The 72,089-nt window shown below is 36.2% G+C and overlaps 4 protein-coding genes, 1 long non-coding RNA gene and 1 pseudogene across 11 annotated transcripts; 2 read left to right on the top strand and 4 right to left on the bottom strand.

The window, feature by feature from the left end:
* Nucleotides 1-12,757: 12,757 nt before the first annotated feature.
* Nucleotides 12,758-13,434, bottom strand: LOC121780583. Its single transcript, XR_006046053.1, has 2 exons — nt 13,372-13,434; nt 12,758-13,221 (listed from the first exon to the last, which is right to left on the bottom strand). It is a non-coding gene; the product is annotated as an uncharacterized LOC121780583 (long non-coding RNA).
* A 3,145-nt stretch (nt 13,435-16,579) lies between these two features.
* LOC121792179 (1,4-alpha-glucan-branching enzyme 2-2, chloroplastic/amyloplastic-like) lies at nt 16,580-29,905 on the bottom strand. The gene is made up of 22 exons (XM_042190029.1): nt 29,583-29,905; nt 28,808-28,962; nt 28,180-28,475; nt 27,822-27,920; nt 26,985-27,027; nt 26,354-26,413; nt 25,964-26,044; nt 25,673-25,789; nt 25,119-25,202; nt 24,285-24,406; nt 24,040-24,159; nt 23,281-23,410; nt 23,091-23,201; nt 21,398-21,526; nt 20,772-20,875; nt 20,240-20,384; nt 19,595-19,742; nt 19,419-19,519; nt 18,863-18,940; nt 17,469-17,624; nt 17,274-17,348; nt 16,580-17,151 (listed from the first exon to the last, which is right to left on the bottom strand). Exons 1-22 carry the CDS (start codon nt 29,716-29,718, stop codon nt 16,993-16,995), a joined length of 2,649 nt encoding a protein of 882 aa, XP_042045963.1. The 5' UTR covers nt 29,719-29,905; the 3' UTR covers nt 16,580-16,992.
* Nucleotides 29,906-32,182: 2,277 nt separating this feature from the next.
* On the top strand, nt 32,183-35,055 carry LOC121778241 (annotated as a pseudogene).
* Nucleotides 35,056-35,287: 232 nt separating this feature from the next.
* LOC121764462 (tyrosine-protein phosphatase RLPH2-like) lies at nt 35,288-37,488 on the bottom strand. Its single transcript, XM_042160479.1, has 4 exons — nt 36,913-37,488; nt 36,030-36,097; nt 35,754-35,933; nt 35,288-35,665 (listed from the first exon to the last, which is right to left on the bottom strand). The coding sequence occupies exons 1-4, from the start codon at nt 37,415-37,417 to the stop codon at nt 35,495-35,497; spliced, it is 924 nt and encodes a 307-aa protein (XP_042016413.1). The 5' UTR covers nt 37,418-37,488; the 3' UTR covers nt 35,288-35,494.
* A 1,406-nt stretch (nt 37,489-38,894) lies between these two features.
* On the bottom strand, nt 38,895-46,641 carry LOC121792178 (double-strand break repair protein MRE11-like). 5 transcript variants are annotated; one of them, XM_042190025.1, is made up of 23 exons: nt 46,429-46,641; nt 46,268-46,313; nt 45,972-46,107; nt 45,310-45,467; nt 44,991-45,081; nt 44,515-44,634; nt 44,348-44,416; nt 44,182-44,261; nt 43,929-44,031; nt 43,751-43,858; nt 43,559-43,621; nt 43,416-43,487; nt 43,200-43,277; nt 43,021-43,083; nt 42,875-42,935; nt 42,377-42,459; nt 41,613-41,726; nt 41,419-41,496; nt 40,930-40,998; nt 40,575-40,837; nt 39,789-39,909; nt 39,499-39,711; nt 38,895-39,223 (listed from the first exon to the last, which is right to left on the bottom strand). In XM_042190025.1, exons 2-23 carry the CDS (start codon nt 46,282-46,284, stop codon nt 39,191-39,193), a joined length of 2,193 nt encoding a protein of 730 aa, XP_042045959.1. In that variant the 5' UTR covers nt 46,285-46,313; nt 46,429-46,641; the 3' UTR covers nt 38,895-39,190. The 5 variants fall into 5 exon arrangements, with proteins under 5 accessions (XP_042045959.1, XP_042045961.1, XP_042045960.1 ...); XM_042190027.1 differs by having other exon boundaries at nt 46,444-46,641; XM_042190026.1 differs by having other exon boundaries at nt 46,486-46,641.
* A 2,907-nt stretch (nt 46,642-49,548) lies between these two features.
* On the top strand, nt 49,549-52,864 carry LOC121764441. Of its 3 annotated transcripts, XM_042160471.1 has the most exons (7): nt 49,586-49,714; nt 50,681-50,751; nt 50,815-50,940; nt 51,008-51,085; nt 51,808-51,873; nt 51,963-52,028; nt 52,098-52,864. In XM_042160471.1, exons 3-7 carry the CDS (start codon nt 50,899-50,901, stop codon nt 52,734-52,736), a joined length of 891 nt encoding a protein of 296 aa, XP_042016405.1. In that variant the 5' UTR covers nt 49,586-49,714; nt 50,681-50,751; nt 50,815-50,898; the 3' UTR covers nt 52,737-52,864. The 3 variants fall into 3 exon arrangements, with proteins under 3 accessions (XP_042016393.1, XP_042016405.1, XP_042016399.1); XM_042160459.1 differs by lacking the exon at nt 50,681-50,751 and having other exon boundaries at nt 49,549-49,714; XM_042160465.1 differs by having other exon boundaries at nt 50,681-50,940.
* Nucleotides 52,865-72,089: the final 19,225 nt, after the last annotated feature.

Raw genomic sequence — 72,089 nt, 5'->3', positions numbered from 1 at the left:
GATTGAGTCCAATATAGATATTCCTCACGGAAAGGAATTATTTTAATCCGCGTAATAAATTATTTCACAATTTCTAGTCCAGCGACAAAATCCACTCAACAATTAATTCACGGACCCTCGCAATAAACGCAAGTACTTTAGGGTTCAAAACTTAGGTTTAGAAAAACGGGGCGTTACAAATGGCGGACGTCCCCGGCGCCCTTCTCCACGTCCGACCGGACGTCCTACCGGAAGGGCACCACTGGAGATGCTCTTAGTTGTGCAGCAGATCAGTTCTCTTTATTGATGAGTTCAAACTCCTATATATAAATAGCTTGTTTAAAGTTCAAATTTCATTATTGATTCTTATTCCCTCAAATCCTCAATAAAGGAAAATTACTAAAATGTTACTCCATAATCTTTCAAGTTAACCCTGACCCGTCAAAATCTTTTGAAACTCAATCTTGAATAACATAACTTACTACCCCATTTACTTTCATCAATATAATTGGTTTACTTATGTAGTTAATTGAAGATATGTTCTGCTCACATCAGCCAAGTTCTACACTTTGCCAAAATTGTGAAGGAAAGATTTAAAAGTCTATTTTAAATCTTGGCTGTTGGATTTGGTAGTTAGGAGTTTGAATTGTGACTGTTAGATCAACTTAGTTAGTTGATTGTTTTCTTCCTTCCTTTTAGCCGAGAAATATTAGGCCTCATGTAATTGTAGATTCAATTTTCAATTCAAGCTCAGCTCAATAAAATTCTCTCTCAAAATCTAAACACTCTTCTTGCAATTATTGATTCCAAATTGTTTACAAAATGGCGCCGTCTGTGGGAAGCGTGTAATCAGTGAAGATTGTGGTTTGTTCGTTGGAATCGGATTCGCGGAGAAGGAGATGGCTTCGAGACTGGAAGAGGAGAACTTCACCGGGAAAAATGACTTCGGTCTATGGCGGATGAAGATGCGCGCGATGCTCATTCAACAAGAACTGTCGGCGGCGCTTGATGGAGAGAAGGAGACGGCTGAGGCGAAACTTGATGAAAAGGCTGCTGCGAAACGAGCTGAAATCAGCGTGGTGGTTCTATGTCTGAGTGATAAAGTACTTAGGGAGGTCGCAAAAGAAACGACGGCGGCCGAAATTCTCAAGAAACTCGAGAATTTGTATCTCACAAAATCTCTCCCCAATCGACTTTGTATGAAACATAGGCTCTATTCATACAAATTCTTGGAGGAAAAATGTGTAATTTAGCAGCTGGAAGATTTCAATAAACCGGTCGATGATCTTGAGAACATCGACATGACGATTGACGACAAAGATAAAGCAATTCTCCTCCTCAACGCCTTGCCTAAATCCTATGATCATCTGCGTGATGCGATCATGTACGGGAGAGAAGGCACTATCACATTCTTGGAGGTACAATCTGCCTTAAGGGCAAAAGAGCTACAAGCGGCTGGAGCCAAATCAGCAGACTCTGCCTCCGAGAGCCTCAATATCAAAGGCTTTAAGGTAAAGAAACCGTCCAAGAAGAAGAATGAGGGGGCTAAGCAATCGTGGAATGATCAGAAGGAGAGTAGAGTATGCTTCTGGTGTTAAAAACCAAGGCGTTTCAAGAAAGATTGCTACGGGTGGAAGAAGAAGCAAGCCACATCTAGAAATCAAGGTACTAATACCTCTGACTGTATTGAATCAAGTAGTGCAGCTGAGGTGTTGAATGTGAGGGAAACTATTGATGGAGCATCATGGATTATTGACTCGTCTTATTTTAACACAAGAAAATCTCGCAAGTGTACGGGGCTAGTGTAGCACAAAGCAAGCAAGAGTATCGTATCCCACAGAGACAAAATGTATAAACTCAAGTACCACGGACCGATTTTAACTACTATCTAGATGATTCAAAGGTTTGGTTTGATTCTTGGAAAAACAATTAAACATAAACAAGTTAAAAGCACGCGACAAAGGATAGGTTTCAAATAAGAGAAAGAAGTAGAGCTTTAGATCCAACTACAACGAACACAAAGTGAACAATTCAACAACTTCGATTACCCAATTGAAGTCTCTAGGATTACTAGGAAAGCCGCTAGTCTAGGCTAAGCCCTCTCTCGAGTGCACCCAACCCGTTGATTAACCATTAATATTGAAGTCTCCTTCTAATACTTCACAATTAACTCCTTAAAACAAAAGGCTCAAGCCCTCACTCTAGAATCCCTTCTCTCGAATGCAAATTATCTAGGTGTTGTTCATTCTTTTATCAATCCTAATTAGGTATCTCTCGATTACTCAAAACTAGGTTAACAAACTCAATTGGTAGCTAAGCAATTGAATTGAAAGAGCACAAGAATGAAACAAAGAAATCACAAGAGCATAGGTAATCAAAAGTCATTAAATTAATCAAAAGCGTTCATTGTAGTCTTCACCAAAACTCTACAAGGGATTTAGCTACTCATATTCAATGCAAATTCACAAGATAAATCCATGGAAAGTGAACTAAACATAAGAAAACTAATAAAGATACTTCCAAAGGTGGATTGAGTGGGCAAATCGTCTTCGTCTTCAACCTTCTTGATGAATCGGACTCTTTGTCGCTTTAATCTGCTCTCCAATGTGAAAACTGCTCCTGGGGGCGTGTCTATTCTGCCTGGTGTTGAAACCTAGGTCTCCTTTTATACCCGGGGGGAAATAATAGCAATTAAGTCTCGCCTATAAAATCGCCCGGCCGGGCGATTTTAAGTCTTCAAAACGCCCGGTCGGGCGAACAGTATAGAATTACACTTCCTTCACATCGCCCGATCGGGTGATTCTTCCGAGGGATAATGCCCGGTCGGGCGAATTCTCTGGATTCGGTCTTTCCTTTGCACAAACGCCCGGTCGGGCGTTTCTCTTAAACAAGAACACCCGGTCGGGTGTTTCTTCTGTAATCTTCCTTCAAGCTCGTTTTCAAGTCATTTTCACCTGTTTTAGCTCCAAACACTCGACAAACTCATCAAAGTACTAAAGTAGTGGATAATGGATGCAAACTCAAGTAATATGCTACAAAACACTGAAATATTCACGTTAAACACCCAAAATACTTGCTAAACCACGAGTTTATCAACTCCCCCAAACTTCTCACATCATCTTCGGTCTCGGATCTCCAAATCAAACTCCTGAAGGAGCAAGATCCACCTAATTAGCCTTGGCTTTACGTCTTGCTTCGCAAAGAGGTGCCGGATTGCGGCGTGATTTGTGAAAACAATGGTCTTGGCCCCTATGAGATACGGTCGGAACATGTCAAAGGAGTAGACCACTGCCAACATTTCCTTCTCAGTAGTGGTGTAGGTAGCTTGAGCAGGGTCCAACGTCCGACTCGCATAATAAATCACCCGGAATAGCTTATCTCTCTTCTGTCCCAAGGCCGAGCCGACCGCCACGTCACTCGCATCACACATTATCTCAAAAGGTTGAGACCAATCCGGCGAGATGAGAATGGGGGCGCTCACCAATGCCTCCTTCAGCTTCTCAAAAGCCTGCAAACAATCAGGGGAGAAATTAAATTTCACATCTTTAACCAAAAGATTACAAAGAGGTTTAGCAATTTTCGAGAAGTCCCTGATAAATCTTCTGTAGAACCCGGCATGCCCCAAGAAGCTCCTTATTCCCTTCTCATTTGTTGGTGGAGGCAGTTGCTCAATAGCAATGATCTTTGCCCTATCGACCTCCAAACCACCTGCAGAAATTTTATGCCCAAGTACAATTCCATCTCTAACCATAAAATGACATTTTTCCCAATTGAGCACAAGGTTAGTCTCCTCACACCGCTGCAACACTTGAGATAGATTGTCAAGACAGTTATCAAAAGAATCGCCAAATACAGAAAAGTCATCCATAAACACTTCCATAATATTCTCAATCAAGTTATGGAATATGGACATCATACATCTTTGGAAGGTAGCGGGGGCATTACACAGACCGAAGGACATTCTCCTATAGGCAAAGACACCATAGGGGCATACAAAGGCAGACTTGTGTTGGTCCTCGGGAGCTATAAGGATTTGATTGTACCCCGAATACCCATCTAGGAAGCAGTAATACTCATGCCCAGCTAACCTATCCAACATTTGGTCAATACAGGGAAGTGGGAAATGGTCTTTCCTAGTAGAAGCATTTAGAGCACGATAGTCGATACGCACTCTCCACCCGGTGACCGTCCTAGTGGCTATCATCTCATCATTCTCTCCCTTCACTACAGTCGTACCCCCCTTTTTGGCTACCACTTGAGTGGGGCTAACCCACTCACTATCAGAAATGGCATATATAATACCGGCATCTAACCACTTTATCACCTCCTTCCTCACCACATTCTGCATAATAGGGTTAAGTCTCCTTTGGTTTTGGACCTTAGGCTTATAACCCTCCTCAAGATGGATCCTATGCATACAAACTGTTGGACTTATTCCCTTCAAGTCCGATATTGACCACCCAATTGCCCCTTTGTATTTCCTAAGAACCCTCAATACTTTATCCAATTCAGAATTTGAGAGGGATGATGATACAATTACCGGAAGGGTGTCATTTTCTCCCAAAAATGCATACTGCAAATGTGGAGGTAGTGGTTTCAAATCCTCTTTCATGTCTCTCTCTTCCTTCTTGCCATCTTCTTCTTCATCCCTAAGAGGTAGGAACTGTTGACGGCGTGATCTGGGGATCTCCTTGCCTGAATCTAACGCACCTACAAACTCAATTAATTCAAGGTTAGTATTCAACAACTCAGGAAGATGGGAAGAATAAATTGAATTAAAAATACTCTCTTCTAGTTGATCTTGAGAAGAGTTGATGTAGGCCATCCTCCTAACACACTCATCCACCACGGTCACTACATTGCAATGCTGCAAGCTTCCCCCTGTGTCTGTATCATGCCTCTTCAAGGCCTCATAGATAGAAAAGGTCACACTTTCACAATTGAAACGAAATGTGAGCTCTCCATTATCAACATCGATCAAGGCCTTCCCCGTGGCTAGGAAAGGTCTTCCTAAAATGAGAGGTACAGCTCTATCCTCCTCCATGTCCAATATCACAAAATCAGCTGGGAGAACAAACTCATTCACCTTCACCAATATATCATCCGCAATGCCCATTGGATAGGACACAGATCTATCAGCCATCTGCAGCGTGATAGTGGTGGGTTTCAAAGGACCAATCTTCATCTTGTTATATAAGGACAATGGCATGAGGTTGATGCTTGCTCCAAGGTCACATAGGGCATTCCCCACAAAGCAGTCTCCAATCGTGCAGTCAATAGTAAAACTCCCTGGATCCTTCATCTTGGCCGGAAGCTTCCTTTGCAAAATTGCACTACAATTTTCCGTCAAATTGACGGTCTCATGTTGTCCCCATTTCTTCTTCTTGGAGACCGCATCCTTGAGAAATTTAACATACCCAGGCATTTGCTGAAGTGCCTCAATAAGTGGGATGTTAATCTGTACTTTCTTGAAGATGTCCCAGAATCTGGAGAACTATTCATCGTTCTTCTTCTTTTGCAACACTTGGGAAAATGGTACTCTAACCTCTGATGGCTTGACTGGTGTGCCCACCTCGAGTTGAACTGCGGGCGGTGATGTTTTAGGTTCCTCCACTTCTACTTCTTCCAATAGTACACTCTCGGGCTCAACTGTAGGCTTTGGTGGGATTTCTGGCATAGAAGGACCCTCATAACTCTTCCCGCTCCTCAAATGAATTGACTTGCAATCTTTGGGGTTTACTTTTGGTTGTCCTGGGAACTGCCCTGGCTTATGCTGACTGCTCACAGCTTGAGCAATCTGACTCATTTGCGTCTCTAGGCTCTTCATATGCACTGCCATGTTGTGCATATCATTCTCAACCTTCTCTAGCCTTTGATTGGAATGCTCCATGTTCTTGTGTGACTGTGTCATGAATGCATTCAATATGTCCTCTGAACTTTTCTTCTGCGGCTCAGTGATCATTCCTTGAGACACGGTGAACCCCGATGGTGGCTGCAGGGCATTGTTGGGGTTCCCATACGATAGGTTAGGATGCGCCTTGTTCCCAAAATGGTTGTAACCTCCACCCCCTTGATTGGGGCGGGAGTTGTTATAGTATCTATTTCCCCCTTGGTGTATGTAGTTAACATCCTCTACACCCTCTTGCTGCTCCTGCACAGCCGGTCTCATCCCCATGAGATCTATCTTCTTGTGGAGGAGTTCCATCTGTTTAAACATGTTGTCCATATGGCTGCTCTCTGCGGCGGAGGCTACCCTGTGTACTCTGCTCCTCTCGTTGTTCCAGCCTTCATCATTAGATGTCACTCTCTCAATCACTTCCATGGCCTCTGCTTCTCCTTTCTTCAGCAATGATCCTCCTGCGCTCAGGTTCAGTTCACGCTTTGCTTCAGGCAGACACCCCCTATAGAATGCTAGGACTTGATGCGTCGGATTCAGCCCATGATTGGGGCACCTCTTCATCAGCCCCTTGAATCTTTCCCAAGCTCCTCGGATACTCTCTTGGGGAGTCATCTCAAACGAAATAATCTCAGACTGCCTCTATAACGCCTCACTCGGTAGGTAGTATTTTTCTAAAAACTTCTCAACCATGGCATCCCACGTGCGAATGGAGTTAGGCTCCATACTGTCCAGCCAATCCTTGGCATCATCCTCCAGAGAAAAAGGGAACACCCTTAATCTGATCTGCTCATCTATGACTCCATTTATTTTCGTCGTGTTGCAGATCTGGATGAATTTAGTGAGGTGCTTGTTAGGATCCTCTGTGGGTCGGCCTCTAAAAGCATTGTTTTCCGCCATCTGAAGTAGTCCTCTCCTGAGTTCAAACGTGTTGGCATTAACATTGTTGCCAACGGGTGGGTTTGCCACCCCATGATAGGCATACATGTTCTGGACAGGTACCACGTTTTGCCTTTGATTTAACTGCCTTTGCAGGTCTTCGAGTTGTTGTTGAAGCTGAGCATTCGTTGGAGGAGGTGGTGGAACATCATTCCCCTCTACGTTCACCATCAGAATAGGAGAATGTGGCTCAAACTGAATAGGGGAGTGAACTGGTGACGGAGTAGGTGACGGTGATTCTTGAACTGGTGAAGGTGATCGTCTTTGGACCGGAGAAGAGACTCGGATCCTTTGATTTAGCCTTCTCAAAGCGTTTCTCCTTCTGTTGGATGCTTCGATCTCAAGATCGATAGGCTCTAAAGGTAAACCCCTAGAGCGTGTGTGCATACAACCTGAAACAAGAAAACTCAGTGTGAGAGCGCAAAAATAAAATAAAAATTAAAGCAATAAAGTCTAAACTAGTAATCTCTATCTTCACCACGATATTGAGCTAAATTAACACAAATTGTCCCCGGCAACGGCGCCAAAAACTTGACTCGTCTTATTTTAACACAAGAAAATCCCGCAAGTGTACGGGGCTAGTGCAGCACAAAGCAAGCAAGAGTATCGTATCCCACAGAGATAAAATGTATAAACTCAAGTACCACGGACCGATTTTAACTACTATCTAGATGATTCAAAGGTTTGGTTTGATTCTTGGAAAAACAATTAAACATAAACAAGTTAAAAGCACGCGGCAAAGGATAGGTTTCAAATAAGAGAAAGAAGTAGAGCTTTAGATCCAACTACAACGAACACAAAGTGAACAATTCAATAACTTCGATTACCCAATTGAAGTCTCTAGGATTACTAGGAAAGCCGCTAGTCTAGGCTAAGCCCTCTCTCGAGTGCACCCAACCCGTTGATTAACCAATAATATTGAAGTCTCCTTCTAATACTTCACAATTAACTCCTTAAAACAAAAGGCTCAAGCCCTCACTCTAGAATCCTTTCTCTCGAATGCAAATTATCTAGGTGTTGTTCATTCTTTTATCAATCCTAATTAGGTGTCTCTCGATTACTCAAAACTAGGTTAACAAACTCAATTGGTAGCTAAGCAATTGAATTGAAAGAGCACAAGAATGAAACAAAGAAATCACAAGAGCATAGGTAATCAAAAGTCCTTAAATTAATCAAAAGCGTTCATTGTAGTCTTCACCAAAACTCTACAAGGGATTTAGCTACTCATATTCAATGCAAATTCACAAGATAAAATCCATGGAAAGTGAACTAAACATAAGAAAACTAATAAAGATACTCCCAAAGGTGGATTGACTGGGAAAATCGTCTTCGTCTTCTACCTTCTTGATGAATCGGACTCTTTGTCGCTTTAATCTGCTCTCCAATGTGAAAACTGCTCCTGGGGGCGTGTCTATTCTGCCTGGTGTTGAAACCTAGGTCTCATTTTATACCCGGGGCGAAAATAATAGCAATTAAGTCTCGCCGATAAAATCGCCCGGCCGGGCGATTTTAAGTCTTCAAAACGCCCGGTCGGGCGAACAGTCGAGAATTACACTTCCTTCACATCGCCCGGTCGGGCGATTCTTCCGAGGGATAATGCCCGGTCGGGCGAATTCTCTGGATTCGGTCTTTCCTTTGCACAAACGCCCGGTTGGGCGTTTCTCTTAAACAAGAACGCCCGGTCGGGCGTTTCTTCTGTAATCTTCCTTCAAGCTCGTTTTCAAGTCATTTTCACCTGTTTTAGCTCCAAACACTCGACAAACTCATCAAAGTACTAAAGTAGTGGATAATGGATGCAAACTCAAGTAATATGCTACAAAACACTGAAATATTCGCGTTAAACACCCAGAATACTTGCTAAACCACGAGTTTATCAATTATGGATAGTGGTTGTAGCTTTCATATCTATCCCAATAAAGAATGGTTTGAGAATCTGACTGATGAAGATGGTACTGTTACTCTTGGCAACAATCAAGTGTGTAGTATGAGGGGAATTGGGTCTATTAGGCTCAAGATGCAGAATCAGTGTGCTAAAATACTTAGTGATGTCAGGTACATACCTGAAGTGAAAAGAAACCTAATATCATTGGGTTCATTAGAGCACAAGGGGTGTTCTTTCTTTTCATCTGGGGGAAAGATGTTAATAAAGAAGGGTGAAGATGTGGTTATGATAGCTGAGAGGAGAGGCATCATGTACTATCTATATGCTTCTGTCATCAAGATGCAGAAAGATGAATAGCTGAATATGGTGAAATCTTCAAGTCTGAAAGTTTGGCATGAAAGATTGGGTCATCCAGCTCTTGGAAGTGTTAGGGAGTTGGTGAAGAAACAAATTATCTCAGCTGATGAATCACAAGATGTGCAGCCTTGCCAGGACTGCATCAAAGGGAAAGCAACAAAATTACCATACCCTGCTGATAAGGATACCTCTTCTTCTCCACTTGATTATGTGCATAGTGACTTATGGGGTCCAGCATCAGTGAATACTATAGGAGGAGGTAGATATTACATGGCATTCATTGATGATTATTCAAGGAAAACTTGGATATACATTTTGAAGGAGAAATCTGAGGCGTTTACTAAGTTTAAAGAATGGTGCACTATGGTTGAGCTAGAAAAAGGCTGCAAAGTGAAATGTCTCAGAACAGATAATGGATTTGAGTATTTGTCCAAAAGCTTTGATGATTTCTGTAAGCAAAGGGGCATCAAAAGGCATAGGACAGTCCCTTTGAATCCCCAACGGAATAGGGTAGCTGAAAGAGCAAATATAACCATTGTTGAGAGGGTAAGATGTATGTTGTTTTCTTCTGGGCTGGGAAAGAGGTTCTGGGGAGAAGCAGCTTCCACTGATGTTTATCTGATGAATAAGTGTCCCTCAAGCAGCATAAATGGTGATACCCCAGATTATAGATTATAGGTGATTTGGCAGACATGCAAGTTATAGCAATCTTAAGATTTTTGGATGTAAAGTTTTTGTTCATGTGAAGCAAGGTAAATTGGATCCCAAGGCATTGATGTGTGTGATATTGGGATACCAAAAGGGGGTCAAGGGGTATAAATTGTGGTGCATAGAGCCTGGGAATCACAAAATAATGATCAGCAGAGATGTCATATTTCTGGAAAATGATATGCCATTTCTGAATAAAGGGGGTTCTTCTGATGGAGTTAGGATTGTAGCAGATGATGGGACTGATTTTGAGGTAGAGCCTGCAGAAAGGCAATCTATAGTCTAGGATCAAGGAGAGGAGGATTCTGATACGGATACTGATCAAAGAGCCTCTGATGCAGCTGGAAGTTCTGCTGGTAACTCTGGTGCTTCAGAAAATGACCAAGAGGATTTAAGCAATTACCAGCTGGGAAGGGATAGAGCCAGAAGAGTTGGGAAGCCACCAAGTAGATTCTCTGATTCTGAAATAGTGTTCTATGCACTAGTTGCTGTAGAAGAGATTGAGCTTAAGGAGCCTCTCACATACAAAGAAGCCATGAGAAGCAAAGATAAAGACAAGTGGATGCAAGCAATGAGAGAGGAAATGGACTCTCTGATCAGAAATAAAACTTGGGTTCTTGTGGAAAAAGTGGATGGCAGAAAGCTAATTATTTGTAAATGGATCTTTAAAAAGAAGATAGAAGCAGATGGCTCTATAAGGTTTAAAGTCAGGCTAGTAGCTAGAGGTTTTACTCAGGAATATGGGATTGATTATAATGAGGTGTTTTCACCTGTTGTGAAACATAGTTCCCATCAGGATGTTGATATCAGGTGTAGCAAAGAACAATTGGGAACTTGAACAGATGGATGTGAAGACAGCTTTTCTTAATGGTGAGCTGGAAGAGACTATTTACATGGTCCAGCCTGAGGGCTTTGCTGTACCTGGGGAAGAAGTGAAAGTCTGTAAATTGAGTAAAAGTCTCTATGGTCTCAAGCAAGCAAGCAGACAGTGGCACAAGAAGAAGTTCAATTCTTACATGCTAGCTTGTGGTTTCACAAGATCAAAGTATGATTCCTGTGTGTATTTCAAGAAAAGAGGTGGAGTACCAGTGGCTTGAAAATCTAAATTGTTTACAAGTTAATTATTTCTTCTCTAAAAATCCTAATTCTCTCTGTCACCATAGCTAGCTTTCTCAAACCCCTAGCTCATTCTCCTCCACGCCTTTCCTCGCGTTCCGTCTCCTCTTGTGTGTCGTCGCGCCTTTCTGTAAGGGAACACAAATTTATTTTTTTTAACAAGAATTGAAGTTACAGTTGCTTGTTTCTCTAATTAAGTACTTCTAATCTTATGTCAAACATAAGCAGATTCTTATATCAATACCTCTAAGTAGACTACAAAATTGGCATAATCATTTTGTCTCAAAAGAATATCAGACCAATTTATTCGATAATACTATATCAGTTTGCGTGAATAATTTGTAAAAAGAATAAATTAAATACTAAGAGCATCTCCAATGGCGGCGGCGTCACCGGCACGCCGATTTTTCGTGGACGCCGGTGCTGACGCCGAACCATTGCGAGCGGCGTCGGCGAAATCGGCGTCAAAGTCGGCGTGCCCACGCCGATTCTTGGGCTAACGCCGATTCTCACGCCTATCCTCACGCCGATCCTCACGGCGTCATTGTAGGCCCCGGATCGGCGTCAGTTTTTTAATTTTTTTTTTAATTTTTCGAAACACTATATATACGCGCTTTGTACATCATTTTCATTCACACCACTTGTTTTAACGAGTACTCTCTCTATCTTAATTTCTGTACAAGATCAACAACGAGAAATGGAGAACAACTACAAAGGTACTCCAGTGACGACCGGGTCAACTTGTGGGCCAAGATAGCCGCAGCCTACAGGGCATTTTGCCCTGAAGGGAGACCGCGCACCGGGGAGGAGTGCCGGAAGTGCTGGGACCGAATCAGGTCTACCGTCTCTCGATTTTCGGGTTTGTACGCCAACGCCCTCCGCATGCGGACCAGTGGCCAAACAGATGAAGACTGCAGGAGGATTGCGGAGAGAGCCTACCCGGATCCCGGGAAGTACTATGAGTTCACCTACTGGAACTGCTACCCTGTGCTCAACGAGTCGGAGAAATTCTGGGCAGGTGTCGACGCTGGCTGGCTGAAGAAGCAGAAACTGAACTATACCGGTGATTATAGCGGCAGCAGCGGTGGTTCCCACGACCTCCCCGAGACGGCCCAGAAGGTCCCGACCCCTCGTTCGTTCGGTCGCCGACCTCGCCCGGTTGGCCAAAGGCGAGCGCAACAGGATGCGAGGTCCAGTTGGCATCCCCCCTCGGCAGGTCCACCGAGGAGCTCAAATTCTTCGTGCGTCAACAAACGCGCGCTCAAATGGTGAAGACGTTAGCCGACTTCCGGACGGCGGTGGACCCCGAGGAGAAGGCTTATCTCCGCGTATTGCTCCGAAGCATGAGTGAAGAATTGGAGGGGTTGCAGAGGGATACCGGCGGGAGTAGCAGTGGCGTTGGTGGCGACGAAGGCGGCGGCGGCGACGACGAAGGGCTGGACGACGACGGAGGTGAGGAGTGATTTTTTATGTAATTTTTTTATTGCACTTTTTAATTTTTGTACTTTTTTTAAAAAATTAATGTACTTTTTAAAAAATTAATGTACTTTTTTTAAAATTATTGTACTTTTTAAAATTTTAATAGTATTATTCAATTTTCCTGTATTTGTCTCGTAAATTAAATTCTGTATGTTGCTACGATTGTAAATTAAATTATATAATTGTTATTAGTGATGTGGATAGGTTATGGGAGGGCTATTGCATGTCCAGTTGCATGTCCAGATGATGTGGCAGGAGGATTTTAGTGCTGATGATGTGGCAGTGGCAAGGCTATGGAGGGCTATTGCATGTCCAGAACTACTGGAGATGCTCTGGGATTTTTTAAAAGCAATTGGCAGCTTCAATAGGAAAGATCAAATCCATTTGAGAGACAATAATAATTTACTCAATATTCATTACCAAATTATAATCCGAGTGATAAACAGCAGCAACAACAACAACAAAAGAGAAAAGACTGATAAACAACAATAATAACAACAACGAACTTAGAATTGAGACCCTTACATCTACTTTCAACAGAAACCTAATTGAGACAAACGAAAACTAAATGTTGATGATGAGCAAAACATATAGCATGGTGTGGCCTTCTTAATTCTCACTTGTTGGATTTCTTGTTGGTCTTTGAGGAGCTAGTGGTGGCGGCGGCAGAGGAGGAGGTGGACCTATTGAGATCATGAGGGATGGGGATTCCAGCTGCAGCAGCAGCGGCGAGCTTGTAGTTGAGCTCATTGAGAAGAGCCTGATTCTCTTGGCTGAAAAACTCAGCCAGCATCTTCAACTTCTCATTTTCTTGCATGATTAGGAAGTTCTCCATCTCCAATTTCGAGTTTAAGTCTTTCATTTTCTGTTCAAAGTCAGTGCACAAGTAATGTTAATAAAGAAAGAGAGAAACAATCTTGAAACGTTTGATAAGAATGAAAAAAAAGGCAAGTAATGCTAATTAAAGATAGAAATGGCCTAAACCCTCTTGTTATAGCTATTCTAAAAAGATCACCTTTTGGAATTAAGGAGGGGAAGAAGTGTCCTTTTTTCTATTGTAAGGAAGTTTTGTGTAAGTGTGTGAGAAATGAGTCACATCGGCTCCATATATATAGTGTGAAAAAGTTGGAAGAAAGAGAAATTCTTCCCTTCTCACGTAGAAAGAGAGGGAGAGACAGAAAGGATACACCTATAGAAAGAGGGTGTGCCACGATAATAATACATGGATTGCAAGTGAGTATTTGCGTGGGTTTCTTGCCATTTTTTCTGTTATTATGATGATTACCCTAAGAGTTGGAAATTAGGTGAAGGTGTTATACTATACTAATATATCATAAACTTATATATGAACAAAGATTTTTCATTCAAATTAGAAAACACATAATAAATAATCGAATATTAGTAGTATTTAGTGATGCAAGGTGGCAATACTTACCCAAAATTTAATGACGGTTTGGTATAGCAAGTATTAGCTGATAATACAGAGTCTTTTGAATTACATTTTTTTCACTATCAGCTATAGCTGGCTGTTTCCAAATTTGAAATTCTAGCGTCTAGCTTTATTTAGAAATAACAATGATTAATGATTGTTTCGCAATTATTTTTGTAGTTGTGTAATTGTGGTGACTTAAAAGTCCCCGTGATTATTTTAAAGGGAAGTTAATTTGTTTAGTACTAATTGAATTGTGTTTTGTGGCTGTGCTTATTCTTAACTGAAAGGGAAATGTGTTAGTGTTACTAATTAAATTGTGTTTTGTCGCCGTACCTACTCTTAATAAAAAGGGAAGTGTGTTACTAATTAAGTTGTATTTTGTCGTCGTGTCTATTCTTAGTTGAAAGGGGAGTGTGTTACTAATTAAATTATGTTTTGTCGCCGTGCCTACTCTTAATAGAAAGGAAAGTGTGTTGCTAATTAAGTTGTGTTTTGTCGTCTTGCCTACTCTTAATTCAAAGGAAAATGTGTTACTAATAAAGTTGTGTTTGTCGTCGTGCCTACTCTTATATAATATGGATTTTCATTAGAGATTTTTGTGAATTTATAATATAATCTTGTGTTGTATTATGATATTTCCATTATGAATGTATATTTTTCATTTATCTGTTTAAAATGTATATTTCCTAGTGAAAGAAGTAAATTAAGAGTATCTCCAACTATTTATACTAAATTCAAATTTATCAGTATAAATATTAAATCAAATAGTGATTTTACTTCCATTATTTATACTAAACTCAAATTTAACTATTTGTACTCACAAAATTTGAAAAAAAAAAATTGTGGTTTGTTTAGTGTAAATCCCAAAATAAGTATATACACCATTTGTCCACAAAAAATAGTCTAATTTGGTCATTTTGGGATGTCCAAAAAAATAGTCTCATTTCTTAAAATTGAAAGTTTTTCTCTCATACTTTACCTACTTTTTCTCATCTCTCCTATATTTTACCTATTTTTTCTTCATATCTCTCTTACTTTACCTATTTTTTCTTCTTCTCTCTTACTTTACCAATTTCTCATTAAAACATGTGTCATCCACAAATGAAACTAGTATATTTTTCAGGATGGAGGGAGTACTATATTTTACTACTACTCAAAAGCTAAAAATGAAATTGATTTTGAAGTATCACCGGATCTAATTGCTTACTCCATTTTGGATTTTAGTATATCATTAGAGATGGTCTAAATATACCTTCTTAATAAATAGTGAATTTCAAAAATAGAAGGTAACTGAAAAAGAAAAAAAAACTCATTCTTCAATAGAAAAGTTATTTGAGAAGATATTATAGTTCTTTTTTTTAATTTTGAAGATATATATTTATCTTTCTTCACTCAAAAGTTAAATGTGATAGTTCTTTTTTTTCAATTTATCTTCTTTTTTTAAATTTACTACTCCCTCCGTCTCATAGTAGATGCCACACTTTCCTTTTTAGTTTATCTCACAAAAGATGTCACATTTCCTCTTTTGGAAAACGTTTCCTCTCACATCAATTATAAAATTATATTTTCGCTCACCACTTAACACACAAAACATCTCATAAAATCTGGTGTCATCTCCCATGTGTGCCATCTTCTTTGGGACGGAGGGAGTACTTTTTAAGAAGGTATATTTATCTTTTTTTTTAAATGAAAAATATACTTTCCTAAATATTCGAATTACAAGTCTACTCTTACAAATTGGAGAAACATCCCAACTAAGGGCATACGAAATTACTATGAGTAGATGCCCTACGAAATTACTACATATACTATATCTCCAGTTATGAATATAACAATAGAAACGTAGTATAAAAATTTAGGCAAATTTTTTATTATTTTCAAATAATACGGGAGTATAACAATTTAGGCCAACTAAGACAAGCAACCACCTTTCCATAATTGAGACCAAGTGGCTGAATATTATGATGAGGAGTCCAGTGATTCAAATTTTCTGTTTCAAATAGTACTATTATTTATCTTCTCTTTTTATATTGACTGTTTGATTCAGAATTTGTCCACAAATAGTGTACTGTATGTTATAGTAAAGATTTATAGGAGCCATCAGAATGTTGGCTGTAGATTTCTAATTCAGAAAAATGGTCCTGATCAATTAAGAGATTTATACAATACATGGTATGTATAGCGCATGCATGGTTAATGACGATGAAGCGCTACACATTTGATAGGATACTGCCCCTCTAACCAAATAAGTTAAGTGTTCGAGTCATTACTGGAGTAGACGAAGAACGAACGTCGATCCTCTTTTTTAAAAAATAATAATAATGTATGTATCGTTAATATATTCCTGTCCAATGACATGTTTTTAAACTGCTAAAAGTATTAAATTAGATAAACTTTTAGACAACAAAGTTTGGGTGAAAAATATGGGAAATAGGACTATCAAATTATGCATCTGAATTTCTATTTAATTTTGAAGAAAAGTGACTCCCTGACCAGAAAATATATAATGTACTAATAACAAAAAAAATAAATCTACATAACACATATTTACAACTAAGATTTTTCTATGCATCCTTATGGTGTTTTTAGCTTAATATACATACTTCAACTTATATTAGGCACAAAATAAAGATCTCAACACTATCTGTTTGGATCTTCAATTGCCATCATAAAAATGTAAACACTGTCTGTCTGCGTCATCACGCGATACGTTTTCCTTTAATTTAATTAGAGATTACGACTTTATATTTATTCTAAATAGATGTAGCACATAATGTAATAAGCATAATCCTTAATGAGAAACACGAGCTTGGCTCTAACTATTTCATGTAAATCAAAGCCAGGCTCAAAAAGGACCAGCTACAGCAAAAATACGAATACAAAGGAATATACATGGAGATGACATGCATCAAAGTCGGAATATTCATTCTTAATTCATTATAAGCGCCAAACCAGATGCGTAATCTCCTCGTAGATCTGATGGAATCTCAATCTAGAATCTCATACACTGAGGTTTAGTTATTACTCAGACAATCTAGAGATAGCCACCGGAGGATACAAGTTAAGTTAGCGCACCTGCTGTTTCCATTTTTTTTTCAACTTAGTTTCTGCTTCTTCGAGAGTTTGCAAGCCCCATATTGTTACAACGGACAGAAAAGCAAGGTGTTGTTATAAGCCAGAATCACCAACACCTCAGCTACAAAGCTAAACTTCAGCAATACTAATTTCAGTATCAGCAACACTAATTTCAGTATCAGCAACATCAACAGGTTCTGGTTCATCTGTTACTAATGCGTACACCACTGCTGTTCTCGAAGGTGCATAGACTAAGAATGAACGGGGTCGGTCATCATGCCACCCTTCCTGTTAAGATTATTAGTAATAAAAAATGATATTAGTATGATAGAGAGGGTATCAAACCTAATATAGTACTTCCACTAGTTGAAGAGTTCGAACATCAGCAACAACTTGAGGCATTAACTTACTAATGTAAAATACTCTGCCTTGTGGCTAATTCTGTTGAAGCCTCCAAATAGTGAATGATCTGAGTCCAAGACAACCTGAAATATATAGCCATGCTTTAGAAGTGTTTCTTCAAGGGCTAAACAACAACTGTATCAACAAATCAACAAGAATAAAAAACAATATTACAATACAAAATCAATTGTTTCTCAAAGTACCTTGTATTTTCCTGGCTTCAAGCAGCCAACCCGGTAATCTGAATAACTATTACTCCAATGGAAATTAAAGACAAAGACTAAGTCACCCCTCTCAAATACAATTATTCTGTCTCCTTCATCTTTCTTGGATATGTATTGATGCTCTGATGTCATGAACTGCAGAAAACAATTTATGGCTGTTTATATCCTATTTTACCCAAGAAAGTAAACTCAAATGCATTTAAAACTGGAGTCTTGATTGAGAACAGTGTAGTTGAGAGGAGCAAGCTCTTACAAGACACAGGTATGTTTTCTGCTTTTTAAAGAAATATTTTTGCATGTCCAACACAGGCTAAACCGGATTTGGCTATCATCAATACATCATATGAAACAAGAGCAATTACAACATGCATGTTGATTTTCTATATATGCAGAATACTATGCTAACACACTTGAATCCATAAAAAAAATTGTGTAAATACCTAAAAGCATCCATTATCATATAACAAAAGTAAAAGTATCCACTAATTTTTTTGAAGTAAAATTTAGCCAATAATTTTTGCACAATCACAAAATTACTCTTTAGGTATAGCGACCCTTATCGCCATATACAACCAATAATAGGTTTAGACATGCCCACGGTTAGTAAACCGGCGGTTCCGGTTTCGAGAAATGTGGAACCGGCACCGAACCGTGAGGCTATTTCACGGTTTCGGTTTCGGTTCCGAACCGCCGGTTTTCCGGCGGTTTTTCACGGTTCCGAACTGCCGGTTTCCGGCGGTTTTTCACGGTTCCGGCTAGATTTCACGGTTTTTCGACGGTTTTTCGCGGTTCCGGTTTGAAACCGTCCAGAACCGGCGGTTCCGGCACGGTTTCGGTTCTTTAAATTTGGAACCGGAACCGGCCCGCGGTTCAAAATATGGCGGTTCCGGTTCAAGAAAAAAGTCGCGGTTCCGGTTTGGAACCGGAACCGGCGGTTATGGTTACGCGGTTAACCGCCGGAACCGAAAACCTTGGGCATCTCTACATAGGTTGTGAAGTAGTGATTTTGTTCATAGTTTCACAATTAAGAATACACTAGATTGTGATTGCTATAATTCACTACCCTATACCTTCTTTAAGTGTGAAGAATTACATATTTTTTTTTACTTCAACGCACACTTATAGCCTTCTTAGTTGTGCAGAAATCAAATGAAGTGTGGCTAAATAGTAGTAGTAAAATACTAGTAAATGTGGATACTTACTTTTTTTATATTAGTGGGCAGATTTTACTTTTGTTACCTGATAATGGCTTTTTTCGTCTTCAGTTTCACTAAAAAATTATTGTTTGTATAATATCTATAGTTATCAGAAAGGGGCAAAAAGATACCCTTAGTTTAACTAATGCAAGGAAACTCAGAGCAAGAAATACATACGCCGTATCTTTCTTCAAGATGTTGCATCGCTCGATCAAATTCTTGCAATCCATTATATCTCAAATAGTCTGCATCACCCTGCATATACATCGATGTTCATTAAAGAAAAGATGCAACTGCTGCAGGAATCTCTAATGATGATGTAACACAGCAGTGCTCCACAAAATATCTTTGCACAAAGTAACTCGGTCAAAGTTGATTATTCAACATAGGATTTTATACTAACTTCATTGTTGACAGTATACCAAAATAGAAGGCAAAATACCTAGCAAAAAATCAAGAGTTACTTTTTTGAGTCCTTAGGGCCATGTTTCCTGTTTTAGTATTCCTATTTTAAATCAATTTTATAGCCAATATAGAAGGCAAAACACCTTGCAAAGAATCAAGATTTATTTGTTTGAGTCCTTAGTGCCATGTTTCTTGTTTTAGTATTCCTATTTTAATTCAATATCAACCGTATAAGTAGTTGGCTCTCATAGTCCAACAGAACAAGTTGCTCAGGCAAATCTGCAAATCTAACAACTTGAAAAAAGTAACTGAACTCATTAAAACTTACCAGATCAAATCTACGCCTGCATTTGTCATAACTGAACCCATTTCCTGGGATGACTGTGCCATCAGGAAGATGTTGATCGGCTCTGGGAAAGTCTATCCACTCTGATTCGCATTAAAAGAACAGTTAGACAGTACTTATGATTCATTTAAAGCAGCAAATATTTCATGTGCACCTACCAGGATGTCCAAATTCATTTCCCATAAAATTTAAGTATCCTTCCCCACCTAATCCCATTGTTATAAGCCTGATCATCTTGTGTAATGCAATTCCACGATCAATTACAGGTGTGGATGGTCTATCCAATGCCATGAAATCATACATATCCTGAGACAGATCCAGAACACAAGAATAAGTTTATATATCATAGTGGCACACAATATCATGATCGAGATACTCAGTATATTTGTTACAGCGTCAACATGTATTTTTAACTTCTCCTGAGAAGTATGGAAGTGGTTGCAACTATAGAAATGGCAACTAGTCAGTTCAATTGATCTTCATTTTTGGAACCATGGCTTCTGAAGATATGGAAGATATTTCATCCTTGGTTCAAATAACCACTATTCTCATAATTTTCCTTATTTTTGTTGAAGCCATAATTAGTTCATTCATGGTATATGTGTAAATATTTATATAATCACGGTTTCTAGAGAAAGCAAAATATATCGCCTCTTTAAGAAAATAAGTTGGAACTATTGAACAAACACAGATTAAAATGTGCAATGCGAGCATAATATTTCTAGATAGATAACGAGTGCTACTATATTAAACTCCTACATGCTTTCAAGTATAGAAGTAAGCAACTTAAAATATATTCTGACCTTATCCATCAACCAAAATGCAATAGTTTTATCGCCAACAAGAGCTTGGTCATGACTTTCTGCATAGGAGACACATTTTTCATTCCACCTTCTATTTGTAAGTGTGTGTATAATATCTCCCATTTTCCAATCTTCATCCCTTTTCCTGAATCAAAAGAGTAAGGGAAGAGTGACACTGGATTGTGAAAGGATTATGTGGTCCCAATTAAAATTAATGTAAAATGCAGAGAGTTAAAAGTTAATTTTCCAACTTAGAATATGTGAAGTTTAAGATGTCTTGTTCATAAAATTGAGGTTATATCGTGGCAAAATAGATTGCATTCGACTCATGTAGATAATAGCTATTTTTCAAATTAGTTGCTGTAGATATAAACTTAGTGGAAAACAGAAAATAAGTAAAAGATAAATCCACTGATAGCATCATATCACCCAATATTATAGTCTTATCACCAAGAAAATTGCCTTGAAGGAAGGAATGAGATTTATCGTTATATAGTCAGTACATGGGTATTAGAGTGTCAAGCGCACATACTTGAGAGTCTCAATCCATTTATCGGCAATAGCCATGTGCAGACGATAGTCAAATCCAATACCTCCATCTTCAAGAGGAATACAAAAGGCTGGCATTCCACTGACCTGAAATAAGAGAATATATGATAAAGGACAGCTATGTGCAGACATCAACATAGATACTATCTTTTCAGAATAATGAAGATTGTTATTGTGACAAAGCATTGGTATATGAAGGAAACCATCATCGGTTTCATAAGTTCAGAAAAATTTATGCAACTTTAGAATAACAAAGGATTTTAGCAAAGGTTACCGCTTGCAAGTTGCAGGCATACTACTTTTTCAGTGATTCTTTTGTTAACCATGAATATGAACAAGAAAAAACTGGAAAGTGATGATGAAAAATATTTGAACTGATTGCTGAAGATATCAGAAAAAGTATTTGTGCAACTACTTTTTAGAGAAAAAATACTCCTGTAGGTTGGATCTTCACTCCCTTACAATCTTTACCACTTAAAGATCTTATTTCAACAAATCCAGCTTCTTCCGTCTAACCCAACCCAAAAACATCCAAACAATCAGACCGAACAAATAAATGAGGTATGACGCCATGACATACTTTGTTATATGTTAAATCTACAAACTTACATCTTCACCTATAGTCAAAGCTTCAGGAAAGAGCCCGTGAATCATATCATTGACAAGCATCAAATAGACCACTGCATCAACATCTGTTGCGAATCCAAAGTACTCGTTGTAGTTCCCAGTGAATGCCACCTTTCATCAAAGAATACATTAGTCTGAACTCTGGATATTACTTATTAACACCAAGAGCAGGGAGTGAACCAAATTACGCTCAAAGGCTTCTAGAAACAGGATTCTATTGCGGGAATGGAAAACTCAACACATGCTTAAGGCTAGTCTTATATTCATGCTGAGTTACATCATCTTAAGTTAGCTCACAATCTGTGACGGTTTATCAGTACAGAACTTGTGAGTGAACAGACTAGATTATATCATCTACCTGGGACCAGATGAAATAGCACAAAAAGGAAAATGTTCAAAATAGACACTGATATTGAATATCCATTTAGTACATGACACAATTGTTATTTGATGACAAATACGAGAATCTTTCCGATAAACACCATGCTTGGAAGAGAAAGTATGGGAACCTCACAGACCAAAAATGATAGATTAAAGAAAAAGCCTTTGAAACAGAGTACCCTGTTTCATGAAATATACTCCCTCCGTCCACAAAAAATAGTCCCATTTGTTGATGGCACGGGTTTTAATGATAAATTGGTAAAGTGAGAGAGAGTGAGAGAAAAAAGTGAGTAAAGTATGAGAAAAGGAAGAAAAAGAAAGAGAGATGAGAGGGAAAAAAAAGTAAAAGAGAGGAGGAGAAAAAGTAAGTAAAGTGTAAGAGAGTTTCCATTTTTGAAATGGGACTATTTTTGTGGGCGTCCCAAAATGGTAAAATGGGACTAATTTTTGTGGACGGAGGGAGTATATGAGAATATTTCAAACAAAAAGTAAAGAATAAGAAAACAGGGCTGAACCAACCGGTATTGTCCCAAATGAATTTTATTTTACTTTTCTTTTCCTCACATGTTTTTTGTTTAACAAGTGGTAAAAATTAGAAGAGTAAAGTCCAACTTGTGGATACTAGGCTGGGGTGCAGAAAAGTTGCCCCAAAACATAAGGAGCATTCGTGAGTAAAAGACAAACCCTGTTGCAGTTGAAAAAAGATTCAAAGAGCAATACTTGACTAGTTGACAGATCATCAAAAAAACTGGTTGAATCTAAAAGAAGAAGAAACAAATTTCTGTACCATGACTTTAATAATTTAGTACAAATCGTGACAGGAGTTTTGGGCAAGCTAGAAAAGGTAAGGATTGGAATTTAGAGATTATCCTGAGAAAGCTTTGGTGGATGGTGGATAGAGGAAGTAAACAAATTAGTTTGGTAGGCTTGCAAAAGAAGTCATGAAAACAATATTTTAATAATGCAGAATAAAATTTGTTCAACATAATTTCAAATCTTACACAAATTTGAGAATTAAAATGAAGTAAGTGAAATCTTTCAGTTAGGTTGACAATAATTGGTACTATGTTCTCCTTTTTCTTCACTTAACTAAAGGTTGTACTACCACTTTTGTGTTCCTTCAAGAAACAAATATTGTACTGGCCACTGGTGGAACAGAAGTTTTCTAGAAAGTAGTGGATTTTTTTTGAAGCTGAAGGTGAGCATTATATATTTGATATGTCATAGATTAGTAATTGCATGATTAACCACATTCCTCAATAAATGAACAGATGCGTTAACCAAAAAGTAATACCTCTAAACCATGGTGGGTATACATCATGGATGTCACCCCATCAAATCTGAAGCCATCAAACTTATACTCATCTAACCACCATCTTGCATTCGAGAGAAGAAACCTTAAGACCTACAATTGAGGACGCATTAGACAAACAGAATAACAGTAACAGATTCTGTTGTATAATTAATATCTAGACATTACATACTTCCCACTGTCCATAGTTAAAAAGACGAGAATCCCAAATCCAATGATAACCCCGCGATCCAGAGTGAAAGTAACAGGTATCAGTGCCATCAATCATGTTCAATCCATCCAAAGTATTATTTGATGCATGACTGCAGGCATTAAATTTTCAGTTAAATGACAAATGAATAATAAAGCTCTTTGATTCACACAGAAACAGCAACAAGAGATGCAACAGATATATAGAAACACCACCCAAACTGATAAAAATGTCATAATTTAAAGTAAGACTGTTACAGAAAAGAGGCAAGGGAGGCTGGCAAGAATAGTAAGAACAAAAAATAGATGGAAAACGGACTGTAATGAACTGAAATAAATAATGATAAACAATTCTCTTATCAGGTCAATCAGTCAAATGAGGCCATACGGTTAATTACGTCCTTACACTAAATTCAAGATTCAACATTGCTCTAGAACTTACAGGGACTTATTTATAGGACTCTCAGAACACGAAGGAAATAAAGATAACATTTACAGATGGACTTCTTGACTTTTAAATTAAAAGATAAGATTTCTAGACTTCTAATAGTTAAACTTCTAGCTTTTCAATTCTTGATGCATATCATACTGACTAATACTCCAGATAGCAGACTGGAATATCCACGAAATGAGCTTCTCCAATAACATCCCAGTGGAGAACATGATGCTAGTCAGCTATATGTTATTTAGAGACAGCAATTTTGGTTATGCCTCAATGATTGTTATTTTGGAAATAATATACCTGTGCACAATATCCATCAGAACAAGCAAGCCCAATTCATGAGCTCTATCTATCAAAGACTTAAGCTCATCTGGAGTCCCAAAGCGACTGCTTGGTGCAAAGAAATTCGTCACATGGTAGCTGAGACAAGAATGAGATAAAAAAAATTATCAGCAGCTTAAGTGCAGAAAAAGTAGAAGATGAGAATACAGTATAGCTCTATATAAGGGGGGGGGGAAATTCATAACTGGAGTGAGGCATATTACCCGAAACTTGCATAATATGAATGCTCCTGAATTGCCATTATCTGAACAGCATTATACCCCAATTTCTTGATGCGAGGGAGCACTTCGTCTCTGAAATTTACGTACGTATTGATAACTGGATCCTGCATCCAACATCAACAATAAAACAGGTAAGTTCTGCATTTGAACATGAAACAGTATAATATAGGAAATCTAAAGATTCTAATTATATTTTTACTAGTCCACGGCAAAGGTTATATGTCCCAACTTCTTGAGTTGGCAAAACTAATTTAAAGAGAAGAACACATCGTAATTCTTCCAAAAGTTTATGGATTGTCTGATGCGCTTCAAGAGCCAAATCTATGGCAAATAATTTTATACTCCCTCAGTCCGCCATTAGGAGTCCCATTTCTTGGCGGCACGGGTTTTTAAAATGTTAAGAAAAGTGGGTGGAAAAAGGTTAGTGGAATAGGGATCCCACCTGTATATATTAGTTTTAAATGAAATGTGAGTTGAATGAGTTAGCGGAAGGTGGGACCCTATTACCATTTATGATAAAAGTGAACCGGGACTCCTATTCACGGACGGACTAAAATGGAAAAACGTGACTCCTATTCACGGACAAAGGGAGTATTATGCTTTATGCAACTTTTGTTAACCATTTCAAAAGGATCTTTCATCTAATACTCGTATGCTTTTCCATTTCATAAATTTTCTTTTAGTTGTTGACGAGGAAATGGATTTTCATTTATAAGATACTGAAGATGGCTAAGTTATTCATAATCAAGAGAAAAGGCACCAGATAAGTTACCTAGTTGAATTTACTTATAAGATTTTTAGAGAATAGAAGCATACCTTACTACTCATTCCAACATGAGACTCATATATCCGCAGTGATTTTGGTTTCATTGGACGAGGATGTTCAAATACATGTTTTTCCTGCAAAAAAGTATATTTAGTGCATCATTAGCTGAGAACAAACGAAATCTACAAGAAAAATACACCAGGTAAATGACTACTCATCCTTAATCCCTGACAGACAAGAAACAGGGAAAGGATCCGGCTGTAGCACATTGCTTCATAGCCGATAACAGTCAGAGGACGGAACGCATGAAACTGGATTTATTCTCTTCTGACTTGGAGAGCAAAACTTTTAGTGCAATACTTAAATTTATTCATGCATGATCACAGTATCTATTTTTAATATATAGACGGAAGACATTTTGAAATGGCAAGAAACAGCAATCTACTCGGATTTAGATTATGATACTGTCCACTTTAGACAACTGAGATATGAATAATTCACTTATTTTCCCCTTGTTTTCCAGTTCTCCAGTCATCAATAAAAGTGGATCAACTATGAAGAGGCAATAAATATCACAAGCATAACAAAGAAAAAACATGAATACCTCTTCTGGAGGATCATAATATATTCCATTAAATGGAATTTCCCCAGGAGCCTGAACAGAGAACTTGATCCAAGCTGGAATAGAATCTTTAATGCCAGATGGAGTATCCATACGGATCTACATTTGAATATTAGATTGTAGATAACATGATTAACATCTTGTCAATAGTACCACAAAAAAGTATTAATGACAAGTGATTGAGATAAAGATTTTGTGATTGTAATAGTGTTCAAGTACAGTCAGAGATTTAAGTGAGAAATACTATCATGAACTAATATAAACGGATATTACCTTCACACGGGAACCATGCGGAATAGCAGGGGAACCATCAGCATTGTTTGGCAAGAAGATCTCCCAAACACCAAATTCATTCTGTAAAGAACTCTTTCAGATTAATCATGTGGCAAATATTCATGAAGTTGATCATCATGCAATATGCAAATGAGAGAACAGTCTTAACAATGCAAAGTACATGAAACCAAGATTTGGTAGTGTTCCAACAATGCTAAGGGTAGAAATTAGCACGAGAGAAGGGAGAGGAACGAAAGACAAAAGAAAATGAAAAGCAGCTTTGTACTCAAATTGTGAGTGCTCAAGCATAAGAAAAATATCTTGTCCAATAATAAAAATCCCTGAATAACAAGAGAATTTTGAATAGCAAAAGGGGGGAGAAAAGCTTACACAAGTCATGACATCAGCATTAGGATTCCAGTTGTTGAAATCTCCAATAAGTACAGCCGACTGCACGGTAAGAATGGTCAATATATAGCAGCAATAAAATAAATGAGATGAAAAAAAGAAAGTTGGCAGATTTTGAAAGAGCCAATAAATGAAAGAATCAAGCATATTTCACATGTGACCAGTTTAGGCAGATAGAGACCCAAAACCTATTATGACACCAGAAAGACTAGGGCAAGAAGCAAATTGTGAGGGGTTTCATCAGGTATTTATCAGCTTGTTTGTGAAATTGTACTCCCTCCGTCCACTACGAGCGTGCAACTTTGGGGATGACACGAGTTTTAATAAAATGTTATGTAGATATTTGGCTTGAAGAGAAGTGTCCCAGCAAGGGTATATATTGGATATAGATGGTGGGCCATGGGTAGAAAATAAGAAGTATTGTCAAGGTAAATTATAATGAGATTTGTTCAAAAAAAAAGGAAAGCTGCACACTCTTTGTGGATGTCTAATAAGGCAACTGTTGCACACTCTTGGTAGACGGAGTAACAGAGAAGAGAAGAGGATAGAAGATGACTGGTTGAACTAAAAGAAAGTAGATATCAACTTATGCAATATAATAAGCAGCACTAACCTTGGCACCAGGTGCCCATTCGCGGTAAGTAATACCTGTCTCACTGTCAATAAGGTTTACTGGAAATTAGTATAGGACTATCATAACACTCAGATTTCTTTAATCAAGTAAAATATGTATTTCTTTACAGGCAAAGGATAACTATATTATGGAGTAGTAGTAATAGGTAAACTGGAAAATAAAAAGGTTACAGCTACTCCAAATTCAATACAAAAGCATTAACACTTCAAGCATGATTTATAATTCTTGTTGAGTTTTCATATTTTTGTCTTTTCACTTACAGATTACTAAGGACTAAGTTTCTACTCTGAGAAATCACAGTAGTCAGCTTTTTACGAACCTCTATAGTCTATTCTGATATGGCTGTCAGTACTCAATATTTAATATCCCATGGGTACATGATGTATTTCCTTCTCCAGAAAACATGTGGAATGGTTTCCCAAGAGATTTTCTCCAGTGGTGTCTTGTCATGATGGAGAAATTATTGGATTGCCATAGTCAACGGCACAGCATCATTAGTAGTTATATGAAGATGCCTATATGAAATATGGATATGTAAGCCTTCTCCAGAGTGAGCATACATGGTGGATGAAGAACTCCTCTTAACTTCCTATACTATAAACACTACCCAAACGCTTGCATTCTTACACCAACTTTCTAAAAAAAATTAGTATCTTCAACTAGATGGATGTGCCCTTTCAAGATGAGTGAAAACACATGGAATGAACTTTCAGAATTTCTTATTCCATATGCGCAAACAGATTCTAAAACCATGATTGTCTCTGGATGGCTGTCAACATATCAAGAGAACAAAATAACAACGTCCAGCATACAAACCTGCGAATAAAACCAAATTTCTCATAACCACGAGAAAAGGCCTCCAATCCACCTTCGTTCTTGTCAATTGCTGCACGCAGTTTTCTATACTGGTCATACCTGGAAAGACAACATGTTTAGTGAAATAATCAAATTGGTCAACTTACAACTTGCAGCTTCACTAGAAACTACAAAAAAAACTTTCAGAAATATCAAATGATATATTTATGATAGTAATATGTAAGAGAGAGGATATAATGTTAAAGTTAGAAGATATTGTTTCAACTACAAAACTTTAAGAATGCAAAATATAATTTGTATACCGCTTAAACTTTCTAGTAAACTGATTTTTCCAACGAAGTTATCGATACTAACTTACCGATAATCAAGATGCTGGCGGTGACTGCTCAACATTGGATCTATTTCATATATCCTCTGACCATTACCAGGTGGAGGAATGATCTTCCCTCTTATCCTCGTAGATTCACTGCTTGTTGTTTCATACGTTGAGTCTGATGTCCCTTCAGCTTTTGCTTCAACGTGTGCATCTGGTAGTTGTGCAGAAGCGGGATCTTCGCCTGTGATAACTTCACTGGAACCAAGATTGATTATATTTTCTTGATTGTCAACCTTCAGTCCATGTTTTGTTTCTGAATTTTCTATTTCGCCCGATATCTTGAAACAAAAATCACATGGAAACATAAAATCAATGAATGGAGAAGATTTTGCAGTTTCAAACATTTCTTACTGCACACCCATTACAAAGTCACAACAAGTTCAATCTATAAGAAAGTTTTAGAGCATGGATAATGGATACTGAAGACTATAAGACAGTTTCCAAGACTAGTGCTAATAGCCATAAGTCAGAAGGTCATACAAGTGTACTAGTTTTCTGCTCTCTCACATTGTCTCTCTTCTGATTTAGTCATGTAAGTGGTCTGGTGGTGTGAATTATTTCCTACTCAGCCCGGGGTTATGTTTAAAGTAAGGTTTTCTAGCAGACATGCCTTGGGATTATCTGAAACTGTCTCATGGACCTCCAATTCCTCGGTTGGAGACGAGGGGTCATCATTCTCAGTGCCTGGAACTAAAACCTTCTCTGATGTAGTTGCCATTGATGACTGGGAGCCAGACTCGTATGACTTCCCAGCAAAAATCTTCCCTGTAAAAATAGCACAAAAATCAGCGAGAATACAGATTGTTGAAACCCTATTTTTGATAAGTATAGCTTAAAACAGAAAGGGAAGATAAAATATTTAAAGAAGCAACTAACTTCATCATGGCCCAATATGACCTATTAGTGCAGATATCATCCTCCAATTTTCTTCTACTATATTGCTAATCGTTTAATTAACTTATTTGCTGCAGTTCTTTCTGCTGATTTACTAAGCCGCAACAAGGGGGCTAAAACAGTCGGTAACTCCTAATCATCTAAGAACGAATAGAAACCATCAACTCTTATTCTTCCCTGCAAATTATTCAGAATTTCATACACACTCAATAGACGCGAAACCATATCCGACAAAATTGAAGATCCAACACGAAATGAAAACAAGTAGGAAGATAATGATCGAACAAAACACCAATTGCAGATTCAAAAAGTTCACCGCTAAGTCTAAGAGCACAAAATGTTCATCCATACAATCACCACTCACCAGGCCTGGTGGTGGTCCCAAACAAAAAAGGAATTGTATATTTTTCAAATAGTTTCTGCAACGGAACAATAAAATAAACTAACACCAGCACCACCTCTAGCACACAAAGAGGGGAATCCAGACTCACGAGAATTGGATTTATTTTTAACAATCAACGAGACGCGAGGTGTCCTATCGGCGGTGCGCGAGTTCCAGCCATTGCTCCCGAGGTTGTAGGCCGATGGCACCCCCGGCAAGCGCACGCCAGAGAGCGTGTAAACCATTTTCCGAATTTAAAAAAAAAAGCAATTAGCACAAAATTAAACGGAAATCTATAGTCTAGTGCAGATCTGCAGCGAATTCGAGAAGAGCCATGAAATCCGTGTGGAGCGAGAAGCAAGTAAGTGTATACTAGTATTAATAATGGGCGAACCAAAGAAGAGGCGGTACGTGTGAGGATGACTGCATCTGCATGGCGAGATTGGGTGTGTGGGGCCTATGTTGCATCGTCAATTCGAGTGATAATTTCATAAATATCTGTTGATGTTTGTTTGAGTGTTGGGAGGGGAAATATCGTGGGCCAATCTATCACATGGTCGTCTCTGTGTGAATGAGGATTTTTTATATTTTTCCCAGATTAATGCAAATCATACTTCATTTCTTCCGGATATTTCAGCATATTCTCTCTTTTTGTTCCATTTATGACTTTTCATTCCATATCCTCATTACTTATCTTGCCCTTCCAATTTAATGTATTAAATTCTCCCGTTACAAATACTGAATTTCCTTTTTTATTAAAATATTTATATTCATATTTTTTATACTCTATTTATTTTTGGGCTCCATCATCAATTACTATAATATTTCAAACGATGTTTCCTATTTTCTTATTACTTTACCAATTACGCATTTGTTCGGATCGTCGACTACCACATTAGTTTGATATTTCCTCTTTGGGTCAAGTCCGCACGAATTTATTTTTAGTCACTCCCAAAAGGTCTCAAACTAATTAGGGTTGGACATAAAAATTTTACACACATTCTAACTTTCTTCCAACACCCGAAGTGGGATGAATTTGTACTCAACAAACCTCCCTCTCAAATCGAGACCACATCGGGAACAGACACTCAATATGTGATGGCCTTATACTCAAGAGCATTAAAACTCGTATCATCCATAAATTGTCCTTTTCTATAGGATTGAAGGAATAGTTTACAATACTCGTCTTTCAGATAATTTCTCTATTCTATAAGAATAGTTACTCTTTCTATTTTTGTTTGGCCTATAAAAATAATTTATTTCTAATTTTGATTATTTTATCTTTCTAATAAGTTGAGCATCATCCTTCACATACTAATTTTTTACTAATTATACTTTAACTAATTTTTTCTAATTTTTTCTAATTTTTTCAATTATAATACACTCGAACGTGCGTTTTCTCAAAAAGTTGAGCATCATCCTTCACTTACTAATTTTTTACTAATTATACTTTAACTATTTTTTTTCTAATACACTCGAACGTGTGTTTTCTCAAAAAGTTTTACAACTATTTTTTTCGAAAGTTTAGACCCTGATTTCTCAAATCAATCATTAGAAAGTTTGATTCAGTTTTTCTTTAGAAGTTTTAACGCAAGAGAACAAATAAATGATTCTATACTTATTTTTATTCTCTTCATCCTACAAGAAGAGTCATATTTAATTATTTTAATCCGTTAAACAATAAAAGTCACATTTTACTTTTATCATTTAATGGTAAGTTGGTCTCACATTCCACTATCTCACTTTACTCACATTTTATTACAAAACCAATATTAAAAAATGGACACATATTCTTTACATTCTTAAAACTTGTGCCCACATTAAATATAACTCATATTGTGAGATGGAGGGTATATCTTTTAAAAGTTAAATCAAAATTATATAAAATAGCTTAAATAAAAATTTATACATATATAAAAAGAGAGTTCTGAAAAAAATTAACATAAATATAATTGGAATTGTTCCAAAATCATGTTATAACTTTCCTTTCAAATTTTAATAGTAGTACATAATATGGAAAAAATAATAGTTTTCCCCATTTTAATTATAAATTGAATGCATGTATCAAATGTTGGGTATATCATATATATATAGTTTATTTATTATAAATATTGCATTTGATAGCTTACAAAGAATGTCATTATAACTAAAAAAATATTTATTGATTAAAATTGTTTTTATTAATGAACCACCTTTTGTTGTTACATCAAATCGAACATGAACTAATGAACGGGTATAAATCTTTATTTTGGGTTGTTCCAAGTAGTTGAGTCGTATTTGCTTTTGGGTTATCAAGGCAATTGAGTCATTTTTTTCTTTTGGCAAAAACATTAATTTCTTAACTCAAAATGTCTAAAAAAAATCAATAGTAGAATTTCTTAACTCAAAGTGTGTAAAAATTCAATAGTAGACTTTAATACCAGTCCAAATTTTAGGTACCAAGTAGTTCACTCTTGTTATGTAAAAGGGAAATGAATTGTTCGGTAAGAATTGCTCTAGTAGAAGAGTAGATAAGGTATAAAGTCGAAAATTATTATGGTTCGATTAAAATCGAAGCAACTTATGTATTGCACTACTGCTACTATTTTTCTCAAATATGCATCAAGAAGTGGTTTAACCATGTATGGGAATATAATCCAGCTTGTTAACAACATTTTGTGTTCTTCCGTTGATTTGCTTTAATTTGAGCCATTCAGCATACTTGGATTAGAACCGGGAGTGTCAGAACCAGAAATAAAGAAGGTGTTTAATGACTGCAATTTTACTATTACTGTTCAAGTATATAACCGAGATGGAAACTGGCAGTGTTCTTGTTCCAGTTGCTTACTGGATTTTAAACCTTCTTGTGCAGAGGCTAACAAGTACTTTATCGATTATATATCCAAGGCTTATCAGGCTCTAACTGATCCTATATCACGGGACAACTTTGAGAAGTATGGGCACCCTGATGGCAGGCAGGTACTTGTATATTAGTCTTCCATCATTTTTTCTGACAGTTTTGCATGAGAAATTAGCTCTGTGGTTTTTCCCCTGTGTAGGGCGGCATACAAATGGGAATTGCTCTTCCCCAGTTCCTTTTGAACTTTGATGGAGCATCTGGTGGAATTTTGCTACTTGGAATTGTAGGAGTCTGTATCATTCTGCCCCTGACAATAGCGGTCATCTACTTGTCAAGGTCATCAAAATATACAGGGAATTATGTCATGCATTACACGATGTATGCTTATTACCATTTTATGAAGCCTTCATTAGCTCCAAGGTATAGAACCATTTGATGTAATCGGTACTCTACCTTTGACCCGACATGCTTAAATCATTGTCATGGCATGGTTTCTTATAACTTGGTTGAATCTATATGACATGTGAACTTAAAAGTGCCATTATTTGGAGTGATAAGGATTTTTTGCTAGTTTGGACTCTTTGGAGTGTAGGAGAATAGCATATTTTGCTATTTAAATTTTTGTAATGATTTGGTTTCAAATTAGTGTGTATCTAATCTTTTATTTGTACAGCAAGGTGATGGAAGTTTTCATTAGGGGCTGCCGAATACATGGAGATCCCCGTTCTTCGAACTGATGAAGAATCGCTGCAAAAATTATTTGTGTTGGTCAGGAGTGAGCTGAATCTGGACCTTAGAAATATCAGACAAGAACAAGCTAAATTTTGGAAACAGTATCTATCCGGCTTTAGTGAAGGTAATTAATTATCTGTTGAGTTTTGGAAGTTAAATGCATTGATATATATATATATATATGTTTGCCTACTAAAAGTGTATGTTTTTATGTTCACAGTCTGAGTTATTAATTCAAGCACACCTGACTCGTGAAACCGCAGAATTATCTCCATATTTGCAGCAAGATTTTAAGAAAATGCTTGCCCTTGCACCTCGTCTTCTAGAAGAACTAATTAAGGTATTAGCAGCATATCATATTCAGCATTTCAACTTTTGTGTAGAGCCCTTTTCTTTTTGTTCATTTATGTGTATTTCATGAGAGGAATACATTATAAATGATTAGTGATTTTACAGTACTACTTTTAGGGAGAACTATCCAGATGGATCCTGAAAGATAACAACAATTTTTTTATATCATTTTGCTATAAAATTAGCAAATCACTGCATGAAGCAGTTTCTTGATACAAATCTTTGTACCACCTTTATATAGAGAATTATATGGAATAAGTGCCTGATGCTTGTCAAATTCCTTGGTTATTATGGGGCAACATTGTAATCATATTATACACGGGTATAGTTGATTAAATAGAAATTATATTCCTATGCAGATGGCAATCATACCACGTACCCAGAGTATGATCCAGGTACATCCAGAGTTCCAAAGTAATATAATGTGAACTTACTGCTCTACCTCTTTTGCTGTTAAAATCAGTACATCTTTTCTCTTTCACTTCATTTCTGTATCATAATTGATTATTTTTCGTTAATTATTTTCTTGTTTCCTTGAAAGATCTATGACTTCATTGAAAATAAAGTGCAAGTGTTCCTGTTCATTATGCAGGCTGTCCCCCTGATTGCCAGAAAGGTCTCTCTCTCTCCCTGTCTTATTCCTCTTCTTTTGTGTACATGTGTGCCCCTATGTCAAAGTACGTACTCAAGTGTGCATGTTGGTTTTGCAACTACATATTTGAAGTTGCTGTAACCTTGTTTCTGTAGCCATAACCTATTTGTTGAAAGTACTGCAGCTTCATTATTTTCAGGCATTATTTTCCTGTTATTTCACCAAACCTCTCATTGCCCCCATAAAACATTTTTGTTGGCAGTGTTGGAAAATCTCTCACTTTATTGACTTCCTGAGTCGTTGTCCCTGTTTAGAAAGTTCGATCATTCCAAGATTTTCGTGAAATGAAACAGCAAGAGCGTGTAGAGCTGCTGTTGACTCAGTTTGCTGGATTTTCTGATGCTGAAGCCCAAGATGTGGAGATCGTTCTTGAGATGATGCCTTCCATTTTAATTGATTTAACATGTGAGACAGAAGGTGAGGAGGGAATACAAGAGGGTGACATTGTGACCATGCAAGCTTGGATTACTATTTGGCAATGGAATGACTCAACCCCCGTGCCTTGCCACATGCTCCCTAACGATGTCTGGATGTCGCAAAAGGTTAATTTCATGGATGAGGCCACAGCAATAATTGCTGCATCTAAAGCTTAAAGGAGGGGTCTGGTGCCAGTGCAAAGGAGATTAAGATAGCTGTTAAAGAAGCAATTAATAGAGTGAAATCAGGTTCAAGGCTGGTGATGGGCAAGTTCCGAAGGAAATTACTACCTGACTTCGTACTGCTTGTGTGATGCATGGATAGGTTGTGATGCAAAATCCAATGTGAAGCTCAAGGTGTTGAAACGAACTCATTGTCTCCACTGATGAACTGCCATCATTCGAGGATGGAGCCGAAGATGAAGATGAGGAAGGCGATGATGAATATGATGATGATTACGAGAGTGAGTACAGCGAAGATGATGAGGATGTCAGGGGTAAAGATGCTAAAGGAGCCGTGGCAGATGGCTCGGTACATGATGATGCAAAGGGTTGGAGTTCTGACGGTGGTTCAGAAAGTGATGAAAATTGAGCTTTTTAACTTTTTTTTTAATGTCGATTTTCCTTTAGTTACTCAAATGACTAGATAACAAAGCTATTTGTTCCATTTCTCAATGTTGGTACATTTGTTTTCGCCATTTCTTTAGGGAGGAGCCAAGTGTGCGGGTGTGTGCGTGCTACTCGAACTCCTAATCTAATGGTTAAAGCGGAAGCATTTTTTCAACTGGGTTAAGCTTTGTCAATAAAACGTTTAACAATTGAAATTATCAAATTCTGGCAGCCACATTAATATAGATGAACGTATGAATGAGGCTATAACAAGCTCTTCAGAACAAACAACAAAAGTAATAAGATAATTAGAAGCTTATAAGAAACCTTAAACCCTAATCCCATCCAAGAAACTGCTCAGTCGACAAAAACAGCATGACATTCTCAGTGTTTCTGATGAAACTGATGGAAAATTAGAGAGATTATTTCACCAATTGTTCAGTGTCGAGCACGAGGGTCTTTGATGGGAGCACAATAGCAGCCACTGGGTTACTCACCATACCACCTCCTTGATCAATTATTAACCTCAACTCTTCAATATGGACCTTTCCATGGTGACCACTCACCACAATAGTTGGAGTTTCACTCAATTCCTACAAGAAACCAAACCAAGATCAAGAAATATACTATCGAATATCACACAGTTTTGTTCAAACAAGACTTGAGAATTAAGCGAATCACCTCCGGGATGTCCCAGACATTCTTTCTTCCACTAAGGGGTTCGACTTTAGGGATCCTTGTATCCTTGGCTTTCAGATAACCTAGCTGCTCTTTGACCCCTTTACCTTTCTCCAAACCAGCATGTACAGCTATCAGTTTACAGCTCTTTAATCCTTTTTCTGTCTCTATACTTACATTTTCCTTGCATATTCAATAAGCCAAGTTAGTGGTTTGATTTTATTCTTTTTTTGCACAACATTATTTCTTGCAGAGGAACTGATCTATAGACTTACTCACCTCTTCATGAATCCAAACCAAATCAGTAAGAAACTTCTTGTGCTCGTCCGGAACTACCTTCATCAACTCTGGCACATGCAACACATCATAATATGAACCTACGACATCTTAAACTGAAATTGCTATCCAATTCAAGAGAATTTCGAAGTTGATCAGACTACTTCAATTTGTTCGAGAAACCTAAAGGGCATAGGCAAGAAACTGACAGAGATCACACTAGATGGACTCAATATCTGGCAGCTCCAACAGATATAGTCATAATCTGAAAGGAAAAAACAATAAACTTTGGGAGAATTCTGATATTTCCCTCGAACTTTGGAAGTGTCTTAAAAATCACAAACTTTAAAATTGGTGTCAATTTCCCACGAAGGGTCATTCGCCCAATGTATCATATTTATTGTATTAGGCGTATATTATTAAACCTCGAATTCAAGAATTAGGGCGTCGAAACAGCACCATTTTATGTATACTAAACAACATACATTACATGGCTATCCACGTAGGATCAACATCTGCCGAAAAAGTTCTATTTGGGTAGGGTAGGGAAAATTGCACACTCTGAAAATATTTTGTGATTTTTATGACCAGAATTCGCCCAATGTTTAAGGTTTTTAAGAATATGAATAAGCAAGAAACCATTGCCCAAGGCCAATCAAACAAAGCTTAGCTACAACACAATAGTAATCCGAATCATCAAATCCAAATAAAAAAAGTAGACAACCCTACAATTGAATTGAACCCACAATCCAAAAGGAGTGAAAAGATATTAGTACTAGAAAATTAACTTGCACAATCCAAGAGATGCTCACGAATCGGAATAATTGTTCTCAAAAGTTAAAAGCATAACCCAATAAAACAGTAAATTAAGAGTTGAAAATGATACCTGCAGATCCATGGGGAACACCATAGGATTCGAAAGTAGGGGCAGCATCGTAAATGGAGCCCTGATAATCGGTGTTTTTGGCGCGATTGAAGCCAATCATCCTACCCGCCCACCTCCTCCCTTGCAGATGCATATTCTCGTAGCCGTGGCCCTTGTACCACCCCTCTCTCTCCTCATTCATCGCGTATTCCGTCCACGTGGCGGAGAAATCGGAGCCGTCGATGGGAGCGGGGAGAAGGCCCAAGAAGGCGGCGAAAGCGAAGTCATGGTTGCCGCAGAGGAAGACATGGCGCTGATTAGGGTAATTGGAGGGGAGTGAAATGAGGAAATCAAGGACTTCGTTGGTGTTGGGGCCTCTGTCGCAGTAATCGCCCAGGAAGATAATTAGAGCAGATTGGAAAGCAGGGGAGCCAACTGCTTGCTCGAGGTTAGACCACAAGCTCTGGAGCTTAGTTATGAAGCCATGGATGTCGCCCACGCAACATACGGTTCTCGGTGTAGCCATTCAACTAACTATAAACAAAGTACAAACAAACTGTATTCGCTTATCATCACATTTCGTCCTGCCCCTGCCCCTGCCCCTGCCACCCAACCAATTTCTTTTATTTTTATCTATTTATCTTTAATGAATTGGGTATATATTTTTTTTAATCATGAAATGGAAACATTTTTTATTTATTGACATTTTAATTATATTTACATAAATATCGACACTTATTCATTGACAAAAACATCGTACCAATTAAATCACGTTTTTTATGGTGAATTGAATTTCTGTATAACCAATGTGAACTATTGAGTTAGATTAAGAAATAGTAATCGTAGTGATTTAAATTACTACAAAATTTAGAATAAGTAGAATGTCATATGATCAGTCATTGGTTCAGAAGTTAACATTTTCAATTTTCTTTCATAGTAGAAGAGAATATTCACTTTACAGGTTTCCAAAGAAGAAGAAAATATAATTCTAAGGGATGTGCAGGAAAATCATCTATCCTTAACTAAATAATAAGGGAATGAAACAACTAATTATCTTTGGTGTTATAACTTAAAAACAAGAAAATATAGGCTCTTGCTACAAGTATTTCATCCGTGTCATAAAAATATGTGCACTTTCCATTTTTATTCGTCCCATAAAAATATATGCATTCCACTTTTAGAAAATAATATCAATTTAATAATATATGTCTTACTATCCACTAACACTACTTTAACTACTATTCTCATTATCTCTCTTACTTTACCAATTTTATGTGTCATACCTATTGCGCATATTTTTATGGACGGAGAGAGTACAATATTTCATATTCTTGAAGACCAAGAAAGTATAATTTTGAATATTAGCGTAAGGATCATTTCCACCTATTAATATCATATTTTTATTTTTTTTTAGTCCAGCATGAATCTATATTCTGATAGTTTCCATACTAAAAGCATATTTAATCAATACATTAAAGCTCAAAATAGGAGTACGAATACTAATTTATTTGGAACCAAATACTATAAATTAATATTCCAACTTCAAATAATCAAACAACAAATTTCTTTTCACGGTTTGGATTACTTAATTTTTTTTTATTTTTGTTTTGTTTTTATCTTTTTTTTATATTTAGTTATATTTATATTTTCCAACTATGATATTAGGTGGAACATATTCAAATAATTAATATATGATGTGTTATTTTATAACGGAAAAGTTAACGGTTCCGTCAAATAAGAATTGAAATATATCGAATATAAAAATACAAGGATTTATTAAAACGAAAAAATTGTATAAGAACCTATTGAAATAAACAATCAAAATACAAGGAGTTAATGATGTTTTTTGTCTAAAAAATATTCTTTTAAGTTTGAATTTTTAGTGAAAAAAATGTGACATTTACTAAGTTTTAATTTGGCGTAAATAGTTGAAGATAGCAATTATAATATCCACTCCAAATTTTCCACTTATTCACCACAACCAACAACCAACAACCAACAGATAACGATATGTAATCCAGATAGAACTAGAAAAACATGAGTAGTTTATAAAGAAGAGTCATCACCTTTTCACCTGTGGATACTAGTGATTCGTTAGCCATTACCGTCAGCTTACAAAGCCCAACATCAATCTATTAAAACTCAGAAATGGCAAACCTTCCGCTACCAAATCCGCATGACAAGAAGCAGATGAAGACGATCAGAAAGGATAGTGCGCCAAAAACACAACCATCTCGAGTCCATGAACCATACAATTACATCATCAGGCAGTAATGGAGTTAGATCCTGTTGCTCGCAGCTACCTTCTCAAAGCTCCATAGTTTCTTAGCACCTACAAATCACGTTTTAGGATCAATATCTGTCTGCTTATGTGGTTAATAATTATATCCCCTAATGCTTATAAGTCTGATCTATAACTGCTCGAGCTCATTTCATGGCACGGTCATAAGATGAGAAGCTTCAACTAAGCTAAGAGATGAAATGACAAACCATGTGGAAAGGAGATTATGCAGCCATGAATGATCCTACTATCAATTTTAAGGCTACCAGGGGATTTACAGCATACAAAAGGGGGAAATTGTTTTTTGTCCAGAACCGCATCATTACCCGAGGTTGAGATTTATTCAATTTCTTCCCCATGTCATCATCGTCATCGTCTTCATCATCTCTACTTGATAGCAATCTATAAAGTGAGGATGAAGAGTTATCTGTTGTTCTTCCCCTTTTTGAGGTGGAAGCTTTACCCCTACCCCTACCCCTACCCCTTCCCCTTGGAGCAGCTCTTTTTCTGCCCTTCCCTTGCAAAGTTTCATCCTCATCCTTACATAGGAAACACATACAGAAATCAGTGATTGAAGCTCAAAAGATTACTGAGCATAAAGCGCTTAACTCAATACCGAATCATCAGCAATATCATGAACATCAACTCTTGCAGTTTCATCATTTGAATCTGAATCAACTTCATCCTCTTCATCAGCCAAACTCGGAACTGGAACAGCTGTGGCAACTGATGCAGATCTGCAGCACAATAACATCAAATTGGAGATTCTTCTCCAAGCTCAATAGAGGAAGATGAAACAGTGCTGATAAGTTATCACCACATCTCTATCACGTATGCCTTATCCAAGTAAACATGTGCTGTATTTCTACTAAAGATTCATGCCCTCTCATACCCTTTATAATAAAATTCAGTGAAAATCATTCAGCTTGGATTAAAATTAACAAACATGCCAGGTATTGCATTCACCAATGCTAAGAGTATTATAATTTTTTCCACCATCCGCAGAGAACACAATAAGGCATTAACTATGCAATAGCCCAATCTGGTTGAGAGAAAACATGTAGCCATTCTTTGGCGAAATTTTATGTGTAGATAGTGTTTCTGAACTCCATACTTACAATTTTTAAAAGAGCTGGAAACCACACAACAGGCAAACCAAGTGGAGGAAAAGGAAGTCAGAGATTTCATGGAAAAATTATACTACTATCATACTTAGATTTCCATCTAATTTATTGCAACTGTAACACACTACACAAGCTCCAGCTGAGCATCCCTCACGGAGAGTCAGAGGACAACAAGAATATAAGGTGAGGCAAACAAAAGAAGCGTATATGCTTGAGTAAGGGAATCTGTTATTGCAGCATATCCGAAAGCAGCAAAGGACACATTGAAAAAATCTTACCTTTGTGAATGACGGAAACCCAAGCTTGTGTCTAGCGTGGTCTGCTTTAGTATGCTGGAACCCCTGCCCCTCCCTCTTCCCCTTCCCCTTCCTTTTCCAGCCGGCTTACTAGCTTCAGTAATATCCTGGGAGGACTTCAAAGACTGTGATGGCTCTTTCCTGCCCTTTCTGGTAGACTTTGAGCCTGTTAGTGGAGTAGCATCTTCATCATCACTGAAGGAAGTAGTACCAGTAACTCCTTGACTACTTCTACTTCTGACATTCTGCGAGAAATGTGATAACAAACAAACCATTGAAATACATCATATAGCTAGCTAGAACATCTTCTGTTTGCATTTGGATAGCTAAAAGATACCAAGGGTTGGCCGCTAAACATGAGCTGTTGGGAGTCTCTTGGCTTCAAAGATCTTTCTTTGACACGTTCCTGAAAAATAAACACATTTATATTTTCATTATGTCATCTTTTTAGTCGATAAAAGGTCTCCATCAAAGGTGTCCCTTAAAGGCTGATAGCACAATTTAAACAGGGGTATGGCTCTGCACATCTCAAATTCAGTCAATTTGGTGAAAAACAGACTATATTCTGGTCAGCGCCTCTTTTCACAAAATAGTAAAATGCATAGATGAAAACTCAAGTAGCATTCATAACCATGCCCATTTGCAAAACCATGCCAAGTTCACAAATTTCTATGGTAATCTCACTATCAACGATAAATATACAGAATAACAAAAGTAACCTAGAATATCAGGTACACAATATCTAAGCAGCTAAATGATTATTTATTTAATGAAGCACGAGTAACAGAGGAAAAGGAAAGAATAACGGGGGGAAAAGATTTATTGCCTCTAAGCACTCCCCAACTTTGACAATAATGTCTTCCTCTTCAAATTTTTGAGCATCTGGATTAAGAGATATTTTATTCTGTTGTAGAAAAGAATTCAAGTTAGCAAGATACAGCAAGGATATTAAAGCCAATCGGTACAACTGCCTGATTGATACCCAGGAATGATATCACTAGTTCACTACAAATCACTTACACGAGTTTCTTCTAGGTTGTATTTCAGGCAAGAATAGAAAGCCATCTTATCATCCTTATTGATGAAACTGTGTAATGCATCATCCAAATCATTGACGGGAAGTATCTCCATCTTCTGAAAAATCATATTGTACAATGAGGTCTTAGACCAGAGAAATACGTACCATATTAAATCATTATCAAAACTTTATTCTTAATGTCATAATTTGGTAAAGAAACTTTTTGTCAAACTAAGTAACTAACACAGGTTTAAGTTGGGGTAGACGCTGAGGCATCTTTTGATAGAATCAGGAAAACCAATTTTGGAAACTCTGTAAGATATACTCCCTCCATCCCTAAAAAATAGACAACATTTGAAACGGTGCAGGTTTTAATGCACAATTGGTAAATTAAGAGAGAGATTGAAAGAAAAATTTATTGGAGTATTGTTAGTGGAGAATGGGACCCACCTCATTAGACAGAAGAAAATTTCCTTAAATAGAATTGGTCTATTTTTAAGGGACGTCCTGAAATGGCAAATGTGGTCTATTTTTAAGTGACGGAAGGAGTATATGTTTGGAAACTTGGTTACATAAAATTTGTAGTGCCCTTGATCTACTCTGGGACTTCTGGCGTTTTGGTTGTTATAGGTAAAACATAAAAATTGATATTCACAAAATAGATTGATAGTGTCTTGCATTGTACTTTAGAATAACCAATATCACCAATATCGTGATGATTCCAATGTACTCAAAATGTGCAATGAAAGGTGGTGGTAAAATATACCAGATTACTTTCAGCAACCAAAGCTTCAATGTTTTGCTGATTCAATTCCTCTGGCCGAAGTCGTTCGGAGTCATCAATTTTACCTAGAGCAAAATAAAATTGGTCCCAATCAGCAGTGACACTCAAGAAAGAAAGAAGATGCTTAACTCCGGATGGAGCTGTTCAGAGTCATCAATATTCATCCACTACATAATAAAATAGTAAGGTCATCACTAACATACTTACAAGATACATAAAATAAAATCTGGAACTGTACCGAACATCAATACAGTCTAGAGGAAAGAAATGAAAGGAGGTGTGAAAGAGGATGTTGATAAAGAAGTACTCAACAGTTGTAATATGGCATCAGTAAAGGCTAGCAGTACTGGTATGTTTAGATCATGACAATCATCAAAGTATGTTGTAATTACACATATGACAAAGTATGGTGCCCTAAGAAAGACATGTTGCCATATTTAACTTTAGGAAACCAGAGACAAGCAGAGCCATGGAACTTACCGTCACCATGAGCTTTCTTAGAAGCTTTCGAAAATATAAGAATATCCTGTGGATTTGCAACCTATATTGTAGAAACTGTGAGAACCGTCACCAATGAAAACTTCCGTTTGTTTTTAATTGGGTTGAAAGGAAAAGGAATTGTGTACCTTCCCCACATACTTTTGCCCGAATTTTTGTGGATTTATCGTCATAAACCCAGAATAATCAACCTATTTATTTCAAAAGCAAATAGAGGTGAGCATAAAGTAAAATTTACCAGAGTAATAATAAGGAATTAACAAATTAAAGAAAAAAGTGAAAAAAACAATATAGATACAAGAATTACCTTTATTCGAACTAAGGGTAGCTTGAGCTCTTGTTTCTTGACAGCCTTCTGGTTTTCCCTTTCTATCAAATTTCTAACCTACAAAAACAGAACCAAAGAATGATAAAATATGCACAGCAATTGAATTAGCAAAATTCAAAATTATGAGCATGTTCTAATGTGCAGACTTTTCTTGTTGCGAACAAAGAGGAGCACAAAAGGATGCAACCTTCTTACCACTTTGTCCAAATGTTCAAGAATTGAATTCTGATCGTTAGAGTCTATGTCAGGTTCATCCTTCAGCACCACCTTCAAATCACAGACTAGAAGAAATGTAGTTGAAGTTTCTCTGGTAATTCCACATAGAAGGACAATTATACCTCTGTGTATTCAAATGGTCTCACTGAAGTCAGAGGTATATTTGTCGACCGATACTGATTCCCCTACATTGCATTTGGTAGTACATATATAAATTATTTAGGTATTATGGAAACTGAAAGAATAAAAGAAGTATGAAATTAATAAAATAAAAAAGGATGATAGGTGCAAAGCAAAATTCAGTCAGTTATAACCTTGATATCTAAAAGCAGCACATGTTTTGGCTTTGATTCACCATCAATCAAAGATGTTGCAACAGATGAACCAGGTTGTGTAATGTGAAAACCCATTCCTGGTACTTCCTGTCAACCAAACAATCATCAATCAGAAACTATGATAAAATGGCGAACCAGTACCACAGCCATATGGAACCTTAGGGTCAACAAGGCATTCGTGCTCATGCCCCCAAACAACAAAGTCCAAAAATCGAGGCAAGAAATGTTCATTTATTGCATTTTTTGGATTTGTCTTCACTCTGAAAAAAAAGTGAAGATTACATTAATAAGTGCAATCAATACAACCTCAACTTGAAAGAGCTTATAGGTATTCAATTATTATTTAGACTTTCTGGCTATCATGTACATTCAACTCAAATATTATCTCACAGTTGGTTGTTAGTTATTACCTATTTTGATGAAGTGTTAGTATACTAAACCATTCTGAAACTTGACAGCCTGGTCTCATCCACTGCACTGCATGTGGTGTCTATTTCTCACAAAACAAGAGTAATAAGAAACAGGCCCATTTGATTGCATAAAATTATAAATAACCCAGATCAGACAACCATGTACCTGAAACATTCGATTCAAGCGTTCGTCTCTGATATTTCCAAGACCATAAAGAGCTACAGATGTTGAGCCCTATAATACATTATCAGCACATGTCATTTACTGAACCAAAGAAGTAAAAGACTATTATTCCAGCTCCAACCGGATCAGTTTTTAAGTTACGATCACACCTTCTTTATAAGAATAGGGTAGAGAGTGATCTGTCCAACACCAGACCCTTCAAGAACTAATTTTCCAAAATAGTTGACAAGATTACATGCTGAAAGAATATCAACAGCAGAAAGATTGTCCTGCAACAACAGTTAACAAGAAACCCAAGAAAACGACTCAAAATTCATACTGATTTCGCAAAACAGGGGTTACACAAAGTAGGGAAAGCATGATAGAGTGAGCCAGAGACCACATTTAACATAACAGAACAGCCTAATTCCAGTATCCAGGTCTACAGTGAACTATATGGTTAGGTGATAGAATGTTGGAGTCAACCACTCATCTTATTAGCTTTTCAAACTGTAAAATGAAACTCTCCTCAGGTGCACAAAGAGAAGGTTTTGAATCGTATTAAGTTTTTCGAATTGAAAAGGTCAGCAGTTAATGCAGTCATTTTAGAGAGAAACAAGCACTGCGTTTACCATAAAATTCATACCACTCCAGCAGGATCATCATGATTTCCATGAATGCTGAAAACTGGCAACCCAACATTGAAGTGTGGATCTTCATAGTTCACATGGCCAAAGCTACATAAGGAAAACATAGAAAGGTAGAAGTCATCAGTTCGAGCCTGATTATCCCTTAACCTATTATGAGTTTTTCTACTTGGATTTTCCCCTCGCCGGGATTCATTGAGTTAGTAAACTCTACAATACATCTCAGAAAGTTTGAATAGCTGGGTTTAAAGGGAGCATAGGGAGAAACCAAGATATTGATGATGATTAATACAAACAAGATATTCAGACAGAGAATACCAGTTGGCAAAGTTCACTGTTTGGTCACTGACAACTTGGAACTGCACTGGCTTATCGCTAAGGCAGTGACGACGAAGAATTTCAATGGCTTTGACTAAGGTTGACCTTGAAGGCTTATTCTCATGAAATAGATCACCACCTAGAAGTATGAAATCAACCTAACAATGAACAAAAATAGTGTGAAGACATGGTGCGAACAACTCACAAGAGAAAGAGAGCAAGATTACATTTAAGAACCAAAATCGAGGATCATGCAACATGAAATATTCAACAGACATAAATTGATTCTTGTCATCCCGGAAAATTGATATATACTTGTACTGTGCTGTTCAATTGCCATGACTAATTATCATATGATAATCCATCTACGATTAAGTTGTGAAATTATTTTAGTTGAAGGGGAGTGGCTATGACTAATTATCACATGATTATCCATGTAAGATTAAGTTGTTAGATTCAATCTCATTAACCAAACATAATACATATTTATCATTTGCACCCGAACATCCCCTGCGTGTGCTTCACTAATCCATTGCCTGTGCGACATGTGATAGCTATGCCCACCATTTAAGTTTATGATTCCAATAGACTAAATTACAGAAGCAAAATCATATTTTGCATATCAAGCAAAATCGGAATTAAAAGAACTAATCATATACTACCTGATTTTGTGCAGCAATTGAGCAAATCTCATCAAATGCCTGAAACGAATCATGACGGCGAATTTCATCCTTCTCCATGTAACCAAGATGGCAATCCGTAGCCACTAACACGCGAAGCATATCACTGTCATCTTCCCTGAAGATTTCGATTCAAACAAATACAATAAATTACTTTTGTCGCATCTCTTCCAAACTGCGAATGCTGATAAAAACTTCATTTCCTTTTTAAAACTATACAAATGTAAATTAAAAAATCGCAATGAGAATACATATCTGGCAGTTGGCTTTTTATTTACCTTGGAGACTCAGCCATTTGATAATTGTGAAGGTCCACCGATTATACTGCATTACATATAAGAGGAGATCACAAGGGAAAAAATATAAGTAGAAAAATTGTTATGTTTGTTTTTCACACAAATATAAGCAGCAAGTGATTCCTGAATAAAATTATTACAACCCTAGTTCGTCGTACTTCACGCAAACAAGAGTTGAATGATTAAATAGCCACACGCACTTAGTGACGACGTGTAAGATTATTCAATACAGTGAATTTGATGGGAGAATTGAAGTGGCGGAGGAGGCGAAGCCGACGGCGGAGCTGCGAGTCGAGGGGCGAGTGTTAGTGGAGTGTTTAATCGTGGCGCCTAAATTCTAAAGGATTATTGGTTGTATATTCACTTGCTTTCAATATTTTTTTCTAAACATTTTTTAATTTATATACACGAAAGAGGACTCCCTTCGTTCCGAGTCATTTTTCTACTTTGGGATGTTCCATGATAATTAAATTATTTCTATTTTTGATAAAAAGTAATTCTGCTTTTTTACTATTCTCTCTTCATCTCTCTTATTTTATTTTCTCTTACTTTATTCACTATTCATTTAACATACTATTTTTAAACTCTGTGCCGAAAAGAAATGCTCTGGTAATCTTCTGTATTGCTCATCTTTCCAATGCCTCGATGGGTTCAACGTACATGCGAACACATTGACTCGCTGTTAATCAACTCAACTCTAGAGACTACTCAGCGACTCGTTGAGTTCATGCCTTGTGAACCCAACGGCTAGTTGGTAATCGTAATTGTACCTTACATCCAACCCTCGTTATGATTAGACCTAGGGCAGAATTTTCAAAGACATTCTACAACCCTGCACGAGTTTTTGACAATTTTGAGGGGGAGGGAATGAGAGGAAGGTTAGAAGTCATCCCCGAATTCGAAAACAATGATTCCACTTTGGAAATCAAGAACATCTTAGAATAGTCTTTATCATGAATTATTATTTTGTTGGATTGTTGTTTTTGAATTGTCGAAGATCATGAGGAACCAATTTGATTGTAGGATTCTATGGTGTAGAATAATGATGCCTGTGTTTTAAGTTTGGATCAATTGGTTGATTTGATTTTTTGTGCTTTTACTGTTTAATTGGATTAACATTATTTGAATAAATATGTGTGCATCTCTACAATAATAGAGAGAGAGTAGATGTGCTTGAATAAAGACAATCGACACCTTAGATAATAGAGTTGACAAACTTGAGATTAAGAGTGAAGTATTGAACTATTGATACAGCTTTTAGGAGTTGTGTAATCTTTAATTTGAAGGAGACTAATTTGGTTTAAATTAAAAAAAATCTACAATTCGTGTGCTATGAGTGACTGCGCGTTTTACCCAGCGAAAATGCAGGTTTCTTGAGTTGAACAATTATTACTTGTGTACGCTAATTCATTGAGAGAATAAGTATAATTTTTAATCATATTAGGATTTGTTTATTCATTAAATTACACATTTTTATGGGATGGAGCGTATATATAAAAATTACATATACCATTCGTTTCAAATTCCCGTGCATTTCTAACAAAGAACCATTCCACTAAGATTCATATCCAATATTTTCTCCACGAAGAAAAAATACAATGGAAAAATACGTGTGATCTGGGAAAAAGGTAAAAGTGCCATAAATGGCTGTATATTATTTTGGGTTGTCGAATAAACAGTTGTATATCCTCAATCTCAATCTCACGAATATATATCGGTTAAGTAAATAATATTAGTAACTAGCAAGTAGTAACCATTAAATAGTAGTATTATTTATCTATATACTCCTGCGTCTCTATTTTCTTCCTAGCGACATAGCTATAGAGTTTTCACTGAATGAACATAAATAGAAATTATATTTTCAAATATTCATAAAAAGGATTTCGAAAATAAAATACAAAAGATAGTGTATCATAATTCTGTTTATATTAATATTACAAAAATAAAATTGAATATAATAACTTCGTAACATCTCTACTCTTCATGTTCTGGAATAACTGCATAATTCTCTCATTAATAACATCTACAGTTATATATACGTCATTTTGTAAGATAGTAGTTGCAACTAGTCATTCAGTAGCTTATAAAACTGTTTAATTTATTTAAGGAATATTACTAGTAAAATATAGTATTTGGATATTCTAGTGGGTCATCCTCCCTTTTATTTTCCACCGTAGAATATGAGTAAGAGAGTTAATAAAAAAAAGAGTCCTAGTCGGTTCTTTAAGTTTTTATTCCCTCAAAAATTTAAATTCTGATCGAATATATGTCCACTTGTGAGGTAAGTTTAGGAATCAAATCCACAACTTGCTTTTATTTTTGAATTTTTCGTCTATCTGTTTACTAAGAAAATTCATTTTATTTTCAACTTACTAGTAATATGTAACGTTAATTTGCTCAACTTATATTTCACCGAAGAGAATTTAAAAACCACTTTCAATCTCGATATTGATTTCAATATATTTAAAGTATTGATTTTAAGATTAACCTTACATATATAGTAGTATGTTGAATTTATACAAGGCCAATAACGTTTTTCTTTTTCAAAAAATTACTATCAAAATTATCGCAAAACTTACACTTGGTTGTTTTTCAATTGAATGATTATTGGTTTGACAAAACGAAATTGAGGTAAATCTTTCTTTGTCATGAAGAGGGAAATGAAGATAAACCGAAAAAAGAAATTGGAACCCCTCTGATGGATTACTAAATTAATTAGTGATGATTAACCGAAAAAAGAAGAATATATTGTGTGTTTTCTGTCAAGAAAATAAAACGAAAACGATAGCGGATCCAATCTGGTCCCCTAAATTCTTTTCAAGGTTAAAGGCAATATATTAAATTCTCAACTGCAATAAATATAATTATGGAATATCTGATATTTTTATTCATATCAGTGCAGTGAGTGTCGAGAAATATTTTTATAACATAAATTTATTCTATAATGAATACACTATGTAGTGTGGCACTTTCATTCCCACAAATAAATGTAAAATTACTACTACTACTACTATTTCTGTTGCTAAGAGCTTATGCGGAGAAAAGGACAATAAATATGATCTATTAAAATATTAAATTTGAGAATGAATTTTTGGTAGTAATTTAAAAATCATACTACTTGCTCCATAAGCGTAAGCGTGGGATTTAACTCAAGAATTGGAACATATCTAACCCATAAAAGCAAATATAGAAAAGACACCGGGCCCGCACCACGGTTCTCATTTGGATCCACATTACTTATTGTTCAGATTCCGTTGCATAAGTTTACTGCTTTTAAACTATACGTTTCTCAATAATACCATTTTCTTTCACTAAAATTCGAGTCGGTAAATCATGGAATGCGGTGAGGCTGCGGCGGATGACGACGGCCGGGAGCTGGAGGCGGCCGAAGCCCTCGCGGGGTTGGCGCAGCATGTGGCTGTTTCACAGGTTCGCCAATAGATAACACTTGGAAACCTACTTTGCTCACTTTTTCTTAGCGTGGATGCACAAAACAAGGCAATTAATGGACAATTATACTGTAGTTTTATAAATAAATAATTATTTTTTTAACTCGTATAAATATTTTGAAGTGTGATTTTGTTCCATTCAATGTATTATATGGAGCTATTTAGTAATTCAGGCTTTGGAGTTCGAGGAGTTTGATTGCTTTTGAAAAAAGAGATATTGCCTCTAATATTATGGAGCTTTCAAAAAGTTAGAGTTTTTCACATAAACTTTTAAACTAGCAAATAATATCGCCAGTTAATAAATTTTGGCTATATCAATGGATTTAAGAACAATTTTGGAGGGTATGCTTCAAGAAAAACTATACTCAAATATTGAAAAACTGGAGCTCTCGAAGTTGTTGTTGAGAAATTACGAAAAAAAAATCTGCATCATGATATTACTCAGGTAAAGTTTGTGATATTATTCGCCAATTTGAAAGTTCGTGGAAAAAATCCAACTTTTTGAAAGTTTCATGATATTAGAGGTCAATATCCCTAAAAAAATGTAGGTGCTAATGAAGATAATTTGTTGTATGGGTTGGGTGGTTTACTGTGGAAACGGAATTTGGGGCCAGACGAAGTGAAGAAGGCTAGCAATGAAGGCGGATGAAGAAGGAAAGTGAACCTGAATTCGTATATTTTTATTAAGGTTTCCGGGGTGGCGGTGGGGTCGGGCGCCATTAGGCTTAGTTGGTCGGTATTGTGAGGATTCCTATGTTGCGTGTGAGAAAAAATGTGATATGGAGAGGGTATCTTCTTTAGGAAAAAAAGAGGATGAGAAAGCATGGCCTACATTTAGTAAGATAAGAATGTTATTTCAATTGGACGAATATGTCTTTTGCTCCCTTTTCCCTTTTCCCTTTTCCCTTTTTATGCCTTCACTTCATTTTTTGTGGTTGGATTTCAGATATGGAGTATACTAAACTCATTCCATAGTCCCACATTTGTGTTTTCGCTGCTTATTCATCAAAGCCTCTGGTAGTTGCATCTCGTATTTCGATCCCAACCTGTGCACCTCTTAAGTCTTCTCCTTTACATCAGGACCAGCTAGTAGCTGATTATGCACCTTTGAAGATTACAAGTGTCCGACGTATTCCCACAGAGCAGTGCAGCAAAAGTCATCGTATGAATCCTGTGATAGAGAAGATGAGGCGGAAACTCACCGAGGTAGATCAACTTTGGATTTTTTCTTTCTTTCATGCAACTATAACATACTAAATTCTTTCCCATCCAGGCCGAGAAGGAGGAAAGGAAGCTTCGCCATATAATGGCCAATAGAGAATCTGCTAGACAGACAATTCGACGCAAACAGGTAAGGTTTAGTTGCTTTTACGGATGAATTTTCAGCAGTAGATCAAACTTAGAAATGGTACATTCACACAATTATAGCTTATAGCACCTCTTGTTAAAAAGGTTATGAGAATGCTCGCAACGAAAACTTGTTATAGTCGCTGGAAAGGAAATATACTTGTGTTCCTCAATACCTATCAAACTAGTTAGTTTGAACCAATGCTGTCATGATCACAAAGAAATTAGGATCTTTTCCTTCCGAACGTCTCAACTTGGTAAATCGGTCGGTCAATGCTGCTGTGTGTAACAGTTGATGATCTATGTTCTGGATAATGGGGAAGTACTATAGAATGATGATTTATGAGTGCTCGGAAGGAAGGAAGACGTGTTATGTCCAAACTTATAATATTTGTTAGAAAGGAAATATATAGCTGTACATGTTCCTCATATACACTTGTTATCTTGAACGAACTACTTCTCAGAAACACTGATGGTATGCTTCAATAGTCACAAAGAAAATTGGATCTTTTCCTTCCTCAAAACCTTAGGAACGTCTCAATTCGGTAAATTAGTGAATGGTATGTGTAGTAACATTGATGATTTATGTCCTAGATAAAAGGGAAGCACTTATTCTAGCAAGAATTTATCTATTTTTAAGGGGCAATGAAGAAGTATGTGGGTGAGCAGGTTGGCACTGATTATATTTGGTTGGTAGATTGTTCTCCAATTGCTATTTTTGAGCAGGCCATGCATATGGAGTTAAACAAGAAAGCAGCCGATGAGTTGGAAGAGAACGAGAACTTGAAGAAGGCATGTTAGCGTTTCTCGCTTCCCTTTTTCTCTATTGGAGTTTCCTCTTACCTCTTTATTGACTACTACATTTTTTTTCCGGTGAGAAGCGAAAGGAGCTGATGCTGGAAGCTTTCAATTCTTTAAAAGGAAGAAATAGATTTCTAAAAGCACACGTAAGAAGATGATTCGCGTCTTTTCGTTGTTTGAAATGTGTCATGAGTGCCATTCTTTTGCACCTACAGTTAGCCGAAGCGAGGAAGGCTGCAGCAGGAGTTACTGAAGAAGAAGTAGAACCAAACTCGTTTTGCTCTGCCACTGCAATGACTCCGATGTTTCTGCAGCAGAACCAGCCTCCGCCCTCTCTAGTCCCGTGCTTTTGGCCGCCCATGGCCTCAACTTCAGACGCCTTCCCGTTCCAAGGCACATCTCGTCCTCATCCGCTTCAATTCCCAATGGATACACCACCGTGTCTACATCAAGGACAAGAACTCTCCACGGTAACACCCATGTTTATAGTCCCTGTCCCTTGGGTGCTACCGTTACTTGGAACAAACACTCGTTGCTGTGGCAAGTGTTCGTGCTCGGACGCTAGGATGAGTGAAGATAACAACAACAACAAGTCTTGTTCAAACCAGAACGCGATGAGTGCAGATGGCGATCGCAGAACACACGAGCCCCCTGCTGGCATCGTTGTGCCTGGGCTGTTCAGCCCTGTACGATGCGTGGAGAATCTCGACCCTCCTAGGGCTTTCCAGGTAGGTGATCATGTTGTTTCTGCACATGAAACTGGCTTGTTTAGGGGGAAGTCCGAGGATATCATCGTTGCCACAGAGGCGCGGAGGAGGAGGAAGGAGCTAATGAGACTAAAGAAAGTAAATTGAAAAAGTTTGTATGTATATTCAGCTTAGACAAAGAATTTAGAGTGGTGAGTTATATTTGGAAATAAACTTGGATGTATCAAATTGGTTGGAAGTCGGTTTATTAGTTAAAGTAGGTAAAGGTTGGTGTATTGTTTTTTGTGAGACGCTCTTACAAGTAAGGCCACCCGCAACGCGTCACGTGGGTGGCCCGTATTCCGTCACGAAGGGACTAGACGGCGGCGTGACGCGTTGCAGCGCCCCGTCTCGTCCCCAGCCCGTTCCGCGTTCCGTCCCGACGTGACGAATGGCGAGACGTCTCGCCACGCGCCGAGGCGACGTGGCGCGCTCCGGCGCCATGCGTGACGCCCACTCGCCGGCCCCCGAGTGGGCATCGTCACGCTAACACAATAATTCATTTAAAAAAAAAATGAATTAAATAAAAAAAAAATTAAAAAATGAAAGACAATAATATTACCGTTATATTACCATTTTTTCAATTTATTTATATTTATTTTTTATTTTTTTTACTTTATAAAAACTCCTAAGTCATCCTAATTTCACACACAAATACACATCTATTCTTCCCAAATCATCTTCATTTCCTCTCCAAATTTCATCTAACCTCTCATCACAAAATGTCCGGCGATGGCTGCTCCGGCGGGTTCGACATCAACGCGTTCGGCGACTGGGGGGCATGTACAATGTCCTCGGTGGTGGTTCCGGTTCGTCGACGCCGGGCACCCAGGGTTCGTCGACGCCGGGGGTACCAACCACCCCATTTTGATGTGGATGCATACGCCCGTCCCTCCGCTCCGAGGTATTCGCAAGGATTATCCCAGATTCGGGAGGATTATTCCGTTGATCCCACTCCGGAAGAAGGCCGAGGCGAGGGAGGAGGCCGAGGCGGTGGAAGCTCCAAGCGGAGGCGGACGAGGAGAAAGAGGATCTAGGTCGGCATCCGTATGGCCCCAAAGAAACGCTGGCGGTGTACAACGCTTGGATCAACGTCTCGTACGATCCCATCGTCGGGAATCAATAACCTCGGAAGTGCTTCTGGGAAAAGGTCACCGAGGCCTACCACGAGATTAAGCCGAAGGGGTCCCGCCGCTGCACATATAAGATGCTCCACGCTCACTTTGACCGAGTCGACAAAGAGGTCAAAAGATTCTGCGCCATCCACAAGAATGAAGCGGCTCATTACCAAAGCGGAGCCACAGGAGCCGACATTCTGAGGTCAGCTTTGCGAGTCTACTTCGACGACACCGGCAAACAATTCAAATATGTCGATGTTTGGGAGGTCGTCAAAGACGAGGAAAGGTGGGCAGGCTGTGTCCGGTCCAGCTCGGGCTCGACCTCGAAGCGCACGAAGCACACGACGGGTGGCCAATACACGTCTAGTGAGGGCGGTTCGGGCAGCGCCCCACAAGAGTTTGCCTCGCAGAAGGTTGAGGCCCCGGCAGACGATGCCGGGGGGTCCTCCTATGGGCGCCGTCGGCCGCAAGGGAGAAATGCGGCGAAGGCAGCTAGAGGGAGGAGGGGCCGAGCCGAATCAAGCCAGGCGGGCTCGGGCTCGGGGGGACCCTCGAACTCCCTTATGTCCATGTACATGACCGCCACAATGGCGGACACTTCCCGCATGACGCCTCCCCAATACCAAGCCTATCTTAACGGAATTGCGTTTATGGCAGCACAACTTGGCATTCCGCCTCCTCACGGCTTCAGTGCACATCCACCGCCTTCGGGGGATGATTCGCCGGCGGAGTAGTTTTTTTATTTTCTTTAAAATTTTATTTTAAATTATGTCATTTTTATTTTTTAGGATTTTAATTAAGTGTTTTTTCTTTGAATTTTAAGTTGTATTTTTATTTTATGTTGTAATTTTATTTTATTTTTAATGAAGTGTGTTTTTTTTAATTGAATTTGGTTGGAAATAAAAATAAAAAAATGAAATTGAATGAATAGTAATTTAAGGGATGGTTAAGGGACGGATAACTAACAGCGTTGCGGATGGCCTAAGTAGCGTATAGAGTAAGTGAAAAATGAAAGAAACAACATTTTGTTGCTTTATTCGGAGAGAAACATCTACAATATATTATTAGGTATCAAACACCTGCAAATCTGAAAAAAAAGAAATACATTTGTCTTTAAGAACTTATTCAAACTATCTGCATAATATTGGTGTCAACAATATATAAACAATTACAGTGAACCTTAGGTGATTACTACTACTACTACCCAATCTAACTTGGCCTTTCTTTGCCATAAACAAACGATAAATTTCGGTACAAAAGAACTAGCCATTTCATAGTCCAAGAACCTTGCGAATCTACGTCGCTTTCTATCGTCTGAGTTTTCGTTTCCTCCAACTTTGATTGACATAATCTTGTCTTAGAAGAGTACAATAATGTAATACCCCTTACTCGCTTATTGATAATTGAAATGAGTGACGTCACATACTGACAAAAGGTTCGTTTATAAAAAAGTATTACTCCTTCCGTCCCACCGTGTGATTGATTTCTTTTCAGCACGAAATTCAAGAAATTGATATTTATTGAATTAAGTGGAAAGAATAAAATAAGAGAGAGGATAAAGTACAGGAGAAAAATAGATAGTAAAGTATGAAAGAGAGTAAAATAAGAAGGGAGAACATCTTTAATGGCCCACGAACTTTATCAAACTATTATTTTATGTTCGTGAACTTTGAAAATATCATTTGAGGTCCGTCAACTACGAGTTAATATCAATCGAAGTACTTTTTACAATTTCTAAGTTTTTCCGGATGAAAATACCCGCAATACCTTGAAGAGTGTATATTTTTTCTAAACTTATCACATACTCATTTTATAAATATTTTTACTATATACTTTTTGACAAATTTTTTAAATATAATTTGACCTTCAATATCATTTAATTATGTGACATGCAAGAAAAGTTCCTTCTTCAACTTTTTATAATTAAATAATTTGAAAATATTTTTGAGGTATGGATACTCGTAAAAATTAATGTCACAATCAATAGACGATACTTGAATATTGATATATTATTTAAAAATGAAATAATATCAATATATCAATATTTAAGTATCATCTATTAACTGTGACATTCATTTTTACGAGTATCCATAACTTAAAAATACTTTAAAATTCTTTAATTATAAAAAGTTGAAAAAGAAACTTTTCTTGCATGTAACAAAATTAAGCGATAATATTTAGGTCAAATTATATTTTAAAAAGAGTGAACATCTTTTTTAGTACATCAACTATTCCAAATGAGCAAATTTGGTCTGTAACATTTCATAATATCTTTTGAGGTCCATTAACTATAAGTTAATATCAATTCAACTATTTTTTGGCTATTTTCAATATTTTCATGATCAAAGTACCTTTAAGTCCATGAAGGGCAAGTCAATCTATTTATTCATCAACTTTTTTTTCTTCTAATTTATTTGGGATTAAGTTTAATAGATCTTATACTATTATTATTAATATATACCATACCTTATTTGAATATTATAATATTACTTTCTAGTGCTAGTTAATACTTTTATATAGTTACATTCTCAATTATTTAGATAAAGCTAAGATAAATATTTTATTTTAATGAATCTCGTAATTTTATTAAACTGAAAATTTAAGTTAATCATAATATATAATATATCCTTCATTGAAATAAAAATTTAATAAAGTTGAAAAAATATGATTCACGAACAGTCAAGAGAATAAATAGGAGAACTATGAACAATTTTCATGATGTTGTAAATAGCCTAATGATAATATTAAGACAGGACATTGTGATATTAAACAATTGATAGCAACTATTGATTTTTTATTTAATTAAACAATCATAGATTTAAATTAATCATATATTCAACTAAGAATGTCATTGTCTTTTTTTATTAAATTGATTATTGATAATTTCAACTAATTTTTTTATACTACAATTATACTACATAAGAGTAGATAAAATAAAACTTAGCTCTTTGAATTATTTAAGTTTATATGTATGTTAATAAATTTTAATTTATTTTTAATCATCAATTTTGTATTGTATTTAAAAATAACATATTCTATGTATAGCTTTAAGATTGAAAATTTAATATTCCATCTAATAAATTGAACTACTTTTATATACAAATATTGTATAAGTATAATGTTCACATATATTTATATCTAAGTTATTTCACTATTAATACTATTAAATATAGTACAATGATTTAATATATTAAAAATAAGAAAAACTAAACGTAAATAATTAATAATAATAGAATATTAATATCACTAAGATATTTTTATTTGAAATTAAAATTAGAGGGTAAATAGATTGAGTTGCCCTCATTGGCCTTAAGGGTACTTAGGTCATGAAAATATTGGAAATAATAAAAAAGTAGTTGAATTGATATTAAATTATAGTTGATGGATCTTAAAAGCTATTATGAAATATTACGGACCAAATTTGCTTATTTGGGATAGTTAATGTAGTAAAAAAGATGTTCCCTCTTTTAAAAATTTGTCAAAAATATACAGTAAAGATATTTATAAAAAAAATATGAGCGTGTGATAAGTTTATTAAAAATATGCTGACAATCGACCACGAGATAGAACAATCACACTATAAATTCACAGAAACCTTAGTTTCAAGGAATTGTAATTATTCAACGTCAAAAAACTGCTGCAAAAACAGCTATTCCCACTATTTATAAGTGGTCCAAAAACCCTAGAGATGTGAAAGGAAATAGTACGGAAATTTTTAAAAAATAACTAAAATATTGAAGACAATAAATTAGGGTCAATAAACCCTTTCCCTGACAGAATCAAAATATATACCCTTCAAGGTATAGAGGGTATTTTCGTCCGGAAAACTTGAAAATAGTAAAAAAGTACTTCAATTGATATTAACTCGTTGTTGACGGACCTCAAATGATATTTTCAAAGTTCACGGGACCTAAAATGAGAGTTTAACAAAGTTCGTGGATCAAAAAAGATGTTTCCTCAAATAAGAAAGATAAGATGTGGTAATGGTATCTAGAACAAGTTTATATAGGGCTGGCAATTTTTGACACGACACGATAACACGACACGAACCGGCACGAAAATAATGGGTTTGAGTCGGAGCTTATTGGGTTCGTGTCCTTATCGGGTCGACCCGTTAAGGACATGAAAATTTCGTGTCGTGTTCGTGTCGGGTTCGTGTTATCCGTTAACATTACGTGTTCGTGTCGTGTTCGTGTCGTGTTCGTGTTATCCGTTAACAAATAATATTTTAATATTATTAATTCTTATTATTTTCATTTTTAATAGGATTCACCGTTATCAGGTCGTGTTGTTATCGAGTCGTTATCGTGTCATCTCGTGTACGTGTTGTTATCGTGTCGTGTTGACCCGAATTGGTTCGTGTCGTTAATGGGTTCGTGTCGTGTTCGTGTCGTGTTCGTGTCTGAGGATTTCGTGTCGTGTTCGTGTTCGTGTTTGAGGTTTTCTTAACGGGTCGTGTTCGTGTTTGTTGTTATCGTGTTCGTGTCGTTATCGTGTCGACACGATAACGACCCAACACGCACGATTTGCCACCCCTACATCCATTTCTTACTCCGTACCGAAAAAGTGCATTAACTATAAAGGAATGGAAAGTACTATATTTACCTTTTTTAAATTAAAAAAACTCCTTTTTTTACAATAAAATGGATATATATATTTACGTTGTTTCAACACAAAAGATAAATTAGTGAGTGTGCTGCAGCAACACACAAAATAAAAATTCATTTTTCTTCGAACCCTTCTTCTTCAACTTGTCTCCTCCAACTTGTGGAGTGCAATAAAAGTTGTAGTGATTATATTCGTATATGTATATAGAATCGTGATTAAAATTCAATTAAATTTTAATACATGACTAAAGAACAAATGTGGATTACATGATCTTGTAACCTAGGTTAAAATTAACCACTAATGATTAAAAATAACTAATGATTTTATTTGAATATGTGTCTTATTATGGAAATTCCTTAAATAGTGATAAACGTACATAATTGTACGTACATAACCGAACTTTTTATAACATTTTACATTGAAAATTATTTTATAAACATTAATTGATTTAAAATAAATTTCATACTAATCATTTTGCAACACTTCGAAAAAAAAATTTAACTTAAATATTTGTATATTTAAGCAAAAAAATATTTTCTTACTAAATATTGTATAATTAATTCAAATTAAGCTCGAAATCATGTTACGATTCAACATAAAATTTATATATCACTTCTTTCTTATTGCTGCATATAATACAATAAATAATAAAACTAAATTAAATTCACTTAAATTTAAAAATTTAAAGATATTATGTACATGTACAATTTATGTACATTTATCTTTTCTCATCTTGGGTTATTTTTAACATATAACTAAAATTTAACATGGACAAAATCTCCACAAATTATTAATAATAGCTTATGATAATACTTTGACAACAAAATTAATTATATTACACGTCAATATGTCATTATCTATATTTGATAATATAATGAACCAAATATGACTATATAACGAAATATATTAATAACATCATAATAGAAAACGTATTAGTATAACATAATACTTTTAAATTCTTACAATGAACTAAGAGGGACTAAAACAATTTTAAAAACAAAATTTATAATTGACTAATGGAAATTACTAAATTCATGCTAAATCCATATATTCATGCTGATATTCTTTTAATACAAGGATGGTTATGGAAATTCCTAAACTTACATATTTCCATATGCACTAACTCCATATGATAATATAATGAACCAAATATGAATAGACATTAATAACATCATTTAAATAATAGAAAATGTAACAAAATAATATTTTAAAATTTTAACTATAAACTAGGTGGGACTGAAAATCTTTGAAAACGAAATCCGTAATTGATTATAGAAATTCTTAAATTCATGCTAAATATTTTTATTCATGATTATATTCTTTTAACATATGGTTGGTTATGAAAATTCCTATATTTAGCTAAGTCCATATATTCACACATATTTCTTCTTTCAAAAAAATGGTATTTTCGTACGAATATAGTGGAAAGAGTTACACCAATGCATTTACATCTTAGTTTAGGGACGTCTCACGATATTTTTTTAGGGACCGCCTAAGTGATGGTGTCATAATTTAGGTATATATTGATGATTTTAAAAAATGATAATGCTAGTTTTTATGTATGCAATTTTCCAAAAAAAATAAGAACATACTGCTTGTTGCATGAAAATAAAGAAGCTCAAACAAAGTATCTATTTTTCGTTGAAAAAATAATAATACCGAATTTTAAGAACCTAAATAATAAGATTTTGATTTTTAATGAAATTAAAAATTAAGTTATTTGTTTAATAATAGGAATTACAACATAAAAATATATGAAATTAGATAATATTATTATTAATAAATAATAATAATAATAATAATAATAATAACAAAGTAATAAAATAAGTTGTTATATGATTTTGGGCATAAGCAGAGTATTAGATTTGTGGCTGTACTAAAAATTTGAGAGAAACCAGAGTTGTAGCATGTATTGTATTGTTTTGTATTGTATTGATTCACGCCGGCACACATCATTTTTACTATACCATCAGTGGCGGAGCCATATTGGAACAAGGGGTACCACTGTACCCCCAAAATTTACCGTTATAATTAATTTAGATATACTCACTAGCAATTCTCACACTTGGTCCAGCGGTAATGGTATCTTCTTCCATAACAGAGGCCCGAGTTTGATACCAAGCGACGCCACCCCCTGTTTATTTTTGTTTATTCCAATCTTCTATTTTATTCTTTTTAAATATTTTAATATGGATTCCATTATTAAGATCTTTTTTATGCTTTTTAAATATGTATTCCAAAATAAAAATCCATCCAATGCGCACATCTTTATTTGTAGTTTTATTATATATTAGAATTTTTATTTTTTCAATGCATTTGAAATCTACACAATTCACTATATATTTATTTTTTTCTATTTTTCAAATCTTTTAAAGTAGTTTTATCTCCATCATTTTAGCTTTTTAAAAAATATTCTAATGTATTTTCATTCGTTTCGGCATGAGGCCATCCGCAATGGGGCGGACGATGGCATGCCCGATGGCGCGAATCATCCGGGCCCGCCATCGTCCGCCCCATTGCGGGTGCGTGACATAGGCCGCGGACGATCGTCGCGCCCTATACTAAGGGCGCGGAGTATAGCGCGGACGATGTCCATCGTCCGCCCCATTGCGGCCTACGCGGACGATGGCCGCGGACGATAGGCCATCGGCCGCGCCATCTTCCGCCCCACTGTGGGCTACACGGACGATGGCACGCGTTTTTGATTTTCTATTTAAATCTCGTTTCTCATTCATTTGTACATACGAACATATCGACTATCTCTTTACATATTCTCTCTCAACATCCAACCAAAATGAATCTCGGCGACGACACCAATAGTTCTAGTTCGTCTGAGTCCGATAGTTCGACATCAGAAGCATTAGATGCAGCCGTTGAAGAGGCCATGGCGGCATGCTATGCGGCAATGCAGCGCGAGGAAGAGGTGGTGGCAGCGGCGGCTGAGCAAGTCCATAGGCCTCTTCGACATAGGACGTATGTCCGACGCGACCACCCGGAAGCTCACAGACGTCTGGTTGAAGACTATTTTGCCGATCAACCACGATGGGGCCCGACTGTTTTCCGCCGCCGTTTTAGAATGTCACGGTACCTTTTTCTCAGCATTGTTCGGACATTGTCTTCACGTGATGAATACTTCACGTTTCGGGAGGACGACATCGGCAAACCCGGCCTTACACCATTGCAAAAGTGCACGACTGCTTTTCGTCAGTTGGCATACGGCACCACGGCGGACCTTTTTGACGAGTACCTCCACTGCGGGGGATTCTACAGGCCGCGAGTGTCTGAAGCGGTTTTTGTCGGGGGATAGTAGAGGCCTATGGCGACACATATTTGCGCAAGCCGACTGCCACTGATTGCCAGGGTCTGATGTAGATGCACGAGTCGACGCACGGGTTTCCTGGGATGCTCGGGAGCATCGACTGTATGCACTGGCAGTGGAAGAATTGTCTGACGGCGTGGAGAGGCCAATTCACAAGTGGATACAAGGGCAGCCACCCGACGATGATCCTCGAAGCCGTCGCTGACCATCGACTCTGGATCTGGCATGCTTACTTCGGCGTAGCCGGGTCGAACAACGACATTAACGTCCTCAACTCGTCCACCCTCTTCACCGAGCAATGTAACGGCAACGGCCCGGCCATCGAGTTCACTGCCAACAGACGCCAATACCATATGGGGTACTACTTGGCCGATGACATCTACCCACGGTGGCCAGTTTTCCTAAAGACGATCAGCTGTCCAATTGGTGAGAAGAGGGTTTTATTTGCGTAAAAGCAGGAGTCGGCGCGGAAGGATGTCGAGCGGGCATTTGGTGTGCTCCAATCAAGGGGGCAATTGTGAAAGGGCCGGCTCGTTCCTGGTACAAGGAAGTCATCGCTGATGTCATATATGCGTGCATAATCATGCACAACATGATAGTCGAGAATGAAGGCGGAAGCATCACCGATTGGAATGAAGATGACCGTGCATCTAGCTCGTCCGGCATGTCGACCGAGACACCCGATAGAGGGTTACCGTTAGGCTTCAATGAGGTTCTATCTAGACAGGCCTCAATGCGCAACCAACAGGATCATGCGCAGCTCATGAGCGACATGATTGAAGAAGTGTGGGCTCGTAACCGCCGTCGCTGAGTTTGCGTTTTTTAAATTCGCATTGTAATGTATTAATTTTTATTAAATCAAATGAAGTTTTGAAATTCGTATTTTAATTTATTAGTTTTTTTAAATTCGTATGGATTTTGTAAATATTAAAAAAATGATGATGTGGTGCGCCATAGGGCGCCTCACTGCAGGTGAGGAGGTAGGAGGATAAAATTGATGACGTGGCGCGCCATAGGGCGCGCCTTAGGGCACCCCACTGCTGATGCCCTGACATATAATTAGTTTTTATTTTCCCAATTCTCTTCTAGTGCACATCTTTAAGATGTTTATAATAAAATAAATAAAATCATAAATTTTGATTAAAAAACAAAATAAAGAAATGAAAAGAATAGGTTAAATTTTGACGCTTGAAGTGTGATAATTAATTATCGTACCCCAAATAAAAAATTCTGGATCCGCCACTATATACCATCATCTATCAACTTTCTATATGTCTTGTTTTATCTCCACTTTCCGCTACCTTTATTTGCACTTTTTAAGAAAAATCAGTGGGTAGCAAATTGTAATTAATCAATTTACGATACTAACAAACATGGTATAGATCATGCCCCAAAAGCATTCAGTTGGCTAACGAGATTTAAAATTAAAAAAAAAGAATACTAATATTAGACGAATTGCCAATCCCTATAATTTAGGTTACCAAAAATACAAATTTACCTTTGGCATCGCTACAAAAATCATTGATCTCTCAAAATAAATAAAACCTGCCAAAGATGATTACCTTGGCGCCAGTAAATACAGCTTTCAATCATAAAGAAGTGAGCTGTCTCCACACATCATCAATTCCAACCTTCTACACCGCCTCGCATGTAATCACTGCATTCCTCCCCAAGTAAAACCCTACATTTTTTCAATCAATACAACACCATACCATACCTCCTCTCACCTATAAATTAAACCGCCACCATCTCCCAATTCCGCAATAAAACCTCTAATTAGCAGCAGCTATGGGGTTGAATTGGCTTCTCAGTTTCGCAAACACGATCATTCTCCACCAATCGGCCGGCGAAGGGAGCCAATCGTCGAGCGGAGAGGGGGCGGCGATGGAGAAGCGGGCGAATTACGGATTCGAAATGCCGCTGCATTATCCGCGATACGCGAAATCGGACTACGAGAAGATGGATGAGGAGAGGCTGGATTTGCTTCTGCAGCAGTATGGGCTGAATTTTGGGGGCGATTTGGAGGAGAAGAGGAGGTTTGCGATGGGGGCGTTTCTGTGGCCGGATCAGTTTTGATTCAATTATTAGATTAATTAATTATGCGAGGGGTTTGTTTAGGTTAGGTATAATATTATCTTTGGCTTTGTGTTTTTCTACTTCTCCATTTCGAGATGTTGCTTGTAAAGTTAAGTATAAGAGGTGGATTTAGTTTTATACTCCATTACTAGTGTTTTTTTTTTGTTTAATTTGTTGGGGCTGACAAGAACAAATTCGATTACCTTCACAATTTGATTTGCCGGATATTTTGTTTGATTACTTGGACATTAAATTACTATTTCTAACTCAATTCACAGTTATTACCCCAAGAATCAACAATATTGATTATTGCCAATTTTTGCTGCAATCATATCCCCAAAATTTTCAGCATAACTCAGTCACGTAGATATAGGAAATGATTAATTTGGTTGGTAGCAGAGGCCAAGAAGAATTCTCAAGCTCGTGCCCAAGAAAATCTGTTCGTGTGTACTGAGGGAGGCTACTTTGCAGGCGAGGCAGAATCCATGGGTAAATAGAACAGAGAGAGACCTTTACTGAGCGAAGGTGGCTAACAAAATAATGTTCCAAATTTGTTATTTTGGGATATTTATAATAAGACTAAAGATTTATTAACAAAAATTATACAGTGCCCTTAAATTTTAAACTGGTTCTTATTTTAACCGGTTTTTTTATTAACTATTATCCCTTTACTTAATTACCCTTTAGCTATATTTGTAAAGTTAAATCAATATCAAAGTACATTGATTATATATGGAAATGGAGTGTGAAAATATTAAATACGGATGGTCACTTTTATTAACTATTATCTCTTTACTTAATTACCATTTAGTAGAATATGAGTCTCACTTATATATATTAGTAGTTTTACATGAAATGTGATATGAGTTAGTGGAATGTAAAACCCTATTACTCCCATTGTTCCAAGATAAGAGCATCCACAATGGCGCCCGTCCCGACGGAGGTCCGGCCGGCGTGCCAGAGTTCCGCGCGGGACGTCTGCCATTGCGCAGCGGTGACGCCGATATGGACGTCCGCACGGACGTCTCGATTATTTTATAATTTTTTTCTGAAAATTCTATAAATACGACTCGTTGAACTTTATTTCATTCGCACCACTTTTTTTGTTAAAATGTACCTTTCTTTTTTTTTTATTTAATGAAATTTTTATTCTGTAATCGTGGCGAAATTTTAATTCCGTAAATTGTTTAATTTGGTGAATTTGTGAATTTTTATTATTGTGGGAAGTCCGTCGGGATGTCCGTCACTGTGCAGTGGGAAGTCCTTATGACGTGGCATGAGGTGTTTTTGAGATGTCCACGGGGATCAGTGGCGGACACACGTTGAAGTGATGAGGGGCTTCAGCCCCTCCCAAACTTTTTTTTAAAATAAATTTCTATTGCAAAAAATTTCAGATTTTTCAAAATGTATCTTCAGCCCTTCCCAAGGTAATACCTTTGATGTCTAAATTATTAGAGGTTTAATAGAAGGAGGGGCTTGAAAATAAAATTACAGATAAAAACTACCTGCAACAATGGCGGTGAATAGAGATGGAAGAAGGAAGATGAATTGATTTACAGCTGTCAACAATTAAACTTAAATGATTAAAAATAATATTAAAAGAAAGAGTCAGTTATCCTATTTAAGTGGAACGTTTTAGGCTCTACAAATTATAAAAAAAGTCATTACACTTTTTAAATTGCTTTCTTATTGACACGCGTTTTTGTAAAGTGTTGAAATAGAAAAGGGTTTTGTCTTATGCCAATGCTGTAGCACTTTCAATCAATGTAGAATTTAATTGCCACCATTTTAGTAAAACAAACACAACTAGAATATGAAATATATCATTCTTTTGATTAAACTTATTATTCAATTAATTTTATCTATTAGATATTTATGCGATTTTATAATAGTTGTTATTGTGATTTTATTATATATATATAACACTTCCTGGTCCGCGAATAGGAGTCCCGTTTTTCATTTTAGTCTGTCCACGAATAGAAGTCCTGATTCACTTTTACTATAAAGGGTAATAGAGTTTCACATTCTACAAACTCATTCCACTAACATTTGATGTAAAACTAATATATACAAGTGGGATGCATATTTCACTAACTCTTTTCCACTCACTTTTCTTAATATTTCTTAAAATTCGTGCCGCCAAAAAATGAGACTCCTAATGACGGACGGAGTTATGTATATTACCTACGAAAATTTTTAGTGAAGCCACTGCCAAAATTTATTTCTGCGTCCGCCACTGACGGGGATGTTCGCCGGGACATCCACACCACTGTGGATGCTCTAAGCGAAACACTTCTTTTGGCACGAGATTTAAGGAATTGATATTTAAAGAGTTAAAGTAGATAGAGTAAAATATGAGAGAGAGAAAAAGTAGAAAAGTAAAGAGGGAATAAAGTGGGTGGAGAATAAAGTGGGACATCTCAAAAGAAATACGACTCGTTTATCTTGAGACGGAGGAGAAAAATTCACTAGTCAAGACACACCAAGGTGTCATTATGACATGGCATGTCTACCCAATAATTATGTGACAAATGGAAAGTGATTAATACTCAAACTAATCATACATAATATGTAATTCACTTCTTTAGAAAAAGGCCAAAATATGGTAACACCTTTTGAACTTCCTATATATGAAAAATATGCATCCATGTATATTCACATAATTTCGTGATTAGTCTTCTGAACAAATTCATTGAAATTATTTTAATTAACTTAATTTTGTTAATCTTTATGATATTAAACATGATGTAAAATATTTTAGTTAAAACTTAATTTTCATATGATATTACTGTAATTAACTTTTTTTTAATTTTCATATGATATACACTTTAGTTACTTTTAATTAATTTAATATTATTAATTTTCACATGATATTAATTGTGATGTAAAATATTTTTGCGCATATTTAAAATATATATGGTTTAGTTTTTTTTTTGCCATTGCACATCATTAACCATATGAATGATTAGAACATTATCAAAAAAAATAATATTATTACATCAAATATATCTATATGGTATGAAAAAACTCCAAAAACAAAATACAATAGATCTACTCATGTAAAAATAGCAATTAAATTCAAAATTAAAAATAATTAAAATAAATACTAATCGTGATCACATTAACCCTTTCAAAATTAGTATATAAATAGTTAATATAGTATTAAATATCTGTGTACATCATAAATGAATAAATATTACTAGTTCAAACTTAAAATTATGATAAAAGTCTTTCAAAAATATTTTCTTAATATATACGTTGTATATGTGTGTGCATATGAATGCATATTTGAGATTTGTAGGAGTATATAGGAAGTTCACAAATATTAACATATGTAAGTATTTTTCCAAATAAAGTTAAAGTCCCATTAGGTGAGATTAGTTTAGGCGTCAATCTATTTCCATTTGTCAAATAATTATTGGATAGACATACCATGTCATAATGACACCTTGGTGTGTCTTGACTAGTGAATTTTTTTATCGGGACGGAAGGAGTACCATTTATGATAAAAATGAACCAAGACTCATATTCGAGGACAGTCTAAAATGAAAAAACGATACTCTTATTCGCGGACGGAGTGAGTAAATTTTAAGAACTATTTAATAATAAATAATTGAATGTAAAATATTATTATTACTTTTTTGGATGATAACCAATAAATTAAGTATATATATATATATATACATATAATCATTTTTATTACTTATAATTATAATAAGAATAATTTAATAATAAAATAATTGGATATGAATGACTATGATTATTTCGTTAGAAGGTACACTAAGAAATTAAGTATATATACACATGTAGCTATTTTTGTAATTTAGATATGTCAAAATTATTTAAAATAAAATAATTGGATGTGAATGGATATGATTAAATTGTTGGACAATGATACTAAAGAAATAGTAATGTATATATGCATGTAGTCACTTTTATAACTTAAAATTTTAAGAATTTAAAAGTACTATTATTATTTCATTGGATGATAAAACTAAGAAATTAAGTATAAAATCATGTAGTCATTTATAACTTAGAATTTTTCAGAATTATTTATAGTAAAATAATTGGATGTGAATGACTATGATAATTTATTTTGATAGTAACACTAAGAAATTAAGTATATATGCTTTAGTCATTTTCATAATTTAGAAATTTAAAAATTATTTTAATAATAAAATAATTGGATGTGAATGACAATGAATAAATTGTTGAATGATAACACTAAGAATTTAAGTATATATGCATATAATCGTTTTTATAACTTAGAATTTTAAGAATTATTTAATTATAAAATAATTGTAAGCGAAATATTATTATTATTCTTTAGATGATAACACAAGAAATTTAGTATATATGAATGTAGTCATTTTTTATAATTTGAAAATTTAAATATTATTTAATAATATAAATAAAATATGAATTGGATGTGAATGCCTATGATTTGGATGCGAATGCCTATGATTATTTCGTGTGATGATAATACTAAGAAATTAAGGAATCAAAATAAACACATGAATTTAAAAATTAAGGAATCAAATGTTTCTCAGACATAATCTTGGCAACAAAACATGGCATAAGAAATTAATCAAATATCCATGTAGTCGTTTTTATAACTTAGAATTTTAGGAATTATTATTATTACTTCTTTGGATGATAACATTAATAAATTAAGTACATATATGCATGTAGTCATTTTTATAACTTAGAATTTTAAGAATTATTTAATAGTAATAAAATAAAAGGATGTGAGTGACTATGATTATTTCGTTTGATGGTGACACTAAGAAACTAAGTACAGTATATATGCATATAGTTATTTTTATAATTTAGAAATTTAAAAATTATTGTATTTAATAATAAAATAATTGATGGTGAATGGCTATAATTAAATTGTTGGACAATAATTCTAAAAAAAATAAGTATATATGCATTTAGTTTTTTTTATAACTTATTTTTAATAATTATTCAATAATAAAATAAATTGTCACGCCCGCATTTTCTAAGGATAGAAAACAGGGTTGATCGCGACTAGGGGATGATTAAAGAAGCGGGAAGAAAGGGGAAAACAATACAAATCGACCATAGCTCGAAACACATGGGAATAGCTCGAATAAAATCAGAGTGTCTCAACAATCAACAACTCAAAAATGAATATTATTTCAGCGATACAAGAACTCAAAAGAAGGACAACTACTTAGCGGAAGCATTTGAGAGGAGAAATATGCCACGTGTGAAGACATGACACATTCTACACACTTAAATTTCTTCAACAATCACCGCACCCGTCACGCTCAACCTGCACATTTTTAAAAAGAAATGCAGGGCTGAGTACTTGATGCACTCAGTGGACTCATGCCGAAAACATTTTATAAAAAGTATTTATCATGCCACCATTGAGTGACCTTGGGGTTTTAACTTTAGAAATCGCCCAAGACACTAAAATAATTTCCCTCGTAAAATTCGGTTGATCAACCATTTTCCCATAGATGTCTACCATATCTGATCCATTGATGACAAGAAATGTGGCCACATTCCAAGTTACTAGACCGACTGACCCAAAAGACGGCTCACGATCCCCATTGGTGTACACTAGCCTGAGTAGGGACTCACTCCCTAGTCAGACCCGAATTCGATTATCCATAGATGGCAAAAGCCACATTAGATAGGTTCCATAGATAAAACAAAACACGCCATGACAAATATTCTTATCATTTTCACATAAAAATATACTTAGGGCATAGCCCTTATTTAAAAAGAAAGCCCACCTCAAATTCTTAATCCGAAATTATTTCCTTTCCCTTGATATCACGTCTCGCTTACAAGGAATCACCTTTAGCATTTAAATAGCACATAAATCAACACAATGAATCAAGTAAATAAATAAGATGTATGCACCATAATTAAAATCGTTTATCTCGTTTCTCGGTTTTTGATTATTCGGCGGCCGCCCAAGATTCCTCCGTTGGCTCCTCGTAATTTTTTCATCACGATATCAAAACGTATTCCCAAAATTATTCAAGCACATAATTAAATTATCACAACAAATTTTTTAAAATCAAAAGCCCAATTTTGACTCCCATTTCCCCATTCTCGACTCTCTCTCTTCCTCTTTCTCTATCTTCCTACTTCTCTCTCTTCGTCGACATATTGCAGAGGATTCCTCCAAATTTCCGTCGGTTTTCTTCAATTCATTCCACGTCGTCGTTCCTCCGTTGCTGCTGGTCGCCGTCCGTCGCTGCTGGTGTCGGCTTCTCCAACAAATCCCGTCGCCTTCCAACACAACCCCGACAGGATCTTCTTCAGCCGACCGCTCACCGTCGAAATCTTGATGCCGCTGCTCCCGGGAAGACGCGACGCCGCTGCTATCAGCAGCGTCCGTCGGTCAGTCTCCGCCGCAACCGTCGCCCCGACGCTGCTGCGGTCCAGAACTTCTCCAGCGACGGGGACGAGCTCTTCCGCCGTCGATCCGCTGCCGTCCGTCCAATCCAGCCATCGTTCATCACCTAACCAACCCTGAAACGTCCCGAAACCAACCCGAACAGCCTCGCACAACCCTGAAAGATAAGTTCTGTTTACCAAATTATGTTCTTTTACGTTTTCGATTAATTGTCGTGGGGTGTTCAGTTGTATTGTTCGGTTCATTGTTGAATATTGATTATGTTAAGTGTGCGAGGTTGATGTATGAGGTATACTATGCTTATGAACTGTAATTGATCGATTGAAAAGGAGTATACCTTGAACAGATTTTGAGAAAACAACCTATAGCTCCCTCCTTCGAGTTGGGTTCTCGGTTTCTTGAATCTGATTGAGAAGAATAGGTCTTGGTTTTCTTGTTTGCAGAGAACGATAGATGAGGGAAAAAGAAACTGATTGAAGATTTAATATAGAGGAAGGGTGGTTAAAGATATGAGAGAGATTTAGGGGAGAGAGGGGCGGTTTTTCTAACGTGGGTTGAGGGGGAGAATTCGATTTTTTTTTAATTAATTTGTATTTGTTTAATATTTTATTTGCAGATCACGGAGGAGGAAAATCTCTGTAGAATCTTTATTTAAAATTTGAATTAAGGAATAATTGGTGACCAAGTCAACTAGGAAAATATTTAATTAGATTAATTTGATTTTTTATTCTCTCCCTTTTTTCCAGGGTGTTACATAAATAGATACAAAGTACTAGTATTATGTTTTTTTTATAGCATTAATAAATAAGTATATACAATGTAGTCATTTTTTATAATTAGAAATTTTAAAATCATGTAATAAGAAAATAATTGGATGCGAATGACTATGATTATTTCGTTTGGTAATAGCACTAGTTAAGAAATTAAGTAATCTCCTCGTCTCATTCAAGATATTCACCTTTCCTTTTTAGTTGTCTCACTCAAGATGTACATTTTCTGTATTTGGAAATAAATCCCACTCTCCACTCTACTCATTAAAATATTCAACTTTTTTTCTCTCTCTTACTCCACCTAACAACTTCTCCTAAAATCTTTTTCCACTAAAAAATGTGGACATTTAGAGTGGGACGGATGGAGTACATATATGCATGTAGTCGTTTTTATAAGTTAGAACTTTAAGAATTATTTAATACTAAGAAAATAATTGGATGAGAAATACTATTATTATTTCTTTTTTATGGTAACATTTGAAATTAAGTATATATGCATAGGTGCTAACTAATTTACAGTAATAACTAATAACTTTCAATTTTGTGTATTAAAATTATCAACACAAAGACATAATTATATCAATACAACATGTAAATTTAAATATCAACACAAAGACATAATTTTATCAACACAAGAATATTGATAAATTTATGTCTTTGTGTTGATATTTTTAACATACAAAATTGATATTAGTTATTAGTTATTACTATAAATTAGTTAGTATTTGATCACACACCGTCATATTTTTTATAATTTAGAAATTTAAAAATAATTGGATCCGAATGACTATTTATTTCGTTTGATGATAACACTAAAATATTAAGTATATATGTATATAGTTGTTTTTATAATTTGGATTTTAAAAAAACTATTAAATAAAAAAATAATTATTTAGTTTGATGATAATACTAAGAAATTATGTTTTTTTAACACTAAGAAATTATGTTGAATGAAGAAATATTCTCATTGTTGTCAATGAAAGAAGAAATTATGCAACCAATGTTATCTACATAATATATAATTGATTCATTATATACACACTTTCACAGATCTGGCACCCTTCTTCCAACTTCCCTACTTCATGCGCTCCAATTCGTGCATTTCCAAGACCATACCAAATCCTTGCCACCAACGCATTTACACATGCAAATAAGTCCCAATAAAAGCAT

Source organism: Salvia splendens, chromosome 2, assembly GCF_004379255.2.
Source record: "Salvia splendens isolate huo1 chromosome 2, SspV2, whole genome shotgun sequence".
NCBI lineage: Eukaryota > Viridiplantae > Streptophyta > Magnoliopsida > Lamiales > Lamiaceae > Salvia > Salvia splendens.
This window is presented reverse-complemented; position numbering and strand designations above follow the sequence as displayed.

Coding starts and splice junctions, on each gene's coding strand:
- LOC121792179 (XM_042190029.1), bottom strand. CDS start 29,718: ATGGTTTACACGCTCTCTGGCGTGCGCTTGCCGGGGGTGCCATCGGCC. Junction 26,414..26,984: donor AATGGGCACCTGGTGCCAAG/GTTAGTGCTGCT, acceptor CTTACCGTGCAG/TCGGCTGTACTTATTGGAGA. Junction 17,152..17,273: donor AGGCAGAGTATTTTACATTA/GTAAGTTAATGC, acceptor TAATCTTAACAG/GAAGGGTGGCATGATGACCG.
- LOC121764462 (XM_042160479.1), bottom strand. CDS start 37,417: ATGGCTACACCGAGAACCGTATGTTGCGTGGGCGACATCCATGGCTTC. Junction 36,098..36,912: donor TGTTCCCCATGGATCTGCAG/GTATCATTTTCA, acceptor TGCATGTGCCAG/AGTTGATGAAGGTAGTTCCG. Junction 35,934..36,029: donor TGGTTTGGATTCATGAAGAG/GTGAGTAAGTCT, acceptor TGAATATGCAAG/GAAAATGTAAGTATAGAGAC.
- LOC121792178 (XM_042190024.1), bottom strand. Junction 44,417..44,514: donor ACCCTATTCTTATAAAGAAG/GTGTGATCGTAA, acceptor AATGTATTATAG/GGCTCAACATCTGTAGCTCT. Junction 40,838..40,929: donor TGTTTAGCGGCCAACCCTTG/GTATCTTTTAGC, acceptor CATTTCTCGCAG/AATGTCAGAAGTAGAAGTAG.
- LOC121764441 (XM_042160459.1), top strand. CDS start 49,619: ATGGAATGCGGTGAGGCTGCGGCGGATGACGACGGCCGGGAGCTGGAG. Junction 51,874..51,962: donor AGAACGAGAACTTGAAGAAG/GCATGTTAGCGT, acceptor TCCGGTGAGAAG/CGAAAGGAGCTGATGCTGGA. Junction 52,029..52,097: donor ATAGATTTCTAAAAGCACAC/GTAAGAAGATGA, acceptor TTGCACCTACAG/TTAGCCGAAGCGAGGAAGGC.